Source organism: Pleurodeles waltl, chromosome 8, assembly GCF_031143425.1.
Source record: "Pleurodeles waltl isolate 20211129_DDA chromosome 8, aPleWal1.hap1.20221129, whole genome shotgun sequence".
NCBI classification, from domain to species: Eukaryota; Metazoa; Chordata; class Amphibia; order Caudata; family Salamandridae; genus Pleurodeles; species Pleurodeles waltl.
In genome coordinates this window covers 929,890,394-929,962,482 of record NC_090447.1, presented here as the reverse complement: position 1 = coordinate 929,962,482, position 72,089 = coordinate 929,890,394, and positions in this window count along the sequence as shown.

Here is a 72,089-nt window from a genome sequence, read left to right as displayed (position 1 = left end):
GACCTGACTTTATGTCTAACAGGAATGGCCCTATCCTTAACCTTTATCCTATGCTTGAAACCAGTAACCCTTCCCAAACCCTGGGCAAAAATACCAGGAAACTGATCTTCAAACGGTGCCTTGGAATCTGCGTTCTCCACCACCAAAACTTGTTCTTTTGTTTGAGGTTTCAGCACCATACCAAACAGACCCTGATGGTACCACCTCAAAATGTTCAAACCCTTGTAGGCCACATAGATTTTACCAAAAATCCTCCGACCCTTGAACACTAAACTGTCTTCTATGTAACCTTCTAACTCAATTTTCCTGCCTTCATTAGAGACCGGTGACCTATCAGGAGGGAATAACTTTCTGTCGCCCCAAATATTATGGAACAGATCTGATGAAATCATAGTAATAAGTGCACCAGAGTCCACCAATAAACGAAGCCATTTATCCCCAACCCAAATATCCACCATGGGATCTATACATTGGTTTTGTTCCTTGACCCCTAAAACTTTATCTGTGACCACAACAATCATGTCTTGAAATGCTTTTACAAAAGATTCCTCTCTATTTTCCTCATCATCCTCCACTACACACGTTACATTAGCTTGCTTATTACTTGTGGATTGACAGACTTTAGCAAAGTGACCAACTTTGCCACATTTCCTACATACAACGTTCTTTGCCGGACAAGTCTTGCCGTCCTTGAAATGGGGCATGTTTCCACATCTAAAACAAATATTCGAAGACCTAAAAAAAGGATTGTCACTTTTCTTCGGCTCAGCATTCTTTGCTGTGCCCCTTTTTGTAACAACACTGACATGAAGAGGATCAGAGTCCTTCAGAGCGGAGTTAGAAGAGAGTTCCATCAGAGAGATCTGGGCCAGCTCCACACTCTTGGCTACTTTGATAGCCTCATCCAACGTTGGATTTCCCATGGTGAGTAACTTTTGCTGAATGTGTTTATTCGAACAATGACCAATGAACTGGTCCCTTATGAGCTGGTCTTGAAAATCCTGAAATTCACACTTAGAAGCCAGTTGTCTTAGTGCACTGACATATGCATCAACATCCTCACTTTGAAATTGCTGACGCTTGAAGAATTTGTTCCGCAAAACTACTAGACTCGGTAATACATCAAATCTTGTGGACAACTTTTTGGTAGTCATCAAATATTCATCAAGTTCTTCATCAATTTGTGGTAGGTCAGGTAAGTGTTTGAAGATTTCTCTCCCTTCATACCCCAACGAATGTAAAAGCAAACATTTTTTTCTTTCAGGGCGAAAACGAGAGGCTCCTATAGCACCCAGGTAGGTTTCAAAACCATCAAACCATTGTCTCCATGGAATTGGAGGTGCACCAGGAGTTTCCAAGAAAGGTGGTGGAGGATTGACTGACTGCATTACTTAAGACCAGACGTGGCAATCAAAGTCAATGTGATGTGAACTACGTAGCAATAATATTCCACTGGTGATATATTTCAATAGAGATTCAAGCACAAAGTACTTCCAAGATGGCGCCTGAAAAAGGCCATTCACAGTACAAGTAAATACACGTTCTATATCACCAATACAACTGCTGACACACGATCCTCTACAGAGAAATACCCAGAACATACTTATTTTCTTCAGGAAATCGATGTGAAAGAGGCTCCACACGAAGACAGAACAAAAGAATGTTGTCTGGATGTACTCTCACCAACCGCGTAGGAAGAAACCAGCTCGTCGCCAAAAATCTGATGTTATGATCGAGGCAGGAGATGTTCTAGTAGGTGTAACATATTTATTGAATATTGTCCATATGTAATGAAAAGGGCGCCGCTGTCGCGTCTCCTGGCCTCCTTCTGCCTGCTCCAACCGTCCCTCGCAGAATGCAGAGCCACGAGACGCGACCGCCGGCTCCGCGCGACAGTTCTGGTTCGGCACGCAACACCGCGCGCCGAACCTACACACAATAACATGTTCTTACATTCAATAGCAAGGGGCATACGTTTTGAAGGAAATTGGGCTATTAGTTGTGCGGCCTGCACAAGTAAAAGATCCACAATTCCGCCATTTGGGAACCAAGCACTTGGCACCCTCGGGGTAGCAAGGAAGAACAGTCCAAGGCCTGCTCCAGTGAGATTGTGTGGGTTAGTAATCACTGCTCACAATAATAACACTCAATAAATGATTGTTCATTCAGTACTTTTTCTTTAGGAAAATAAGTGATTTTATTATACACCCACTACTAAATACTATGGAATAATTTACAAATATGTACATTGGCAGATAGAAAATGCCATATATGACACTGCATAATCACCCTTGACCCCCTAAAAGGTTCACTCAAACATATCAAGTGAGTCTATTTGTTTTGCCAAGGTTCAAGAGGAACAAACCACATGTAAAAACATAATCTCACATATAAATTCAATCATCAAAATAATACTTCTTTATAAATGCTCTTATTAATGCTAATACAACATACACAGTGTGAGCAGTAATCATTGTCATCATTATTTGAAACCAATCAAACATTTATAATAAGTAAAACCTGTGTTGCATATTTTTTGGTATTTTTCAACCATAAATCAACACTGATAAAAGCAGCAATTAGAGACCATCATATTGGATTAACATTGCATTACAACCATAAACTTTGACTATAGAAAGCATTTTAAGACGTATTTCAACTAGCCACCTTCAGGCCTTCATCCCTGCAATCATATTCATAATCTTAGAGAATACACCACTCCCAGATGAAGAACAAAGGCTTCACCTTTGGGAGTGCTTGAAAACATGTTGGAAATCCTGAGGAAGTTAGTGTTTTTGAGTGCCACCCATCTTAGGGTGGGGACTCCTGAAGTACTTTTTGGGGGAAGGCTGCACACGTCCTTGTGTTTTTGGTGGTGACCCCGCCATCCTGGGGCCACCACACAGGGCGACACATCCAAAATTAAGGCCTAAACATTGCACAATGATCCAGCCCCCAGGGCACTATGGGGCATTCCTTCTGAAAACGTGAATATTTTATTAGCAGCTCTCCCGCTGCTCTGCAGAGAGCTGCAGTATCTGTTCTCCTTGTTCTTCTGCTACAAGTCATTGCACCGGGCAGCCTCTTTCCTGCACCTCATGCATTATCCACATTGGGGGACAGCCAAGGGAGCCCACCTCTGGCCACCTCAACTGAGTCCCTGACAGACCAGCATTCTCCAGTGCCACCGCAGGAGATGGCAAGGTTTCTCTACCTACCTGCAGGCAGACACAACAGTCGGTGGTGACCTCCTGCTTCTCCACAGACACAGCACGGAAAGGGGGAGGTTATCCATGCTTGAGAGAGCACAACAGTGCTCCCCCATTTCTTCTGGGGTACAGAGGGATTGGGGATTGGGGATTGAGTCCGCCCCCCTGGAGTAAATCACACCAAGGGAATGGGGTCCCCGGGCATTCATGTGAGAGGCACCACACACGTCCCTCTCAGGGGAAGAATTTATAAAAGTTCTCTTTGTGCTGACCACCGGGCCCATGGCCCACCCCAGTGTTATTTACCACATGAAGCATCAGAGCCCCACGGGCTCTGTGTGAGGAAAGGTCACCAAACTTTAAAGTGCCATAGCAATGACAAAACAGTAAATCACACTGACTTTCCCTATTAGTGTACACTAACAGTATATGGCCCACCCCAGGTCAATATCCAATCCTGCAGGGTCCCCATTGTGACAGGCAACCTGTGCACAGTTACTGGGCTGCGCACAAAAGAAGTCTCCTTTCGAAAGCCCGCACACATGTATACATGTATGTGCACACATTTTCATATGCAACCAGCCAGGTGACCCTTTGCCCTTGCTGTTTCACTGCGGCCATATATTAAAAAGTTGACACTGGCAGTAAAAGAGCGCTGTCCATTTGCCTTTGATTACCGTGGGTGAGATTGATTTAGTCAGATTCACCCACAGTAAAAAGTAAATAAACGTGTGATCCAAAATGGAAAAAATAAAGGAGCACTGAATGGGTGGAACCCAACTACAACACAAAATAATTATTTTGCTGTGAATGAATAAAAATTGAAATTATGGCCCATATTTATACTTTTTTAGCGCCACATTTGCATCATTTTTTTACGCAAAAATGGCGCAAACTTACAAAATACAATTGTATTTTGCAAGTTTGCGCCGCTTTTTTCATCAAAAAGCGGCGCAAATGCGGCGCTAAAAAAGTATAAATATAGGCCTATATATTTTGAGTATATTGCCCTCCTTATTCTCACCCTAATTTTTAAGTTGGTGTGAAGACTTCTTTCCTCCTGTGGTGTTAATTTCAATAAATTAATTATTTGGGTGATTTACATGTTTGAATAGAGGGCCCGGCAAATGCTTTGGCCTAGAAGCATTAGGATTTTTTAAAGCTTAAGATCTTATTCAACGGGTATGTGGTCCTACGATCTTACTTTTTAGTGGTTAAGACTTAGTTACATTAGATATGCTTGTGGCTCTTCTAAAGGTATATCAGTATTTTGTACCACTTGAAATTGAAAAGTAAGGTCTGGGAAGCTGAACTACATCTTTGGAAATGTGTGAATGAAACTTAATTCTTAGAATGTCTACTAAGTGTTTACCTAGTTTTCATAGTATAGATTCCTTGAAAACCTACAATTGCTTTAATCTTCTTAAACAAGCCATAGCTGATGCTCATATTTAATTGCTTGTTTGTAAACCTAAGTCCTTTAGACCTAAATATTTAATGACCAAATCGTTTGCATCCACTATGAAACATAATTGTGAAGTATTAAATACCTTTGAGAGGGAATGGAGAAATCAATAACATCCATCAGCAAAGCAAAGGAAGAATAAATATTTAATAGAATAAATGTCTAATAGAACTAGAAAAACAATTGAAACAATATTTCATCCACTGGAAAATATTGCTATTTTTAATAGTGGACTCCCTTTTTAAATCCCCTGGGGTAAGTAATATGTGAATTAGTGAAGGCTCTACCTCTTTATTTCTCTAGTACAGTTAAAATACTAGGGCTGAAATTACAGGTGAAGATATGATTTTCATCATGATTACTTCTGTTTCATTTGAATAAAGCAGTGTGTACTAGTACAGGAATATGGCACAATCATACAATACATTTATTGTTAAACTATCTATATTTTGGGCTGTGGCCAACCATCATGGCCACGTGGACATGATACACTAAAGCTCCACAGTATTCATGGAAGAAACAAGAAGGAATCTGGTGTCCAAAATACCCATTGTACTACTCTCCAGATTGTAGAAGGCGGTGAGAATACACGGGCACAGTGTGGGCAGTTTTTATATTGCAGCAGTGTGCGGCGCTCTGAGATTATCCAGATCAGCCCATGGTAGTGGTGGTGGTGAGCCTCGTGTCGATCATTGGACCCAAGGTGTAGCCTTACCTCCACCAGCAGTGAAGTCGAAGGCACAAGGCAGAAAAATGGAGCCCCACTCTACGTTCCATGGTCTCCATATATTACTAAATCTAGGGCCAGATGTGCGTAGCTATTTTTTGCTTGCAAATGTCCCGATTAGCAGAATCAGGTCATTTGGGACCAGAAAATAGCATTTTGGTACATACAAATGTTATTTTGCAGTTCGGTAATCTATTTACCGAACAGAAAAATAGGTCGCAAGTCGCTATTTGGAAGGGGCATGCTGAGGGTGTCCCTTCCTAATAGTGAGTTGCAGTGGTATGTATGATTGTTTTGCAACTGTGAATGAGGTTGTGAAACAATTGCAGTTACGACTACCTTCAAGTTGGTGGTAACTTATTTGCATATAGGAAAGGGTCAGAGCAGGCAGTGGTGCCACAGACCACTGCTTACTCTGGGAAAATGAAAGGGAAACTTTTCATTTTGTCGTTTGTAATGCATCCCTTTTTCTTTTAAGGAAATGGGCTGCATTACAAAAAAAACATGCTTTATTCAAGTTGGTGGTAACCCATTTGCAAATGGGAAGGGGTCAGAGCAGGATGTGGTGCCAAGGACCAATGTTTACTCTGAAAACATTAAAAATAAACTTTTCATTTTTTTTTTTTTTTAATGCATCCCTTTTTCCTTCTAAATTGTGACCTACCTCATGAATATTAATGATGTAGGTTATTTGCAACTCTTTTGGGAATCACTAAATGTGTCTGAGACACACTTGTACATTTCATTTTCCGAGTCTCTATATGCGATTCACATGAATTGCAATTAGAATTCACAAAATGAAATGGTCGTACATCTGGATGCTAGGAGCCTACCTTGTTGTTCAAAGAATGCAAACTGTTACTATAAACTGTAATTTTATAAATTTGCAAGGCAAAAAACAAGGCTGACCTTCATCAATGACATCATAGACTCATATAGTTAAATCTAAGGGCCTAATTCACAAAGGTAAACTTACAATTTTGTGTAAGTTTATGAGTGTTTGTTATTACGAATGGTATTTTACAAGTAGTATCTTTATGACTGAGGAGTAAGAACACATACAAAGATAGGATAATTATGTCCTTTCATGTGCAGAGACTCCATAGTCTTAAAGAAAGTATGAGTAAAATACCTTTATGGACAGAAAACAATTGTGAAAAGTGAGTTTGCCTTTGTGATTCAGGCACCTAACTCTTTGAAATGGCATACTAATACCTCACATCAGCAACAACTGTAACAATAACAATCTGCAAACCATCCACTTTGCCCTAATGACGTAAAGTGTGTACCTCTTAATCGAAATGTCCTCTTCATTTAGACCCAACAATCGCCTTCATTTATGGCCTAACAGTTTCCTGAGCTAGTGACCATTTCTTTCCTCCTGTCATTATTTTTCTTGGCCAACTTTGGCTAACCTGCCTGTATTAAACAAGGCACGTAAACTCTTACCTGATTCTAAAAGCGGACTAATGTCTTTTTACATTTCTTGCTAGGTAAGATTTTAAGATGGACTTTCCTAAAGTATCAAGAATGAGTCCTTAAAACATGGACACCAACAAAGTAATTTTAAATCCACTTCCACCACAGATCAAATCCATTTGAAAACCGGAGGTATAAACAAAGCCCTACTTTTTGTAGTTCTGCCATGAAGTGAATCTAATTTCCTTCAATATTTGTAATCTTACCAATTAGACTAAAAGAGGGTTAAGTATGCAACCAGTTAATTAATGGTTGTCCCTTAAAAGACGGGGATGAGACAAGGTACTCCATCCAATCCCTCTGGGAGTGACAGGGTCGGAGAGAGCCCACCAACGATGCAGCTTTGACAAGCTAATTTGTAGTTGTAAACATTCTCATAAATCACACCGATTGTACAGTGTTTCCGAGTCTGCACTTTAAAATCTGTAGAAGAATTGTCAAAAGTGTTTTAAAAGCCAAGAGGAGAATAATGTTCTTCATTTGCCATTGCTCACAGATTTTACTGCCAGTCTTTACAAGCAATGTCACCTACTCAGAATGCATTTAGGAGTATGCAAGGTAGTACTGCTCTAGTACCTTTTTATGTGTTGTTACATACCTCTGTGAACTGGCTACAAAACATCTAAAATGGGCATGAAATTGGCATATTCTGCAGATATTCCCATACAATAAGCACAAAGAGAACCAACTGTGCTCAATTTGCCTTTTTACAAATAGGAGGTTGAACTTTTCAGGCCTGATTCACAAAGATATTTTAGAGTATGTAAAAGGGTAGTCCTGTAGAACTACTTCCCATACTCATAATTACTTTTATGACTAGGCCCCTAACGTTTTGATACTGTCCTTATTTTAGAATGGTGTAGATGTTCTGCAATTTTCATGGGATTCCGAGAGGCATATTTAAAAGCCCCTAGCATCACCTTGCACCACATTAGTGTCATTTCTATACGCTAATGTGGCCCAACGAGGCCTAAATCCTCGTGCCATATTTACAAAGTTATGCAATACATACATTGTGCCACTTTGTAACCCTTTGCACTACATTATGCCTCTCTTTCTTCCCCCTTTTGCGCTCTTCTGATCATTCTATCCTTTGTGCTTTCTGCACTTTTTTCGATCTGTTTCCCCTTTTCTCTGTACTTTTATTCTCATTTTGCTTTCTACTCTCATTCTCTCTCTTTTCTCTCTCTCTCTCTCTCTCTCTCTCATCTTTCCCCAACTCTCTCTCTCCCCCCTGCCGCCCCTGCAGACCCGCCCCCTTTTTCACACTGTTTTTTCCACTCCCGGCTCCCAGCTGTCTTATCCTCCCCCCTCTCCCTACTTAATAGCTGCCTCTGGCACGCCAAAGGCAAGCCCATCTGTGACTGTCCGCGACCAGTGCAAGAACCCTTGGACCTCCCACCCACGACCTCTACACTCCAGCAGCTCTCCTCTCACTCAACCCAGGACGCAACAGCAACTGCAAACTTGCATCACCAGCCGACACCCACGGACCCTTCAGCTGCCTCTGCTGCTGCCAATCCTACACCAGCACCAAGACATTGGACCCGGCACAACCCACCCACAACAACACTCTGACACCGAAGACCCTGAAATGCATCCATCTCAACATCTGCTCCCTCCATAAACATGCTACCGAAATCTGGGACCTCCTTGACAGCACCACCCCGGGTGTTGCTTTTCTCATGGAGACCTGGACCAACACCACCTCAGGCCCGGACATCGCCATCTCCATTCCCCAAGGATACAAGATCAACAGGGAAGACCGCCACAGCTGCCCCAGGGCAGGGAATCACCATCGTCCACAAGTCTAACATCCGTCTGAGCACACACTGCGAAGAACCCCCAAGCCTGATGGAACACCTTCATTTCAAACTACAGAGCAACCCGACATCCACCCTCAGGGAAACCCTCAACTACCGCCCACCTGGACCCCGTGCACCCTTCGCTGACTTCATCACTGAATACATCACTGCACAAGCAATCACAGCCACCAACTACACCCTTCTGGAAGACCTTAACTTCCACCTTGACAACCTACAAGACCCCAACACCCCATCCCTCCTAGACAATCTCCACAGCATAGGGCTCTGACAGATCGTTACGGAACCAATGCACTCAGCAGGACACACTCCTGACCCCATCTTCACAACAAGCACTTCTGTCACCTTCAGCCACACCTCTGAACCTCCATGGACAGACCATTGATGCATCCATTTCAACTTCAACACACCCACCGTCCTCAGACCCTAGCACCAACCATCTCACAGAAGCTGGACAAGAATCACCAACGATCAGCTCACCGCCACCCTCGCCAACTCCCCCCCTCCATCGCACACAAGGACGACCCGAACACCGCAGCACACACCTTTTACAAATGGATCGCTGATTGCGCCAACACCACTGCCCCCCTCAAAAAGAACAACAGCACCCATGCTAAGAAAGCCAGCTGGTTCACTGCAGAACTCAGAGAATTCATACGCACCTGTCGACACCTTGAGAAAATCTGAAGAAACACTAAACCCACAGAAGCCCAAAGCAACTTCAGGGCCGCCACTACTGCACACCACCAACTCATCAGAACCACCAAAAAGACAGCAATACAAGATAGAATCTCCTCACACGCACACATAACAGCAAGGAACTCTTCAGCATCATCAAGGAGTTCACCCATCCCAACAGTGAAACAACGGACATCCCACTGTCACGTAGGCCCTCATTATCCTAATGAGACTACTGGATTCTGGCGGCAGAATCACTTGCACTGTGGGGGACTGAGTATAAACCCACAAAAGGTGACCCGGGTTTTGTTATAACCTCATCTCTACCGAAGGGTAGGGATGATTGGGAAACCGAGCGCATGCCACAAATGACTCCTCAGGGAAATCGTGGTCAATCAGATCTCATCCGTTTCTCTCAGTTACATTAGCATGCAAGGACAATCGGAGGCAGAGTATAGTTCAATACTGTTTTATTGAAGTAACTGCATCTTAGATAATAAAGCATGTATTGTAATAACTAGGACGATGAAGCATGACAGGATTAAAATTGTGACAACGAGAGTGAAACATAAAAATAACGCTATCATATTGTCACTAAGATCGTTAAAACTAGCTCCTACCTAGGCTATGTCAGAGCACAGCATGTTAAGCTCTAATTCTGCCCTTCAGGTTCCCCTGGGAAGGCATCATTCCTCATACCTGAGCAAGAGGCCTGTAGTATACATAAGCAGCTGCAGCGCAGCACTCAGCAATCAGCATACAGTTATGGTCATCTGGCTGGAATCTCTCTCTAATGTACATTGGTCAAAGTAGTGATTTTATAATAAAACAGTTGATGTTCCAAGAAAGATCGCAAGTAAGAGTGTGTGTGTTTCTGTGAACATTAGTGACAAAGCGTACCACTTTTGCCGGCAACCTAGCTTACTGTAGTCTTGCGAAAAGTACAGGGTGAAAGAAATGCATTGTTTAAGAACGCAGTGCTGGCCTAGGCAAAGAACAGCTAGATATAGAAATCTTTGCTTTGATGAAATCCTGCTCGAGTTTCCATATTATGACTATGCTGATGTGTTTCATGGTTTTGAGATTAATAAACGTGTTAGTAGAATTGTAACTAATAGGGAATAAACATCATATAATCGTACTAAACTGGTGTGGTTATTCATGACTGAAAGGTCATGGTGGTTTCCAAGTCTTATTGATAACGTTATTGATTTGTTGATTGACATGTTGATTAACTATCTCGTCCTAAGGTGTCTTCAATCAGGGTCAAAAGATTCATTGGCCTAAAACAAGTCCCAGAGTGAATAAATTAACTCGATTGGGACGCGCTATCAGTTCTGGTAGCAGAGGGACGGTTTAGGCCCTTTGAAGCCCTCGGACGAGGGACCATTGTCTAAAGGTGTTTTTCAGAATAATGCAAATTGGAGGTATGATGTGTCTCTAAATTCCCCATGACTTCCCTGGAACCTCGGAGCTTACGTAAGTGAGTTGGGTATGTTCTCAGCGTATTATCATGTACGATGTAGAATTTGCGCTTGCTGAGCTTATGCATATTGCAGGTAATTTGTGAAGTTTGTGTGAATTTAGGTCCGGTAATGTTGTTTTAGTAGGAGTGGGCGTACTCCGCAGTATGAGAGTGGGGAAGTCAGCGAACTTCATGTGAATGTGGCACTTTGTGCTAAAAAATTGTCCACATGGTTGTTGGTGATGTACGGACCAGTCGTGGTCTAAGACTCCGAAGTATATTGATAAGTGTAGGAGACACTTGGTTTATGTTGTAATATGTGCGGTTTAATAGGTCAATCAGGCGTGGTTGGCAAGTCGAGTTTGAGCCAAATTGTGTGAGTGAAACCTTCAATGGAGATTTGGCAAGTTCTAAAGTGCACTAGAACGAACCATTGACAAGTCGAGAGTAGGATTTGCGGGTCGAATTCTGCTTGCGAGTGCAGGAGCTGAGAAGGAGAGAGTATCGGCCGAGGCTTCAAGTGAAATCTCTGTAAAGTTCTGAAGCGATTGTGTTACCCTTCCTGTGGTAAACCGGCAAATTTGGGTTTTGTTGTTAAAGGTGCTCGCAATATATTGCATTAGTTTTGTGAGAGGAGGACAAGCCGCAAGACTTTGTCAGCTGCAGTGTGTGTGAGTGTGACATCAGTGCAGCCGCGCTGGGATAGGTCAGTTGCTGAGAGGGGTCACGCACGGATTGGCAGCCGTCTGTGAGAGGCAATCGGTTGAGAAGGTGGGCAAAGAGTGTTCTGGGAATTAAAGTCACTTCCTGATTAGGTTCTAAACAAAATAAAGGACACAAAATGAAGTTGTTCAAGGCTCTAAAGAGTGCTTTGAGGGGAGATACATACATTACAGCGAGTGTGGGGGAGCCTACACCGCCTAAGGGCACTCCAGCTTATATCGCAATGGAGGAGAAGGGAGTCGTGCCATGTCTTTGGTTAAAACAGTGGTGCAAATTGACAGAAAAGGAGGGATGTTTGGCGTTTCCAGAACACAGAACGTTTAATATAAGAATTTTGGAAAATTTGCGATTGGTGTTAAGTGTGCAAAAACTGCCCCCGAGACCAGCTCAGTATGAGGCATTATCGTCTGGGATTTAATGGCCATACAACAGACAGCAGAAATTTATGAGGATAATGAAAAGAGCAGGAAAGACTTTAGTGGAGGCTAAATGGGATAATGAGACCAAGATGTGGAGAAGGGGAATTGTTGACGGAATTAATATGTTTCCGGCAATAACTCAAGAAGATGAGATACAGGGAAAAAAGGCTACTTGTAAGACAGACAAAGACTCTAGTAAACCAAAGGAGACTCAGCGGTCTTGGGCAGATGCAGACAATTCAGACGATGAAGAGTTTCTTAATCAGTTGTTACATGATCGCCCGCCAACGCATGCCATAAATGATAATGGACAGAGTACTAGTGTGAGTCCTGAAGATCTGATACAAAATAAGGGAGTTGCGAATACAGTACAGAGAAGTGATACAGTTTCGATACAGAATGGTGTCAGTGTACCCATTGCACCAGACACGCAGATACAATTGCAGCCACCACAAATTCAGAGGCTCTATCCTGATGTCCCACTATTGGAGACAACTACGAGTTTGATGGTGCCGCCTGATCCAGTATATACGAGATCAAAGCTAATGCAGATTGAGCAAACTCCACAATTGCTACCCCAGCCGCAGCAACAGCTGGTTCCGAATTACACTTCTGTTGCAGGACTGCAGTCAGTAGCTACAGCACCTCTGATGAATCAAGCTATGGGAGTTAATGCTCCACAGGGTTTGGGAATTGGTCAGTCACCAGCTGCAATATCATTGCCAATTACTGTTGGTCCACCAGTACCGCTGTATGCGCAAGGTAAACCTGGCGTATGTGACCAGGGAGTAATGATCCAGGAGGCAATAAGAGAAGGGTCTACGGGAAACTTGCAGAGAATGACACAGGGAGAACAGACAGCTGAAAGATCTAGGTCCTTGTTGGACTTCAGTCCGATTGGGATTCCTTTGGAGACAATGAGGCAAGCAGGGTTGGGAACACTAACCCCACAGGTAATGAGTACAAATACAACGCAGACACCAATGATGCAATCTGGAAATGTCTTGTTGCAAAGCTCAACAGTACAACAATTGAACGAGTGGTTAGACAAGCTCAACACTCCACAGACTACTACAGTGACTGAAAGTGGTCAGAAAGAGAGGAATGTCTGAATTTTGTGAGACAGGGTGTGGAAGCCACCGAATTATTACAAGGAACGATTGGGGTGAATAGATTAGAGTCATACACAGAAGCAGAATTGAGGTATCTGTGCCCCAAAATAACCAAGGAAGTGAGCAGGGTGCATCAGAGGTTGGCAAACCTGGCGGACAAATACGGCATAGACATAGAAAATGCTAAGCATTTGAAGAGGAGCTATAGGTTAGACTTCGAACCTAAAGACTTCGATCACATGAGATCTACTGGAATGAAGGCACATCTCAAAGAGATACTACAAAGTGCTCAAATTTGGGGAGCATTAGAGAAGTGGGAAGGCAGATGGGCAAAAAAGAGAGATAAAGAGAAAGGTGATGGCCCGGAACCAAAGCAGGCGAAAGCTGCACCAGACACGGGGACAATAAAGATGTTACCAATGAGAGCGACAGCTGGAGGGGTTTTAGTCCATGTACCGTGGTCCAGGGGTGACATCCTGTCATTCACAAATGATTATCCCAGGTTGAGGGAGAAGCTGATAGAATGGTACCAGCAGACGGACAGGTTTGTGAAGCTTGCAAAATGTCTCTGGGAAGACTTGAATACTCTGTTTGAGATTATAGTCCCAGCTGATTTATGGCTTGAGTGCAAGAGGGGTGTGGATTGGCCGACAGAGGAACCAGCAAGGGACAAGGTTACTGGAGCACTGTCTTCTGAAGTGATGAGGTATTATCATAAAGTGATTGGGTTTTTGAAGCAGAAAGTGTCGCCGAAGGTGACTGATTGGCAGAAAATTGATTGGACGTCACAAGAGGGCAAGGATTCGATACATGTGTACTATGAAAGGTTGCTGAAGGAATTCAAACACTACAGTGGCACTGAGGAGATAGAACCGAAAGACATGAGTCATCTAGTGTTCAGGTTTGTTGAAGGGCTGAGACCAGAGATTAGACAGATGATTAAGAATCATTTGATCTGTTGGCAAGCAAAGCCGATTGATGAGGTGTTTCCGTATGCAAAATACTGTAGTGACGAGATTGAACTGAAACAGAGAAAGTTGAAGGAGAAAGTGATGGTGATGCAAATTAAGGCAGCGCAAGCAGGGATGCAGGGAAATGGAATAGAGCAGATGGTACAGCAGCAACCGCAGGGAAATTGAATGTTTCAGGCACAACCAAGAGGACGAGGTCGAGGAGGTTTTGTGAACCGTGGTCCAGATATGAATACTGTTGTGGTTCAAAATGATGTGCAAGGGCTGTAAACGGTATCACCATGTCACGCAGGCGGGGGCGTGGGGCACTGGAAGCGGGAATGCCCAATGGTGGTGCAGGATGGTGTTGTTCAATAAGGCAATGATGTTGGTACATTTCAAAATGTGAGGGGTCCAAAAGTGAGGGGTCAAAATCAAAATTTTCAGAATAACATGGTGCAGATGCAGGATCTCCAACCTATGCAACAAATGCAAATGCTGCGTGTTCAACCTGCACAGATGCAGCAGGTACAGCAGCAGATTCCCATGGAACCTAGACAGCAAATGCAGATACCATTGCTCCAATGGGACAGCAACAGGTGATGCTTCCTCAACAGGTCACAGGTCAAACAATGAGTCAAAATAACACAGTACAACAGTTCCCATTGTGTGGTTAGGATGGAATAAATGATGAATGGCCGGATGATTGTTCAGACAGTGAGGAGTGCAGGCTTGCAGCGTCCCTAGAAGTAGATCAGAGGGGTCCTTATGTAGAAGGAAAGGTGATGGGTCACAAAGTTTCATTCCTAGTTGATATAGAAGCTACACTCTCTACAGTCAGAAGTCCAGAGGTTCCAAAATTGCCAATTTCGGGCGTACCATAAGGGTGGTAGGAGTAGCAAATCAGTTCCTGACAAATCCAATTACAGATCCGGTCCAAGTAGAGATTGGTACCTTCCAGGGATTACATAGATCTGTAGTCTGTGACTCGAGTCCCGTATCTTTACTGGGAAGAGACTTACTGTGTAAGAAGAGGTGTTCAATTACCTGTTCCAATGAAGGGATTGAGGTGCAGACAAACAGTGATGATGAGGGGGACGATGGTCAGATCTCAGAGTCAGAGACGGAGACTGTAAATGATGAATACCCTTTGATAACCTTATTCCCGATGTTCACAGTGACTGACTTACCAGCCGAATTACAGGGAACAGTGACAGAGAAGTTGTGGGACCTGACAGGAAAAGAAGTGGGACTAATAAAAGGAGTAGAACTGGTCAAAGTAGAGATAAAGCCAAATGCAGTGTTTCCCCAGGTACCGCAGTACCACATGGCACAAGATGTCCTTATACAGGTGACACAGATAATTGCAGACCTTATAAAGCAAGGCGTTCTAAAGGAAGTGATGAGCAGCCTGTGTAATTCACCAATAATGGGTCTGAAAAAGCCTTGTGGGAAAGTTCGAATTGTTCAAGACTTGAGGAAAATAAATGAGATTGTGGTAAAATGTTGTCTCATAGTGCCAAATCCATCCTTGATCATGTTTCAGGTTCTGAGTGATGCAGAGTGGTTCACAGTTGTGGACCTGTCTCAAACATTCTTTTCGGTGCCTCTTCATGAGGACAGCCAATTTCTTTTCAGTTTCAAATTCCTGGACAAGATTTACAGTTGGTGTAGAATTCCACAAGGGTTTTCTGAATCACCTTCCATCTTCAATCAGATATTAAAGAAGGACTTGGAGTCATTAGAGTTGCCTTTTAGTTCGACTCTAGTACAGTACATTGATGATTTGTTGATTGCGTCCAGAACACAAGATGACTGCAGGTATGACACAATTGCCTTACTGAATCATTTGGGAGAGAACGGACATAAAGTGTCCCCGAAGAAGCTGCAATACTGTCAGAAAGAGGTGAAGTACTTAGGTCACCTGATTGAGAAAGGGTTGAGAAAAATAAACAAAGAAAGGGTGACAGCCATATTGCAGATGAATCCCCTGACAACCAAGAGAGACGTTAGGATGTTTTTGGGAATGGTGGGCTACTGTAGTCAGTGGATTCCCAACTTCTCGATTATCTCTAAACCTTTGGTGAGGTTGACAGTCAAAGAGATTCAGGACGGCCCGTGTGCCATAACCATGTCTGAGAAAGAGATGAAGGCATTCATGGAACTGAGGGAAAGCATGTGCAGGGCACCGGCTTTAGGTGTGCCTGATTACACAAAGCCTTTTGCACTGTTTTGTCATGAACGTGATGCTTGTTCTTTGTCTGTCCTGACACAGGTCCATGGAGGTGCAAACCACCCAGTAGCATATTTTTCAGCTACTTTGGACCCAGTTGCAGCAGCCTTACCGGGTTGTTTGCGTGCAGTTGCAGCAGTTGGTCAAAGCTTCACTCAGTGTGAAGGTATAGTGATGGGACATCCTTTAACAGTAATGGTCCCACATTTAGTTGAAATCCTGTTGACCGGAACAAAGACGCAGCATATGACAAATGCAAGACTTACTTAGTATGAAACAATTATACTGAATGTATCCTTAAAAAGATGCACTGTGTTGAACCCAGCAACTTTACTACCTATTGAAAATGCAGACATTGATGATGCCGAGGAGGTAGAACATGATTGTCTTGAGGTAACAGATCTGTGCACCAAACCGAGACCCGACATTAAAGATACCCAACTGGAAGAAAATGATTACATTATCTTTGTTGATGGTTCATGCCTGAGAGACTCAGTAGGAATACTGAGATCTGGATATGGCATGTGTACAATCAATGGTATTTTAGAAGCTTCCTGGCTCGAAAGAGTATACTCTGCTCAAGTGGCTGAATTAAGTGCACTTACCAGGGCATGCCACGCAGCTGAAAACCTGAAAGTCACTATCTATACTGACAGCAGAGAAGGATTTGGAATTGTACATGATTTTAGCCATTTGTGGTCACAGAGGGGTTTCCTGACCTCTTCTGGTTCACCGGTGAAAAATGGTGAGAAAATTAAGGATTTGTTGCACGCGATTCAGTTACCTCTTGAAATTGCAGTGGTGAAATGCAATGCTCATGTTAAGTCACAAGATTTTGTGTCAATGGGAAATGGATCTGCAGATCAAGTCGCAAGAATTTGTGCATTAAACTGTATATAGTTCTAAGACCAGTGGGAATTGTTACCTGAAACTGACAATGAAACATGCTCAGGTTATGCATTAAGGGCCATATTTATACTTTTTGATGCAAAACTGCGCTAACGCAGTTTTGCGCCAAAAAAATTAGCGCCGGCTAACGCCATTCTGAAGCACTATGCGGGCGCCGTATTTATTGAATGGCGTTAGCCGGCGTTAGCCGACCGGCGCTGCCTGGTGTGCGTGAAAAAAAACGACGTACACCAGGCAGCGCCGGCGTAGGGAAAAATGGCGTTTGGGCGTCCAAAAATGGGGCAAGTCAGGCTGAGGCAAAAAAATCGTCTTAACCCGATTTGCGCCATTTTTTTTGGGCGCCCAGACGCCATTAACATGACTCATGTCTTAGCAAAGACAGGAGTCATGCCCCCTTGCCAAATGGCCATGCCCAGGGGACTCATGGTCATTGGGCATAGTGGCATGTAGGGGGGCACAATACAGGCCCCCGTATGCCACAAAATGTTTTTAAAAAAAATACTTACCACAACTTACCTTTTCTTCCCTGGGGTGGGTCCCTCCATCCTTGGGTGTCCTCCTGGGGTGGGCAAGGGTGGCAGGGGGTGTCCCTGGGGGCAGGAGAGGGCACCTCTGGCTCATTCTGAGCCCACAGGTCCCTAAACGCCTGCCCTGACCCAGGCGTTAAAAAGAGGCGCAAATGCGGGTTTTTTTGCCCCGCCCACTCCCGGGCGTCATTTTTGCCCGGGAGTATAAATACCACGCACATGCCTGGGAGTCATTTTTTAAGACGGGAACGCCTACCTTGCATCTCATTAACGCAAGGAAGGTGTTCACGCCAAAAAATGATGCTAACTCCATGAACTTTGGCGCTAGACGCGTCTAACGCCAAAGTATAAATATGGAGTTAGTTTTGCGTCGAATTTGCGTCGAAAAAAACGATGCAAATTTGGCGCAAACGGAGTATAAATATGCCCCTAGATGAGTTAAAATCATTGCAGGGACGTACCAGCAAGGAAGAGAAACGCTCTTGGCTGAGAATGCAATGCGTACAGAGATCTGATGATTTATGGGTTTCAGAGGAGGGGAAAATGGTTTTACCTAACAGTCTTTTGTCACAATTTGCGAGGTTTTACCATGGTCAAGCACATGTTGGGAGAGACGCAATGATCAGGTTATTCAAAATTGATTGGTTCAATCCAAAATTCAGACAAGCTGCAGAGGTAATCTGTCACAGGTGCATTATCTGTCAGCAGATGAATGCGGGGAAAGGGACAGTGGTGAATTTGACCCACATTGGTAGAGCAGGAGGTCCATTTAGCAGAATGCAGATGGATTTTATTGAGATGCCCGTGTGTGGAGGTCTGAGATACGTGTTGGTGATTGTGTGCATTTTCAGTCAGTGGATTGAAGCTTACCCTACACATAGAAATGACAGTCTCATTGTAGTGAACCTGCTGCTTAGGGAGTTAATACCACGTTTTGGGTTTCCGATCTCTTTGGAATCAGATAGAGGAAGACACTTTGGCAATGAGGTGATTAAGCTCTTGTCTGCTGCATTGAACATTGAACAGAAGTTGCATTGTAGCTATCGCCCTGAAGCATCAGGACTAGTGGAGCAGATGAATGGTACCTTGAAGTCGAGAATGGCAAAAATGTGCACAGCTACCAATTTGAAATGGCTAGATGCATTGCCCTTAGTGCTGATGTCAATGAGAAACACACCGGACAAGAAAACAGGACTGTCTCCTCATGAGATTCTCATGGGCTGAGCTATGAGATTGACTGCAGTGCCTGCAAATGCTCTTGTAAATATCACGAATGATATGGTGTTGGACTACTGCAAGGGTCTAGCTGACGTGGTCCGCTCTTTCTCTCACCAGGTGGAAGCTACCACATTGCCACCAATAAGTGATCCAGGTCACACCCTGAAATCAGGTGACTGGGTTGTTGTCAAGAAACACGTGAGGAAGTCGTGTTTGGAGCCACGTTGGAAGGGGCCATATCAAGTAATACTGACAACTACTACTGCTGTGAAATGCGCAGGTCTTCCAAATTGGATCCATGCCAGTCACACAAAGAAGGTGACGTGCCCAACTGATGAGGAACTTGAATTGTCCAAAACAACAGCTGCAGAGAAGGAAGTCTCAGGGCCTGAGAATAATCAAAGGCGAACTGAGGCTCAAGAACAGCCCGTTGAGGACGGCTTAGTCACTCAAACAGCAAACGAGATCCAGAGGGGTGACAATGAGCCTATCTCAACTGAGGCACCAGGAGAACTAAGACAAGGAGAGGTTCTCCTAGAAGCAGACGGGTACAGGTTTGAAGTCGAGCCCATAACAGACCCTGATGGCGAAGGAGGTGAGGTAGAAGAAGGTCAAAGTGTTCTGACTCCCCCTGAGCCGCTTGCAGATCCATCAAGAGAAAACACCATAGTACAAGAGGAGGGCACTGTTCAACATCCTGAAATGTCAAGTGGAAAGAAAACATTTAAAGGAGATAACTGGCCGGAGCCACAAGCTGCAAAGGAGAAAGTGATACCTAATGAAACAATAGAGGAAGAGGTTGATACAACCAGGAAAGAAGATCTCAGTGAAGGAGAATTGCAGGGTGATCGCAAACTGAAAAGAAAAAGAGTTGCAAACAGGAGGTACGCAGGTCCTGAATGGGCATACGCAACATCAGCTGAATGGCAACAAGAATTCTTGGCATTCTGTTTTTATCGAGAAATTCCAGGTCAATACTACAGCACCTGAATTCAACCACAGAAAGAGACTGTGTTAAGTTGAAAATTAAATAGAGAGAAAACTGAGAAAAGAGATAAATAAATTTCCGGATGTGACACTGTTAACCTGAATTGACTCTGAAAAACAGATTATGACAAGCTGCTAACCTGATTTGACAAAGGGTCCTGGGAGTGAGTGAAACGCTGTAAATACTTGCTAAGAAAGAGACTTTTGCATGAGATTCTGATTCTTTATAGATCATGAGTAACACTAGAAATGATGACAGGGGTAGGATGTGTGGTTGGTTGAGTGTTATTTTGGGTATTGTGTGTGCTATAATAATTATAGGTGTGATTGTGGGAATGCCATTGGTGGATAAGAGTGCGATTAACAATGCTTCAACTCCTGAGACTGCTACACTAACACCATGGGAGAGGTTTGAGCAGGATACGAAGTACTTGCATGAGGGAACTAATTCAAAAAGGGAACTATCTACTCTTCTATCGCTTGCTGAATGAGTATGTTGACATAATGGATGCGAAGAATTGCTATGTGTGCCCAAAGATTCCTTCGTCAGTACAAGAAGCGGTTACTTACCATAGTTTGCCGCTTACGTATGGAATAAGCTGTAGTTTGCTATTAACGAGATTCTATGATCAAGAACATGTTCAATACTTCTACTCTAATCTAGATGTAGTGTTTTCTTTTGTGCCTGTAATTGAGTTTCTAAATAAATTAGCTAAGGAACATAACATAAAAATAGTTAGGGGTTTCTTTGATCCAACACTAACATTTGGAACAGCTTATGCGCACTGCAATAATCTAACCTGCTTACTAACACCTGTAGAGAAGAGCTTCTTAGATCACACTGATGATAGACGAAAAGCATTAAAGGAAAGGATAGAAAAGGGATTAGAAAAACGAACGTTTGCAAATGATTATGCTTATAGTGCAATAAAGACACAGGGCAAATTAGCTATAGAAGCATTAAACGTAGGTAGGCTTTGTATATATAGGCCAAAATCTGATCATGACACTTTATTTGTGGGAACGAGTGAATGCAGACATGTGTTTTTGTTTCAGAGTAAATGGACGTTCTTGTTAAATGGACAGGATCCAGAGATCCCTGGGATCTATTACATATGTGGACTTAATGCTTATTACCGTCTTCCAAGGAGATGGTATGGGACATGTTATTTGGGAATAGTTTGCCCAAAGATTTACCAAATTGATGACGTAAATCAACTTCCTAAAATGTCTGAATTACATCATGCTAGACAGAAGAGAGAGACAGCGGCTGCTGTCGTAGGTGATATATTTGGAGCCATAATTCCTTCAGTGGGGGTTATCTTAAACTCCATAAAGATTTGAAAGTTGTCTACTATTGTGGATAACATGCTGACAAATTTCACAGGGGCTATACTCCTGATGGACACTGAACTTGCTGCTGAGAAGGCTATGACTCTTCAAAACCGGCTAGCTTTAGACATTCTTTTAGCGAAGAGTGGCGGAGTCTGTAAGATGCTTAATGAGCGCCACTGTTGTGCATTTATTCCAGACAATAGTAATAAGATTAGAGGTATGCTTCCTAACCTAACAAGAGACAGTACAGATTTGAAGGAGCTGAAGGAACCTGGAGTTTGGGATAAGATTGGAAAAGGAATGACTAAAGTGGGGAATTGGTTTAGTTGTATTTGGAATGGGATACTTGCGAAAATATTAGGGGGTATATTGATTGTTCTAACATGTTTTTGATTGTTCTAACATGTTTATTTGGACTATGGTTATCATGCAAAATTAGTAAAAGAATTAAAAGAAAATTGGCGAAACACAATAAAAGAAAAGAGGAAAAGAAAAAGGAGAAAATGTTCAAAGAAATTTGGGAAAGATCAAGAAGGAGTGAAGAATATGAAATGTGCGAAATAAGAAAGTGAAAGGTTGTGAAGGGAAAGGTTTTGTGTGATGACAAGTGTCATCAGAGGAGGGACTGAGTGAGCGTAGTTTTTATACTCAAAATTAACATGAAATGTTTATGAACTAATACATAATAATGCCGCATAGAAAATGTATTAATGTATTTTGCTAAACGTGCGCCTGAAATGTGCCCATGGGGAGTGCCCGTCAATGTATACAATGACTAATGAAATTGACTAACAATGAGTTAATGATATGTTAATATATGATTTTACACTAATATTAAGAGTTATATGTTAAGGTTTTGCTAATAAAATCATTAGGCCTTAGTTAGCATGAGTCGAGGCCTAGCTGCCCGGTTTTATATTAAATGTGTTTTTCTAACGTGCAATGTGCTGACTTGCTGAAGGACATTTACTCGTACTTTTCCAAAAGCTAGAGGATGTGTGTAACCGTAGTGGATCCGTTCCCATGAAAGTCGACTTGCTCAGAGAAACATTTTTGCTGAATGCAACAGTGTAGACTAGTTACAGGTACAAGGTCGCCTAAACCAGTACAGACAATGGACCTACTGACTGAAGATGCAAGAGGACCACGAGAGTATGAAATCATACCAGACATTCTACCCACCGGAGACGTCAATCACAAGAGCCAATAAACTACGTGAGAACTGTTATGGGGTGACAATTTTGATGAAATCATCAGAAACCCATTGGATGGAGATAGTGGGGTGCCAACCCTACCCAATCAGAAAGTAGGGGACTGTACAACAGAAAAGGAATAAAAACCTTTGACTTAAAGAACCAGGGGGGAATGCCATTGCAAACTTTTGCTATGACCCAGACACTTTGTCACTCTGCCTAGAGACTTTGCTGTTGGGTTCTTCAAACCAACCTCGCCCTTATCTTGCCCGTTCTATACTTTTCCTCCTTATGAGGGAAGTGTCCCTTCTTACCTGTCTTGTTGAATTCCCTGACTGCTGGTGAAACAACTGATGTCCTGAGGATGAAGACTCACCCTGTATGCTGACCCAATACGGAGGGTAACTATATGATGATGAAATTGTAATTGTCTGTTTGCTTTTCCCTTCTAGGTACCAACTGCTTCTTTTGACAGAGACCATAGCTAGATGTTTTCCAAATTAGTGTTACCAAATCATTTTGCATGAAGCCCAACATGCCAATGCTAATTCGAGGTTAGTTAAGGGGTTCACTAAACGGACGCAAATAGACAAATGACTGAATCAATGCTTTGTTGAATAATGTTCTAATGATACTCTGCTAAGGTTAATCCATGTTGATGTCGTGCTATGTTCTAATGTTCATGATCTTTGCTTTGATTAAATCCTACTCGAGTTGCCATATTATGACTATGCTGATGTGTTTCATGGTTTTGAGATTAATAAACTTGCTAGTAGAATTGTAACTAATAGGGAATAAACATCATATAATCGTACTAAACTGATGTGGTTATTCATGACTGAAAGGTCATGGTGGTTTCCGAGTCTTATTGATAACGTTATTGATTTGTTGATTGACATGTTGTTTAGCTATTTCGTCCTAAGGTGTCTTCAATCAGGGTCAAAAGATTCATTGGCCTAAAACGAGTCCCAGAGTGAATAAATTAACTAGATTGGGACGCGTTATCACCAGCAAACTACAGAACATCCAGAATGCCGCCACCAGACTGGTCCTCGGCCTGCCTCGACACTGCAACATCTCTCAATACCTGCACAGACTACACTGGCTTCCCATAGAGAAAAAAATCACCTTTAAGATCCTCACCCGTGCACACAAAGCTCCCCACAACACCGGACCAGCCTACCTCTACAGGCAACTCAACTTCCACGTACCCCACAGGACCCTACGCTCAGCCCAGCTCTCTCTCTCAGAAGTACCCCACATCAGGAAAACTAGAACAGGGGGTCGCTCTTTCTCCCACCTCGCAGCCACAGCCTGGAACGCCCTTCAGCTCCACCTCAGATGAACTACCCCCCTCCTCAACTTCACGAACGAGCTAAAGACATGGCTTTTCAAAAAAACACCTACCTGATGGATGCTACACGCTCCCCCTTCAGTGCCTTGAGACCCTTGCGGATGAGTAGTTGTGTTTAATAAATACTTGATTGATTGATTGATTGATAAAGGAAAAAAAAGTTGAAGTAACCAAGGGCACAGCGTTTAGTAACTGTAACGAAAACTATTTTAAGTTAAATTGCAATTTAATAATGTGAAATGGATTTGTAATGCTGAAATGTGATAGAAATGTGTCAACTTGACAGGCCATAATAGGCTTACAATAAATGTATACGAATATATAACATGAAATGTCAAAGTGGAATGTGGCAGGACACAAGCACTAGGTGTTATGCAAGCCCAAATTAACATTGTTGGAAATTGACCCCACATAATTTCTCTCAACAGTGCTAGCTTCTTACTTGGGCTCAGGCATGTGTTTCTGTACTTAAGCAAAGAGCTGGATGCCCTCTGAATTTTGTCATGGGCTAATTAAACATACAAACAGTGTCCACCAACTTCACACTGGGGCTCAGGAGTGTGCATTTGTGCCCCAAAAAAGAGCTATAAGCTCCCTGGATTTTTTCTTCACCTATCAAAATGTCAAAGGAATGAGAGTAAAAAATAATCTTTTCAGTGTCCAGCTCATCACTGGAGTACATACGCCTCTGACCAGCTGGACGTGCTTTTAATTTTTTCATAGGCTCAGAAAAAAATCCAAAGCATGGTCCACAGAATTCGGTGCCTATGTCTCATAAAGAACTGTGACAGTCTTTGACGTTTTTGAAACCCTAATAAAAAATCCAAACATCTCCTTCCCCCTTACTCGAGTGATAAGCTGTGCTTCTGGGCCAAAGAAAGAAGTCAAATACTGTCTGGATTTTTTGCTGAGGCTTCGACAAAACACAAACAGGGTCTGTCTCCTAGCCTGGGGTAGAATTATGTTTCTCTGCCATAGAAAGGACCAAAATACTGTGGCCCATATTTATACTTTTTGACGCAAAACTGCGCTAACGCAGTTTTGCGTCAAAAAAATTAGCGCCGGCTAACGCCATTCTGAAGCACCATGCGGGCGCCGTATTTATTGAATGACGTTAGCCGGCGTTAGCCGGCGTCACCGTCTGGTGTGCGTTAAAAAAAACGACGTACACCAGGCAGCGCCGGCGTAGGGGGATATGGGGCTTGGGCGTCAAGAAATGGGGCAAGTCAGGTTGAGGCAATTTTTTCACCTCAACCCGATTTGCGTCATTTTTTTTCACTCCCAACCCCCATAGAAATGACTCCTGTCTTAGCAAAGACAGGAGTCATGCCCCCTTGCCCAATGGCCATGCCCAGGGGACTTCTGTCCCCTGGGCATGGTCATTGGGCATAGTGGCATGTAGGGGGGCACAAATCAGGCCCCCCTATGCCACAAAAAAAAAAAAAAAACACTTACCTGAACTTACCTTAATGTCCCTGGGATGGGTCCCTCCAGCCTTGGGTGTCCTCCTGGGGTGGGCAAGGGTGACAGGGGGGGTTCCTGGGGGCATGGGAGGGCACCTCTGGGCTCCTTCCGAGCCCACAGGTCCCTTAACGCCTGCCTTTTGCAGGCGCTAAAAAACAGCGCAAAAGCGGCCGTACGTCATTTTTTTTTACCCGCCCACTCCCGGGCGTGAATTTTGCCCGGGAGTATAAATCCGACGCACATGCCTCGGAGTCGATTTTTTAGACGTGAACGCCTACCTTGCATCTCATTAACGCAAAGTAGGTGTCCACGTTAAAAAATGACGCAAACTCCATGGACTTTGGCGCTAGACGCGTCTAACGCCAAAGTATAAATATGGAGTTAGTTTTGCGTCAAAATTGCGTTAAAAAAACCGACGCAATTCCGGCGCAAACGGAGTATAAATATGCCCCTGTATTTTCCAATACTTCTTCTTGAGCTACATACATGTTCTTTTGTGCCCCAGCCAGGAACAGTATGCTGTTTTCTGTTTAAGGCAAAGAAAAAATCCAAATGTAAACTGGCTCTTCGCTGGGACCCTGCTGCTTAGATCCAGCAAGGAGCCCAATGCAAATACAAACCGCATCCAGGTCCTTGGTGCACGCAGACCTATGTTTTACTGTGTTCCTGCAAGAAACCAAATGCTGTTTGGCTTTTTTGCCTCAGGCAGACAAAGGATCAAAAAAACATCTGGCCCTGCAGGGATGCAGCACTCAGCAAGGAGTGAGGCATTTTTCCTCAGAATACTCATTCTCTCTGTCACCAAATACTCCCTAATTTGACAACAATACATTTTAGTTGACGTGCATACTTTTTATAAACTTCAGGTTAAGTCTACAAGAGTAGATTTTCAGCAGCAATGGTATTTCCAATTAGGGCTCAAAGGTTAAATGAATAGATATGTGCTCCGATCAATAGTTGGTCACTGAAATGAGTTGCTGTTCGACATTTCTTTTTTTCTTTTTCTTTTTTCCCAGTTTATTTCAGTAGTTGCTTGTCTCTGTACTAACGTGCACTGGTTTCAAAAAGGTTTTTATTGAGAGTTAAAAATAAAAAGTGATAAAATCTATCTGCAATATTTATTAATAAAAAATCGTTGTTGTGTATATTTAGTCAATTACTAAGTTGGTGGTAATGAATTGAAATGAGTAGCACTGTGAATCAGACCCAACAAGGAAGCTAACAATTTGAAACGTAGTGAAAATAGCCCTGGACAGGAAGATTGATTAGATATGAAACATTTTATGTATATAATGCAAGTAAAAGGAAAGGAAAGTGTCTTGTGTCTCATTTTTTTTCTGGAAGATAAGATTCAAAGGGAGAAGATTATAGCCTTTTCATGTGCATACAAGCCTTCTGCATAAGGAAGTGTTTTTTTCTAAAGCGGCCTTCTCCAACATGTCTCCCACTGCAAACGCATTCTGTGAGAGTATAGTGAATCGTAGAAGGCTTGTCTCAGGTACTAGCGACGAGTTTTGTAGATAAATATTGACTGGTCAAATGAGCTGGTGTACGCAGCTAGAGTGGTGCTGTGGCCAGTAGCAGCTATCCTTAGCCAGCCTTTATCTCTGTCCACCATCTCAGTCATGGGATGGATCAACTGCTCCAACTGTCTAATTTACGCTTGAGCTTATCATTTACCACTTAATCTTTCTCTTTTATTTGACCAGCGGGCAAACCCTAGAAAAGGTTCTTCTCCTGGATATCTTTACCAGGCCTCTAGCATTGAGGTACACCAAAACTGCACTCTGTTTGCAGTATGTATGATTAATACACTTATGACAGTATTTATTTATATTTATTGTCCATCGAATCAGATAAAGTTTCTTTTACATGAATGTAGCTACAACTAAACTCATGATGTTGAGAATAGACAGAACTCATCTCTATACCGTTCACTAAGTTTTGGAATGCCATCATCTACTGACACAAACATAAGAAATCTAGATAACGATATTGATGCTGAGCTCTTGTTTAAGTTCAAGTGAACACAGTGGTGAAAGGAGGTAGCATGGATGTTCATATCCTAAAACAAATCCTCCTGTTGCTCCAACTGACCATTGCAGGGTTTGCCACGCAACATTATGATTATTGCAATGTTATCCCATTTGGTTTTTATTCAAGTTTCAAGTTTAAGTTTATTGACTCGGTTAATTAAAACCATCACAATTCCAAAATGCATAATAATAATATAAATACTTTGTCTACTCATTATGTTAATAGAAACCCATAATAAAAACATAAAAGCTTATTTGAAACTAAAACATATCATGGTAAAGAGTTGTGCATAGCTAAAATGTTCTCTACTTAATTCCAACCTTGGTCTAGAACTTAACTTTAGGACTTTCTTACTCCCTTACGAACACTATAATAGTAAATGAGTGAAGCTGAGTGAGAATCCACTTGGTTTTCATTGTCCCTAAAGTTTGAAAAAAAAGGCTGTTGAAATGTGCTTTAACCTTAAGAAATGCAACTACAAAAAAGTAGCCATAAAAGTAATACATTAGCTTCCAAGTGTCAAGTTTAAGGGTCTCTGAATAGTTCACAATCAATTATGGTGTAAAGGACTTACCTATCTACAATCTCTTCCCACAACCTTGGCTCTACAACTGTGTGCCTAGTGTGCAAATGCACTTTTAGGGGGTTGAACTACAAAGGCATATCTTATGGAGTTCAGAGCCAAGGTTTTGAGAGGCCAGGATGCCAATCCTGAGAGCTGAATGCTGAATGAAAATGCATCTGCTTCAGAAGAGCACTGAAAACAGAGATCTTTAAACTTGCAAACAACTGAACATCACACAGGAACTGCAGAAAAACAGCCTGTCAAGCACTATAACCAATTCAACAGAACAATGCACAATCATAATTACACCCGCAACACTTAAATAACAGTAAAGGCAAATAGCCTTTGCACAGTTTACAAATAATTAAATAATACAATTTTCAGATCCTTCCCTCCATTTGAGAATTGGTGCCCCGACTTCATCCTCTGTGTTAAACAATAGGCACCGATGGGTGGCCTCAGTCATTCAGTCATATGATGCATAAAACTCTGCAACATATCTCTGCTTCCTTAAGCCCTACATGAGTGCTAATTGTGCCTCATGTGCAGCTCTTCCCCTGTCTTCAACATGCTCAGTGAGGTGTTAGGAATATGTGAAAGCCATTGATCAGATTGCAAGCTACCTACTCAAGGGACAGCTGGTGGGGGATCAGGATGAGCTATCTGTTTCTTAGAGGCCCTTATAAATTAAGAGCTGATCTATATGTTATTGTTTTTCATTATATACATTTTACATAAATGTGCCATCTGGAACAGAAGAAACAGAAAAATCCAGTTGTCAATATGTATTCAGATGAATCATGGCAAACTATCAACTGTAAAAAGAAAACAAAAAACACAGTCACTTAAACAATATCTCCATTAGGAAGTTAGACATTTTACAAAATAACTGGAATGTAATTGCTGAAAAGGCAAACAGTATCTATTAGGCAGGAAGACACTTAAATTACATAGAGATAAAACAGTCTCTGCTTAAACATCGTCCCAGCCCTGACAAGAGGTGAGCAGAATGTATTTCTGGACTTACTTAGAAAAAAATGTTTGACCAGTAAACCCGTAATTAGTGAGATTAATCTCTTCCCTATTTGTTCAGACAGCACTCAGGTGGAAAATCTGGGAAGTGACATAACTCACAAATCTAGACAGATTGGAGTGGAATTCAAGGGTATAAAAGGCATGCTACAGGAGCAAAGGACAAGAACTACGCACATAAATTTACTCATGCACTTTGTTGGTAAATTTACCACTTTTAACTATTCAAAATGTACGAGTGTAAATTCATTAAAAAGTATAGATTAACATGCCAACACCCCCTGACTTAAGAGGTTGGAGCCTAATTTATGAGTGCAAAGTTACAACTGGTAATGTTTCACACAGTAGGAGAGTTCCTGTGGTAATGTATGGGGAAAAGTGGAAAAGTTTACTAAATTAAAAAAAATATATATATATTTTAAGATAAATATTAAAGACAAATATCATCATCGATTAAGGGGCTGAATACTAGAATGGAGTTCACAAGACCACCAGACTCATGGTAGAGGTGGGACCGCAATGGCTGTTGTGCTCCTGCCACCACATCACAAGGTTGTCAGGAAGACCTGCTTACTTATTGCCGTCCCCACCAGGATCCAAGACCTTGATGGGCTAACGGTGGTCCTGGTTGTAATCAGCCAGACCGGTGCTGAAGACAAAGATCACCTGCTGATTACAACCTTGTCGTCTGCCAGCCTTTTCAAGGTGTTTTTACCACCATGAAAAGACTGGCTGAAAACAAGTGTAGAGGGCCACAGGGTGGCCCCTGCATTTCCCATGTTCATGGCATGGGCAGTCCAGGGGTCTATTGTCCATTGCCCTTGAAATGCACATTGTCTGCTGTGCAGTCAGTGCACATTTCAAGGGTGCTGGTGCACACTGCGTGTGGTAGTATTGCAGCCAGCTAAATTATGAGCTGAGAACAATACTGCTGCACCTTTCCCACTGAGCTGACTGGTGGAAACCTTGGTTTCTGCCATTCAGTCCAGTGGGAAAGTTGTAATGGGGACGGTTGGGAAACCGCCAGCACCGCAGCGGCCTCCTCATAGGAAGTTTGGCAGACAGATGTTTCCATCAGCCAAACTCCTAAAGACCCCCTGAGTGTATATATTTGTGTTAAATGTAGAAAGTATTAAAAAGGTGCAATAAATACTATTATCTTCATTTTGTAACAGAATTTAGCTTAAATATATTATTTTTTTAGTTAATTTTTCATCTGTTAACACATTAAAATAGACGCACTTAATGAATTTAAATGAATGTATTTTTAAACAAATAATCACTTGAAATGTATTTTTAAAATAAAGTATTTGTTTTTATTCATATATAATTTTTTTATATTTATTTAACTTTCCACATATTGTGAGGAGTTTAAATTAAATAAATCAGTTTAGCATTATTTCATGTTGGGTGTTTTATTTTATATCACTGCCTCTATTATTTTCTAAGGTCGGGGGGAGTGTTACAGTACCAATATTAGCCATTTGTGGCACTGGAATTACCCCAGATCTGATCAAGAGTAGATTTACACCTGTTTTGTGTGTGTTTTAGTTGTAGTGACTTTAAAGGTGCAGCTTGCGTGTAAGATTAAGCCAACTCTTTTCGGGGTGGATGCATGTCAATCCCAAATCCCCTCCCTGGCCCTCTCTTCTCTCCACCTTACTTCTCCCAAAACGTCTCCCATTTACTCACAGGTATTTCACATTTTCCCACTACTCCCCTGTCCGTCCCACATTCACTACTAGAACATAAGTGAATGTATACAACGATCACCACAGTTAGGGTGGAAATCTCTACAGAAATGACAGGAGAGACAGAGATCTCTGTAAATACAGTGAGTAGCATTTTGAAGTATGTGAATAGTACTATTGTGGTGCCACAAAATATGCTACAAAAAGCGGTATGTGAAAAGGCCCTCAATATCTCTCTCATTTGCAAAGCTGTTTCTCATAAAAATGCCACCACTTTTCCTTCCACCCCAAATCTGCAAATGTCTAGTCATTTTAGATTTCTTACTGGAATGGAGAAAAGCAAAACAACAATAAAGAACTGACACAACAGCATGTGTGTCAAGCTCTCATTCTACCTCTTCTCACTTCAAATAGTGAGCTGTTAGGAATATGTGAAAGCCATTGATCAGCTTCCTTGACACACCTTTGAGAGCAGTGCCATCAAAATCGCAACCCCTGGAGTACTGTAAGGGTAATATTGTATTGTCTAGAGCCACATTGAGGCTTTATGTGGGTGTCCGACTATTTTTGTATATAATGAAGTAGTACTGTTTGGATTTTGCTAAGTTAGTATCTGACTTTGATAAAAATATAATGTGATATATTAACATTGTAATATAGTACATCTTGTTTTCCTCTATTATGACCTCAAGTATGACTTTTAGTCTCCTTTCTAATTGTACATTTTGGAAAAATTCAATTTTGCTTTACCCTGCATAGATCATAGTTCAGATGAGTAATAATTAATATCACTTTTATATGTAGCCTAAATTGATTGTATTTGTTGTTCTAGGCCCTCTCTGCACGGTCCCCGTAACTCAGACACAGAGCAGCCCAGACCGACATAGGACCTTGCATCTCAGCACTTCACAGCTCTCCTCGATTTGATGCAAAGCGAAGCCTTACATTGCATCAGAGCACAAAGTAGCCCCACACCAAACACAAAGATAAAGCCTCACTAGGTCCTGTACCCAACAGTCGCTCCATTGTGGTCGGTCTGAACGTGTGACTTTGTATCAGTCTACCGCAACTAGATACCTGGAGTGGCCCTTCCTGTCCTCTCCCTCTAATTGTTTTACCTTAAAATTTAAAAGCCTTAATTCTGGTTTTACTGCTTGAACTTTTGTCATCTGTAATCTGCAACCATCCACAAAAGAGTAAGACCACTGCTATTCATAAAATGCACTTCTAACGTTACTACAGTCAAAAAAAGACCAAAAACAGTAGCAAATTACTTTAGCTCAGAGCTGGAAATAGTCCAGCACTGCACATGACCAACCACTGGTACTTTATCACCCTCCCATAGGAAATAATAGTGGTACAGACTTTAAATATAACCCCATAGAAAAATATCTTAAATTAAATTAAAATATGTAGAATAGTTACAAATACAAATGAATCTTATTTCAAATAGCAAATATCTAAAAAGGTTTATGTCATTATAAAATATTTTTTAAAGCATTTTTAAATTTAGAAATTAATGTACTTTGAAATGTATTAAAATATACATGCATTATTTTTATTTAATTCTATGCATCACTTTTATTAATCATGAATGCATAGTAATTGCCTTTTTTTACTTTAGATGGGAATCTATTTTTTTTTTTTATTTTATCTTCAGCGTAAGTTAATAGTTTTGTGACTTTTTTTTCGTTTTGGCCCTCCTTTAAAATAAATATTCTAAATTAATTTAAATTAATATTTTACTTAAAAATGTTTTAAGAAGTTGGAGACTTCACAGTTGGGGTGGAGATCTACCTATGGTAAAATGTAGGTGAAAAGTAAAAAAATAATTTAAATATGTAATAAACTTTATAATAAATGAGTAAACAAATGTATATATGCTTTCAAAATATAGGGGGGCTATACACTTACCTTTGTGAATAAATTACATGTGAAAGCTTACTTTTACACTTTTGAGTTACACTTCTACTTTGGCCTATTAAAAAAAAACAGGTGTATAATTTCTCAAAACCAAAGACTTGCATGTCTCCATCTCCTGCATTCAGGGAGGGAAGTCTGCAGAAATATAGATGTAACTCTATACTTACTACTAATGCATTAAAAACTGTACTTTACACTCGAAACACTTTGCAGGACCTCTGTTATCAAGGCAAAGGCATCCCCACTCTCTTCTGAATCTCTGCATCCTATGCGAAGAGATCTGCATGCAAGGAAATGGCAGAATTACACACCAGTCCTAAACACGTGAAACTTCTTCACTTCCAACAACACACACACACACAGATATATATATATATATGTGTGTGTGTGTCATTGGAAGTGAATGAAGAGGTTATATATATATATATATATATATTGGTCACAAAAGAGCATACATATTTTTTTCTTCATCTCTTTACACATTGCCTAGAAGTTAAGCCTGTCTGCTTTTCTGCCAACCTACCTGAAGGTTAACTATAGGCTAATTTAGTGACTTTTGTGGTTCACCTTGACAAGAGCTGTGTTTATTATTTGAGTGGGGCTTCCACTCCTCTCAACGAATAACCCAATTTCATAAAGCTACTCATTCTAGAATCTTGCTAGCTTCAGCGTGATCAGGAGTCATTATAACAGCGCAGGGCAAAACACAGGGCAGGTCTTGCAACGCATCCTTATTACAGACATTGGTATGTCCTTAAGACTACAATCAAGCCAACACACTAAAGGCTACTTTTAGAATGTGTTTAAATAAATCCTAAAAGTATATTTGATGATGCGTGTTTACTTTTTTACATTGTTATCTAATGAAAATTTGACGATGTTACTGTTACACTGTTGTATTCTCAGAAATGTATTTTAAAATGTTTAAGACTGTGATTTTGTCCCATTCAGCCCCTGCAACAATGACTTCTGTTCCTAGTAGTTCTCCAAAATCAGGGATGGCACCACAGAGCGGACGAATTGTAGAGACTAGTAAATTACAAGTCTGCTCTTTTTCCCATGGATCTAACCACTTTGTTTATTATAGGCAGGATACTAACATATCTTGTGTTACAAATGCCTATTGGCAACTTGCTCAAAATACGTTGAGATTGTGTTAGGCATTGTCTATTGGCTTATCAAGGGCCCTTTGTACCTGTCAACCTTAACTTGCTGAAAATAAATGTATTTTTCTAGGTCTCCAGCAGTTTGACTCTTCATAAAGCATCTTCTTGTATGTTTCTGGATGCTTTTTTGTTTCTCCTGTCAGCCTCCATCATACAGCAGCCCTTTCTGTTCACCATTATAACATCAAGGAAGACCTCATGGGACATCCTGGCAGCAAATATCAGGCCCTCTCTCGTCCTTTGGTCAGGTAATCTTAGAAAGTTTCTTCCATTGTCCCTCACTGTTAGTCCATTCAGTTACTCAGTGCCCTCAATTATGTCATTTTATAAAAATGATAAAAGTCTGTTTATTGGTGTGGTTTGTTTTTCTTTCTTGTATATATGTCTATTATGTCACCATTTGTGTGTTTGATGAACTTTATAGAAGGATAATAAATCAGTGAATCCAATTCATAGCTCTCTAGCTGCTATTTCTAGAGATACTTTGGAAACAGCAAGTATAAGGGCCAGGCTTTGGCAGCTGACCTCCAGGGAGATCTCCAAAAGGTAGAACTCTCTGGCTAGAGGTAGGTGAGTTCACCATGTTGAGCTATAAGAATTCTGTCACTGATTCAATCATTCAACCTTTATTTATTGTTGGCTAACATGGCACTACTTTTATTATTTATTTGCAGAACAATATTTATTACAGTATTGTGGTATAATACAACTTTCAAATACTTCATTCTCCTGGAAATAATGACATTGTGACTGACAATGATGCTGAACCATCTACAAGAGATGAATTGACTGGCTAGCTTATGAGAAAATACAATCCTCCTCCAAGCAATAATATTTGCGGCCAGCACTGCCCAGCAAGAAGAGGAAAAGGACGAGGAGCTTGTCTAAGTATAAGATGAGGAAGAATGTGAGGAGGAGGACATTGTTGTCCCTACACAGAACACCAAGAAGGAAGACTCACCACCAGGCTGCAGTTTTCCTCCTCAATGACGTCTCAGGATTGCCACTCTCTAGAATTAAGTAAACATCAGCAGACACTTGTTTTGCCTATGCAAGACTCACCTCCACAATCCTCAAATAATAGGTAGCTATGTACAATCTCCTATATATTCCGACAATGAAAGTGCATCTCTGGTATTTTCTCAATCATCGGGGGACATAACACCCCTGGAGAGAAGCAGCTATATCTCATTTCTGAATCCCCCCCACACACACAACCACTCAGATAGCAGCCCCCTACATGCTGGAGAACCTGAGGGCTAAGTTAGATGGCCATGCTTGCAGGGGTGTTAGAATGGACAACAGTCAAATGTGTAGAAGGATACTCATGTAATCAGGGCCACTCTGAGTGGAGTCCTTTAGATTATGGACAGGCAGCCCTGTACCTTGGAGAATATTGCAAGATGTTCCCAAGACATGGCAACGATACATCAAGAATAGCTTAGCACTTTTAGGACCAAGGATTCAAGACAACTTCCTTGGCCATTAAGAGGATGAGGGTAATAAACAACAAATGCAAATGTCATTCTTCATGGCCAAAGCATGCATGAGATTCTAGAGAGGTACCACAATATATGACAGATTTTACCACCTGCAGGCTTCACACCTTTAGCATGAGTACTTCAATCATAACCACCAGCACCACCTTCATCTGCCCCATCCTTGACCACCTCAAACCACAACATCACTCAATCAGCACCCACCAAGACAAGACAGTCACAACCATTCTCTCTACCAGCATTGCATAGGTGGAATGGTAGGAGAAACCCTCTCAAAATAACTGCATTTTTCACATATTTCTATCTTGTCAATAACATTGTCAATTTAAACATTTCTTGTCTGCACATGTGTGAAACTTTCATCTGTGTTGAATGTTTGATGTTGCATTAACTATGTAGGAAGGTGTTATGTATGTTTTGCTGTTAGTTTACCTTCAAAAAATTCATTTAAAATCTGTAATCCGTTATAAGAAGCATCTGAACATTTCCTTTTGCTGAAAATCAGTTGACTACACAGTAACATTTTTAAATGCAAAAAGAGGCTGTTGTTTGAGCTGTAAATTATCTTTACACACACACATATATATATATATATATATATATATATATATATATATATATATATATATATATATATATATATATACAAATATATATATATGTGTGTGTGTGTGTAAGATACATTTTTGCACTAACAAATATTATTAAGAGAACTGAAAATCTGTTCTTTGGAAGGGGCTAAAAGGAAGAAAAATTGAGGGCCATATTTATACTCCGTTTGCGCCGGATTAGCATCGTTTTTTTTTTACGCTAATTAGACGCAAAACAAATTCCATATTTATACTCTGGCGTTAGACGCGTCTAGCGCCAAAGTCCATGGAGTTTGCGTAATTTTTTTGCGTGGACACCTACTTTGCATTAATGATATGCAAGGTAGGCGTTCCCGTCTAAAAAAGTGACTCCGAGGCATGTGCGCCGTATTTACACTCACGGGCAAAAATGACGCCCGGGAGTGGGCGGGTCAAAAAAAATGACGTCCAGCCGTTTTAGCGTCGTTTTTTAGCGCCTGGTCAGGGCAGGCGTTAATGGACCTGTGGTCTCGGAAGGAGCCCAGAGGTGCCCTCCCATGCCCCCAGGGACCCCCCCTGTCACCTTTGTCCACCCCAGGAGGACGCCTAAGGATGGAGGGACCCATCCCAGGGAACATAAGGTAAGTTCAGGTAAGTAATTTTTTATTTTTTATTTTGTGGCATAGGGGGGCCTGATTTGTGCCCCCCTACATGCCACTATGCCCAATGACCATGCCCAGGGGACAGAAGTCCCCTGGGCATGGCCATTGGGCAAGGGGGCATGACTCCTGTCTTTGCTAAGACAGGAGTCATTTCAATGGGGGTTGGGAGTCAAAAAAAATGTCGCAAATCGGGTTGAGGTGAAAATTTTGCCTCAGCCTGACTTGCCCCATTTTTTGGCGCCCAAGCTCCATATTCCCCTACGCCGGCGCTGCCTGGTGTACGTCATTTTTTTTCACTCACACCAGGCAGCTCCGCCGGCTAACGCCGGCTTACGTCATTGAATAAATACGGCGCCCACATGGCGCTTCAGAATGGCGTTAGCCGGCGTTAGATTTTTTGACGCACAACTGCGTTGGCGCAGTTGTGCGTCGAAAAGTATCAATATGGCCCTGAGTCCTTAATCAGGAGGGAAATGCTAACTTGAAAAATGTTAGGCAAATAATAAAATATTTTAGGAAACATCAAGGGAAGCAGTCTATATACAAAGAGGAAAAACTAAATATATAGTTGAAAAAGTCCTCCTTCAAGAGTCCACTCTCCCAATTTCAAACAAAGTCAATCCTCCGAGCCTTAGGTAGATGAGATATCATGTTCCTGGCTTGATGTCAAAAATTCATGGTCATCCTTCGTTTCTTCTTTGGCCACTGCAACATTGAGAACCTCTTTGTAGACCTTAACATGGCAGGCCATGGCAGGAACAGACCCCCATAGGAAGTAGGACACACAGGAATACCAAGGGCATCGGGCATCCAGAAAACTGGGCCATGGGACAACAGGAGGTGTGGTGGGATGGGGAGGCAGATGTGATTTTAGACCTGCTATCCAGGAGGTCCTGCGGCCACATAATGTTCAGAGCTGTTCTGGGACCATCTCCTGGTGTATTTGAACATTGGCAACTGGGAAAATAATTCTCAAAATCATTAATTTCCTGGTAATTCCTCTTTTACATTGGATTCCCAGAGTTCAACCTGCAAACACTGTTAAATCTACACAAAGGAGTTAACAGGTACATGATTTTACTAAAGCCAGGGGTGAAATCGAGCCCTGCTCACCCACACTGGTTTACTCATAATTAGGGCCCCTATGAGTGATCGTAGTATAAGAGCCAGCAATAAGGGATGCATAAGTGGCAATAGTTTTCCTTCTGACTTCCTTGAACCTATTGTTGCTTATAGAGTCTCAACTTTGCACCTTGTACACTTCCCAATGTACGTTAGCTCTCTGTGTAACTCGTGTTGGCTGCTCAGATTACCATTCTTCACTGGACTATTACCACTGTGTGCTGTTGCTGGACACTCAACAACCTGAGGTGGTTCTGGTCACTTAGCTTTCTGGACTGTGCCTATGCCCATGAACTTCCAGGGTTGTCAATGCATCTGTCAGCTCCTTGGGTTTCTACTGGATCCATCAACTTGCTGGGCTGTTGTGGGATGCATCAACTCCCTGGACTGTTGGTCCCACCAGTTCTGGACTGCTGCTGGATACTAATTTCCCTGGGTATCTGCTGAACTCCTTGAGTTGCCAGTGTATCAATCAGCTTCCTGGCTGTTGCAAAAAGCATCAGCTCCCTTTGCTGCTGGATCTATTAGTTCCTGGGTACTCTCCTCCCTGGGCTGCCCCAGGGCCCAACACCTTCTAGTGCTTCAATTGGACCTATCATCTGCCTTTGCCATGGTTGTACCCATCACCTTCCTAGACTGCCGCTGGACCCATTACCATCCCAGGATACTGCTGGGTCAGTCACCTCCCAGGGCTGCCTCTGGACCCATCAGCTTCCAGGGTTGCCTCTGGACCATCACACCCCCGGGCTGAGCCTGAACCCATCACTTACCTCGGCTGCCGGTGGACCCATAAACTCCCCATGCTGTGGCTGGGGCTATCATTTTCTTAGGCTGTGGCTGGCTATTCAGCTTCCTGGGCTGCAGTTGACTCATCTGCTCTCTTGGCCTTTGCAAAACACTTTGGGGCATATTGAAGAGCCCCTAGCGCCATTCCAATGCCACATTAGTGTAATTTGTTCTATACTAATGTGGCGTTAGAAAGCCAAAAATACCACCCCGCATTTACAAAGTGGGGCAATGCATGAACTGTGCCACTTTGTAACCCATCACGCTACATCATGCCTGTGCCAGGCATAATGTATGCAAAGAGGGCATTCCACCATTAGGGGACGAAAAAAATGGCGCAAGGAAATCTAAGAGATTTCATTGCGTCATTTTTTCGCCACTTTTAATGCCTACTCAGAGGAGGCATTAAAAGGATGCTTCCATTTGTTACTATGTGCCTCTGGGTGCTCTGCAGAATTAGTGTCAGAAGTTTTATTGTAATCCTGCAAAACGCTGAACTATCAACCAGTGCCATGGTGCACCGTATTTTAAATACGGGGCGCACATGGTGACATTGGGGGTGCTAAGGGGTTAAAAAAATGGCGCTGTACTGTGTGCATTGCTGCTTTTCTTAAATGCCTCCTTGGGCCCCTTAGTGCTCAGGACGGTAGCTGGAACCGTCACCTCCCTAGACTGTGACTTAACCCTTAAGGTACTTCGGCTGATGCTACACCTTTCAGCTGCATTGGGCAGAGCTGCACAGCTCTATGGCTGCTGGACCTATCACATCCATGAGATTCTATAAGAACCCTCAGTTCCTTGGCTTCTGCTAGATACTCATCTGTCTAGTTGAATGTTGAAATAATCAGTTGTCTGAGCTGTTGTAGAATTCATGAGCTCCAGAAGCGGGCCCAAGGCTACCACTGGATCCATACGCTTACTTATATATAACTACCTCATAATTTCCTGGGTTTCTGCTGAACCCACCATTTACCTGGATTGCTCTTGGAGATATCACTTTGTATAGCGCTGCTAGATACTGAGCTCCCTTGGCTGCGAATAAACCCATCAGCCCCTGAGCTTCTTCAGAACACTTTCGCTACGTTGGCTGCAGTTTCGCCTTTCAGCTTCCTGGTGTAGCAGTTGCAACCTTCAGATCCCTAGGCCGAAAGTGGATCCTTTAACTCCTTAGGCTGCAGCTGCATCCTTCAGTTATCAATTGGACCCCTCAGCTCCATGAAGACCACTTGCCTTTACAGCTCCAGGAACTGGAGCTGAACCATAGACCACTATATGCTGCTGCAACTGACTCATGAGTTTCCAGGCCTACTAACAGACCCAAAGGCCCTGGACTACATCCAGACCATTCATCTTTCTGGACCAGATATCTCTCTGGATATCTTAGCTCTCTGTTCTGCCACTGTATCTTAGTTTCTGCTTTTTAACTGATTATCAAGGTTCAAGGCTCCCTGCTACTACTGTTCAGCCCTTGGGCTCAGACTGGGATAGAAAAAAGGCCTGAGCACTAAAATAAAAATGGCCCTAATTAGCAAATCAGACTGCTAGAAATGTGTCAGAAAGTTGCAAATTTGAGTTAGATTTTTAACTTGCAAAGACACAGTGTATAAGTGTTTTGCAAAGTATGCATTTGGGCTTACTACAAGAAATGCATGTGGTACGATGGATAAGCAGTAAAAACACACTCACCACACCAATAAACAGGCCCTCAAAGGGGCAAAGAAAACTGTCCTATATGCCAATCTGGCCCAGTAGTCTCTGATGACGCCCTCTCAGTTCCCTTTGCTTCTGTTGACTCATCAACTGCCACCACTGCTGCTGATCTCTCAGCTGCCTATGACCCCAAGCAGTGCCACCCAAATTTCCGTACCTAAGGAAACAAACCACATTCAGTAGATCCTATTCAAAACAATATTCACCAACAATACAATTCTGTATTTCATTAAAGTGGTTGAAAGTAATTTTTATCACTCAGTTTTTAAACCTCCTGTATAAAGCAATGTATTTGGTATAACATATTGCAAAAGAAAACACTCCTATATGTACACATTTCTTATCATAAAAGACGCTCCTTTTTTATAGACATCCGGCCCTCTGTATCACAGCACTTCATTTACCTGCTGGCCATACATTCCACTGTGCTGCTGCTGTCCCTTCAGCTCCCTTGGCCCCTTAACACTGTTTTGCTTTTTTAAGAGCCAGGGCTCTTTTGAGGCATCTCAACTCTTTGAGTTGTTACTTATTCATCCTGTTAAAAATGAGGTAGTAGGTTGAAAGAAGGGCTGATGCCTATGCGAGCAACAACCACAATTCCTGTCAGATTGAACCACAAAAGGCACTCAATTAACCTTTCCTTAACCCTCTGGGAGCCTGCCACTAAAGCGGTCATGTTTAACTTACAGCAACGTGTAAAGTATTTGAGCAGCACACAAACAATAATAAAGTGAAAACACAACACAAAAATATCCCATAGCAATTTAGAAAAATAGAGTAAATATCAGTAAGTGATTTGACACATATATGGCAAAAATCCAAACAGTTGTTCTGGAGTTTTGAATTTTTAAAGTTTGTTATGAAAACTAGCCCTTAAAAGATCAAAATTCCAACCACTGATATCTAGTTGCATGAGATTGGGGCAAAGTCGAACATCATGGCTGATCACAATGGAGTGGGGACATAAACAAAAAGGTAATAGAGGCCTTTTGGTGCTTACCATCTGGCCCTACATTAAAAAAAAAATATTCTCAGAAGGTAAAATTCAATGGGACAATGCTGCAGGCAAAGTCTGAAGAGGAAGCATCATTGTTGGAGAGCCTCTGAACAAAATCACAGTGAAGGGTACCATGTTCAGACTAAGGACCTCTTTGCAAGTTTAGCCATCAGACCTCGAGCCATGTTGGCGGTTCTAAAAAGATTGGCATGCTGGTAGCGTTCTGGACCACCCTATTACGAGTTATGCAGGCAGGACTTCTCACCACCAAGCAAAAAAGGCCAACCACCAGCAGTATAGAAGCCTGCATATAGGTGGTCTGACCTCCAGCACCAGTAGCACCGTGGTCAACCACTGAGCATATTACAATCACACAGTCGTAGTGGCTGTCCCCTTGTGCTGACACACATTGGCCAAATGTGCACGCCTGCAAAGGACAGTATAAAACACACCCCTTCACATATCAATCTCCTTTGCATTTCTACTGCAAGACAGTAAAGTCTGAACACCCATTTTGTAGAGTTATAAATTAGGCACCCCCTTTTTCACCATCCCATAGAGCACCCTGCTCACACTTTTGTCCACTCACACCCTATTGCACTTCCCCTGTGAAGTAAGTAGCTGTCACCCTTATTCTACTTTTTCCACCATGTCACATTCAAAAAATGCCCATTTTTCAGAAGATGAGTTAAGGGTCATGGTGGTGAAATCATAGGAGTAGAGCCACAGTTTTTTGGAGCACAGGTCCAGCATACTCCCCCCAGTAGGAATATAGAAGTGTGGGACAAGATCATCGACAGAGTAAATGCTGTAGGCCCTGTCCTGCACACAAAAGATGAAATGAGGAAGAGGTGGAATGATCTCAGGGGCAAGTGCTGTTTCCTGGTCTCCAGGCCCCTGTTGCAGTCCAAGAAGTTGGTGGTTGTCCTACCAGTGCCCCATTAATACTCTTTCCCTGGAAGGAGAAGGTCTTGGCCATCCTGAGGGCTTGACAGGAATACCTTAGGACGTGGAGTCTGGTAAGTTACCACACAGAAAATGCCCCAAAAATGCAATGTCATCTAGGCTCATAGTTCACCTTTTGTCACTGTCTTGTTCATGTTCTCAACCAACATTCAATACCTAGAGTATATGAGTGTGGACACTATCAATTTGTATTAGCACAGCTACCAAGGCCCATCATATGCCATATGTCCAAATGATGCTGTAAGTATTTAAATATCCAAAAATAACCCCAGGACTCATGGTATGTCTCAAAATGTAAATGTATGTCCAAACCTAAATGCAGTCTGCATACAGATATGTAATACCCAACATTTGCATAATGTGTGCATTGGATAGAGTGTCCTAACTGCAACTCCCAGGAGGCCTTGTGTCTGTAACTCCAAACACTAGACCAGGGTTCACTTGCCCAAAAACTCCAGTTTGGCAACTACCAAATTAAGTTTACTCACCTGGGAGGATCACTTTATATGGTGTGTGCAGTGGACAGAGTGACATGGCTGCAACTCCCTGGCTGCCTTGTTTCTTTTTTCTCCAATCACTAGCCCAGTTTTCACTTGTAAAAAATTCCCATGTTTGTCAACTCACAAATTATGTTTACTCACCTGGGAGGATAACATTTCTATAGTGTGTGTATTAGAGAGAATTACATGACTGAAACTTTCAAGGGGCTTCGTTTGTGTGGCTCCAACCACCAGCCCAGTGTTCACTTGTCCACATACCCCTGTTTGTAATCTCACAAATTAGGTTTACTCACCTGGGGGGATCATATTTGTATAGTGTGTATAGCAGAGAGAATGACATGAACTCAACTCCCAGGAGACCTTGTTTCTGTGACTCCAACCACCAGCCCAGTGTTTACTTGTCCAAATACAGGTTTGTCATTCCACAAATAAAGTTTACTCACCTGGAAGGATACTATTTGTCAATTGTGTAAAGTAGAGAGAGTGACCTGACTGAAACTTTCAGGGAGCCTTGTGTCTTTGACTTCAAACACCAGCCCAGGGTTCACTCGCACAATTTCCCTTATTTGGTAACTCACAATCGAGTGTACTCCCCTGGGAGGATACCATTTTTACAGTGTGTATAGTAGAGGGAGTGACCTGACTGCAACTCCCAGCACGCCCTGTTTCTCAGACTCCAACTACCAGCTTAGTGTTCACTCACCCAAATACATACGTAAGCGAACTCACAAATGATGGTTATTCACCTGGTAGGATACCATTTGTCAAGTGTTAGGAAGTAGAGGGGCTGTCCTGACTGCAAAGCCCTATAGGTCTTGTTTCTCTAACTCCAACCATCAGACCAGTGTTCACGTGCCCAAATACATCTAAAGGTTAATTTACAAATGAAGTTTACTCACCTGGGAGGATGCCATTTGTCAAGTATTGGGAAGTAAAAGGAATGACCTGACTGCAAAGCCCAAAAGGCTCTATTCCTCTATCTCCAACTATCAGCACAGTGTTTAACTGTCCAAATACATCTGTAAGTGAACCCACAAATGAAGTTTACTCACCTGAGAGGATAGCATTTGTCAAGTATTGGGCCTGTTTTTGTAACTCCAAACACCAGCACAGTGTTCCCTTGTACAAAGTCCCCTGTTTGTCAAATAAGACATGAATTGTACTCACCTGGGAGTGATCAAGCATAAATCATGCTCAAATCATAGACTTGTCTGTCTATTTAGCTCCATCTTTACTTGCTATGCCAAGATGAAACTATTGAGGACAGGAATGACACCTTACAGTTTGTGGGCAACAAGTATTGATAAAGACTCAAGATGCAGCTCCAGATCAACAGCAGCAGCAGACACATTGAAAGAGCACTGTGCATATAATGACACCGGCCACATATACAACAATGTCCTGGGTCTGCATGCATCCCACTCAACTAGGCCTAAAGATAGCAAAGCCATTTCTTGACTCTACACTGTGTTGGCTGCACTGGTGTCAAGATGTCATTTGCATTCCATCCTCCAAAGTGCAAACGACCAGCACGTCTCACCAGCTGCTTGAGTCAAACTGGGTTGGCATGCTTTACACATCATGCCAAATCACCCAATACATTGTTTACTTGCCCCAAATGGATTAACTACAACTTAAATTTGTCCAAGGTCTCTGCTTACTGTAACACTAAACAGTTGGGGGTAGATGTCACAATACAACGAGTAACAATGTGTGTTTTACATCAACAGGTGGATCTGCAGTGGGGTACCAAAAAGCCATGGAACAGACTGCTACTACCCCATTCAATGAAGCTCTCAGTGACAATGACACTCCTAGATTTCTGCACATAGAGGATGGTTCTGGCCCATCTGGGCAATCTGGCCAGATGGCAACAGTGAGTCTCACTGTGCCCACATTGTCACCTCCTAGCCCAGTTGCTTCAACATCACAGGCAACCATTTGCCCCCCCCTCAACTTGTGTCCCTAGCACAGTGTCCACCATCTTGTGACCCCCAGTCTTGGATCCTAAGGTTCAGCGCAACACTCCGGATACTGAGGGTCCAGATACAAGTTGGACAGGGCACTCTGTGGCAAGAGCACAGACCCATGGGGGGAGGAAGCATGGGAGGGATAATGTAGGCCAGTGCAGTGAGGCCACTGGGGCTGCTCTTGGTCAGGATACCATCAGCCACATATTGGGGGTCTATCAGGAGTCCCAAGGCGTAATGGTCCAGCTGTTAACCGAACTCTAGGAAATCAAGCAGCTACAGAGGTACTTGTATAGGGACAAGCGGGAACAGATGGAGGCCCACAAGACCAACATGGCCTTCCTAAGAGAGGTGTTAACGAACACACATACCACCCTAAGCAGGGTTTTTCAATACCAGTCTACCCCTTCCTTTGGTTCATCAACAGCAGGCCCATCAACATTGGTGCCAGCCACTGCAAAGGAGGCCCTTCCAGGAGGACAACAAGCCCCAGACACCCCTGCCTTTGTAGCAGTAGTTCCCACCCACACAAGCGGGGATGTCCAGCAAAGAATCCAGGAGATGCGGATGGCAAGACACCCATGACTGCCTGTAATAACTCTCTTCCTTAAGGACCTCAGTTGTGTGTTACACATTCACTCCGGACTGATCCTGAACCGCCTACCATTTCCAGTGGGAGGAGTACTTTAGACTTTAAACTTCCAAAGGTGTGTCATCTACTTCAATGATTTAATTCACCATGACTGACCCTTTCACATTTGAATTTTTGTTGTGTCATGTCACAATAATTTTATTTTAATCACAGCTGTACAATAAATTACGCTTCACTGACTCAGGTGCTCATTCCGAGTTTGGCGGTAACCGAACTGCCATGCTGATGGCTGTCTTGTGACCAACAGCAGGGTGGGGGTGCAGACCGCCAAATAACAAATACCTTGGTGAATCCAACACAATACAGACAACTCAGCACCAGCCCCACCATCGCCGACGAGCCACAACTTCCGGCGGAATACAACATCAGGCAGGAGGCAGCCAACGCCCTGCCCTCCATATTCCGAGTAACCACTCCACCAGGATATCTGGGGGGGCCATCCTGCCATGAAAAACCTGGCAGAAACTGAAAGTATAAATGGAAACACCCAACTCCAGGCACAGAGATGCCACAGTGGCTGCCATGGCAAATGAACTGTTAGTCTTCCCAGCATTGTGTCTCGCCATACACCTTCAGGACCACCGCTGACGATGAAGATGACAACCATAAGTATACCTAGCACAGAGGGGAGGGGAATGGCAGTGATACACATCCACATACAACACACAGACACATTGAAAGCCACACATACACTCACACAACATACCTCAGAGCAAAATACCCAATACACACACAAAGCCATGCAGGCATGTGCCAAACATACAGCACAACGCACAACAACACCACCAACACACCCCACAACCACACAATGACATCTACCCCACAAACACCCCAACCATGGCATAGATGACACCACACATACACACACACCATGAACTCCATGTAGCAATGAAACACAAACAATAGCTGTGAACACACATCCAAACAATCATACAGCTGACACAGCACTTACAACCAACAATGAAGGAAATACACACATCCAGAACTAGACACACGGACGCACAAAACACCCCATACAAACACACAAGCAAGCAGAAACACACATCACAACATCCCCATGGCCCAAACCATCCAACAAGCACATGCAACAACACAGACACATTCCACACACAGACACCACAATGTTGAAGGAAACCAGGACAAGTATCTCAACTTGCCAACCACAGCAATTTGGGCAGTTCTACTTAAACAAAAAACTATATACAAAGGTGCCAATGGCAAGTCCAAATATCCAATTTTGCATGACACATTGTCCATGAAGAATGGCCCAACCTGACTCCTGACTGATTCTAGGCCTCCACCACACAGGGGCAGCAAAGGTTCAGGCAGGCACCTTTGGGATGTGGGGGTGCTGGGGGAGGCTTGGAAGTGGAAGGGACATGTTTCCCTTGGCTTGGGAGAGGTGACTTTAGCACTGGGAGGGGTGGATGTTTGGCTGGGTGGAGGAGCAGGGGAAACACCAGAGGGGGACTCAAGGAATGGGAGGTGGAAGGGCCTGAGAGGGGCAGGGGAACACGCTGCTTAGAGGGAAGATGGGGTGGGAGAGGAGTAGGGAAGAGGTCAATGGTGGCAAGGAAAACTCTTTTAGGTGCACCGGGGCAGTTACATGATTGAGGGTGAGGAGTGGAGGTAGAGGGAGTGCTCGTCTGACGTGTCTGTGTGCTGTACGTGGATGCTGGTGTGTGCAGTGTCTGGATGTGTTTGGTGACTGAGTGAGTACATATGCATTTCTTGGGAGGGAGCAGAGATGCAGGGAAAGGAAATGGGTGATGTGTGGGTAAATGTTGAGGTGGAGTGTGCAAGTGAGGTGGATGCGCTGCAGGTGGCGGAGACGGTAGTTGTGGTGAGTGTGGATGTGGTGTGTGTGACTGTGAGTCAGCTGTTGTGGTGATTGTAGGGATGACAGAAATTACAGCAGGACCAGTGTGTGATGATGCAGTGTAGGCAGGTATGAGTGAGATGTGACTGTACAGGAGGAGGTGGTGGGAGAAGTGTCTGTTGTTGTGTCTGCAGATGTGTTTTGTGTGTGTTTATGCCTGTGTGAAGGTCTGTGATGCCCATGTCTGTCTTTGCGCACCTAGTCTGTTGTACTGGGAGTATGCGTGTGTGTTGGTGTGCTTTAGACGGGTTTATAGAGAGGGCATGTGTATTGGGAACAGGTAGCTGGAGGGGGGACGGAAGATGAAGGGACACTGGCTGCAGTCAACGAGGAGGCCAGAGCCTGAAACAATCTCTGGAGGCCTAATAAGGCACTGTGAATGCCTTCCAGGAACGCATTGGTCTGCTGCATCTGGGATGCCAGTCCCTGGATGGCATTCATGATCACTGTCTGCCCCACAGAGATGGACCTCAAGAGGTCAATAGCCTCCTCATTGAGGAGAGCAGGGCTGACTGGGAGAGGGGCACAAGTGCCTGCGGCGAAGGAGACACCCACGCTCCTGGGTGAGGGGGCACGGGCAACTGGGAGGGGTGCTACAGGGAGGGCGGTGCTGGAAAGGGGGGTGGCAGACAAGGATGGTGTTGGTGTGGTACCAGAAGGGTCTGCCACTGCCAGGGAGCCACTATCGGAGGAGGATTCTGAGTCAGATGTGGTAGCTCCAGTCTCCGCCGTGATGCTCCCCTCGTCCTCCGCCCCACTGCTGGTCACCTCTTGGGTCCTGTGGGCTGCAGCATCCCCACTTGCCGGTGCCCTTCCTCCCTCACCAGATAATGCTAATGCACACATAGAGGAGGAGAGAGAAAAGGAGGGTGGCAGAAACAGAAAGGGAGGAAAATATTAGAACACACACATCCACTTCACATATGAACAATTCAGATAACAGTCCCTGCCTGCCAAACATTGGACAATTTAGCAGTTATTACCAAACAGAGTCATGCAAGCTATGTTCAAACCCATCCCAACCCTGCCGGCCAGACCCCTGCATGGAGACACCTACATGCCCATCATTGCCAACATGACCACTCCTAGAATCATGCCTTGGACTATAACCAGTCACATGTCATCCACTTCAGGATGATGTTAATCTAAGCAGAGAGGGACTCGGACACTAACTGACAAACTGGAATGTGAGGTGTACATGTGGTACAGAGGATCCATTGATGTAGGAAGTGATGCAAGTGCCACCCTCACATAACTTGGCTGTCATTACCCATTACAGTGCCATCATAACCAACTGAAATTACTAAGGAAACACGTAAAGATGGAGGGTGCAGCCATTTACATGATAGCAGACTAGAGAGACCCATACCTACAGCAGAACATGTGTCCCTGTACCACCACTACTCATCCTACATGGCTCAATATAGCATCCAGCACACACTCCTACCTGATGGATGTGGCAACCATGACTGTACATTCCCTATATCACATCTGACTACATTCATTCCAAGTCCAAGGAGGGTGATAGTGCACAACCATGCAGTAAGGCCAAAAGGCCGTCCGCCCGCCCAGCGGGAAAGCACCAGCAACGAGGAAGCCGGCTCCGAATGGAGCCGGCGGAGTTGCTGGTGTGCGACGGGTGCAGTTGCACCCGTCGCGATTTTCAGTGTCTGCCAAGCAGACACTGAAAATCTCAATGGGGCCCTGTTAGGGGGCCCCTGCAGTGCCCATGCCAGTGGCATGGGCACTGCAGGGGCCCCCAGGGGCCCCACGACACCCGTTCCCGCCATCCTGTTTCTGGCGGTGAAAACCGCCAGAAACAGGATGGCGGGGAGGGGGTCGGAATCACCATGGCGGCGCTGCTTGCAGCGCCGCCGTCGAGGATTCCCTGGGGCAGCGGGAAACCGCCGGAAAAACCGCCGGTTTCCCTTTTCTGACCGCGGCCTTACCGCCGCTGTCAGAATTGCCCCAGAAGCACCGCCAGCCTGTTGGCGGTGCATCTGCGGCACTCTGCACTGGCGGTTTTCAGTCTGGTTAGGTATGGATAGTAGAGTAATGTGTACTGACACATTAAATGCAACTTGCATGAGTAGTGCATAATGACTGTTGTGTAACATACTGTATAGCCTACATTGTGACAGACATCCTGATTGTTGTTTGTATCCCAGCACAAATTTGGCCAGAATGGAGTGAGTAGGAATGCACAAATTTTCTGACCATTGTTGATCTCGAAACCATGGAAGAAGGCCACATCATCCTGACCTATCGACTGAACCGTTCGTGCATCAGGGAACTGGTCACCCAGTTGAAGGCAGACCTCTTGCCGGGTTTGAGGAATCCCCATGCCATCCCTCCAACAGTTCAGGTGTTGTCAGTCCTGCATTTCCTGGTGAGTGGCTCATTTCAGAGCACAGTGGGACTGGCTGCAGGCTTTTTGCAGCCCCACTTCTGTAAGGTGTTGCAGGATGTGTTGGATGCCCTACTCAAGCATGTACACAGGTACATTCGGTTCCCACTATCTTCAGATTTCCCACTGTGAAAGCAGCCATCTACAACATCTGAAATGTCCCACTTGTCACTGGGGTCATTGATGGGACTCACATTGCCCTGGTACCTCAGAGGATCAATGAACAGGTCTACAGAAACAGGAAAAGTACATATTCACTCAATGTACAAGTGGTGTGTCTAGCAGACCAATACATAACACATGTGAATGTTAAATTCCCTGGATCTGTACATGATTCCTACGTCCCTGCAATAATGTCCCAGCTACAGGAGAAAGGGCCTGGCTCATAGGTATGTGTACTGCTCCCAATTTCAGATGTATATTCTCGTCATGACCCAGTCAGCACTCCGCCCTGCAATCTTACCCATGGCCATGTTTCCTGTTCCACGCATGTGACTCTGGATACCCCAACCTGCCCTGACACCTGTGAGACATCCAACTAACTTAGGGGAGAACAGTTACAATGAGGCACATGACCGAACAAGGTGTGTGTATGAATGGACTTTCGGTCTCTTGAAAGCCAGATTTTGTTGTCTCAATGTGTCTGGTGGTGCACTACAGTACAATCCAGGGAAAGTCTGCAAGATCATAGTTGCATGCTGCATGCTACATAATCTGGTCCCCAGAAGGCACATCCCACTTTTGGAGGAGGGGGACGTTAATGCTTGAGCTGTGTTTGTGGCCGGTGACTGATGCTGAGGGGGAGTGAGGCGAGGATGAGGCATGTGACAACAGCACTGACATGATTTGTCACTACTTTCCTTGATGTAAAGGTATGTCTGCATTACATATCATCTGCACATGGGAGATGTTTTGTTGAAGGCAGTCTGTAGGCAGTATTTGCATGCATCAATGTATGGGTGGGGACTGAAGCCTTACATACTGGTTGACGATCTTGAAGGGTAGGTGACTCAACATGAGGGGTAGTGGAAATGCAAAGCTGCTAACTTCATTTGTGGTGTGCTGGTGCTGTTGTGGTTCAGTCTTACAGTTGTTGTGAAGGTTTAGGGTCCTCAGATTGCCCATTTGGGGTTATGTTTGGTGGACTTCTCACTGTTGTCCTACTGGCTGGGCATATCATGCTTTGACAACTGCTGGGTGTCAGGTACCTGTTTGTGACTACTCAGGGAGTTGTGCATTTGAGGATGTTACCTATGTATCATCTTTCCTGTCCCACGTGTGTGTGAATGCCAATGCAGTCCCTCATTTCTGGTGCAACATAGCTGCTGGACACTCATCCTGTGTTTGTGCTCAACTGCTGTTGAATTATGACTGTAGTTTATATTCCTACCACCTTGTACCTTATTCCATTTATTTATCCCTCACCAGGTGACATCTCTGTTTGCAGCCTGCTTGCCTGTATTTGCCTGTTGGTGTAGTTGACAGTGGATGTGAAAACAAACTGGGTGTACTTACACTCATGCTGGAGTATCACAATACATATTTAACCTCGGATTCTGTGATTCCGTGTTTTGTAGACCTGTGTATTATGTTTTTGTTCCTCAACATAATTGCCAATACTAACAATAAAGAGACATGCACCATGACTTGTGATTATAGGTGTTTATTTAGTGTAGCATTTCACAGTCCAGAGGAGTGGGGTAGTGGTCTACATGCTGATCAGAATGGGTGGTCCAACTGTTAGGTTCATAGGTCCTGTGACCATTAACCTCGGAATTATGTGACCTTGGTGTTGGACAGCCAACAGGGTGGTACAGTGGCACACAAGGGTGAGATATCAGAAGAGGGATCACTTCCTAGTGGGGGCATTGGTCTTGGCCTGGGGTCCTGCAGGATGCCTGGTTTGGTGACCTCTTTTACAGTGGGGTTACTCAGCTGCAGGGGTAGATGTGCTGTTGTCCTGTGGGTCCTTCTGCTGTGCCTCCATTCCAGTAGCAGTTACTAATGTTGAGGGCAGTGGTGTGGTATGATTACTGGATGGGGCCTGCTGTTGCGTGGAGAATGTCCACAGGATGCTGTTGAGTTCCTTGAACTCTCCTAATATGGAAGCCATGGTGGCATTGTATGCCTGCCACTGCTGCCTGGCCTCCTGGTGGTATTCCTCCTGCAGCCTCTGTGTGTCTTTCAAGGTGGTGAGTATCTGACCCAACTGGTCTTGGGTTTGCTGGTAGACTCCCGGGACCTTGGAGATGTCCTCCTGGCCAATGGTGTTCTGGACCTGACTCATCCCTTGTCCTATGTTTGTCCTCCCACTGGCCCTTGCCCCCATACCTGTACCCCTGGTGCAGTGTTCCCCCTCTGACTGACAGCGGGGCAGTCATTGTCTTAGAATTGCACTGTTGACTCCTGTCCCTATCCTGTGGGGCACACTGATGATTTATATGACCTTGGGACACAGGTATGGGAAGGTGGGCTCTGCTGAGCACTGGCTGCTACAGGGGAGGTGGTTTGGGTTGTGGGCAGGGAAAGGCTGGTGGTGGTGGACTGACCACTCATGCCTGATGGGCCTATTGGTGCTGCATCCAGGCCTGGGCTTCCTGTCACTGGGCTCCTCTGTTGTGTATCAGTACTTGGGAGAAATGTGAAATGAGAGGTATTGTGTCAGATGATGTTATTTATGCGGTGACACACACAGTTGTATGCCGTCATTCACTGTATTTGCAGGGCAGTACTGGCATTGACCGTTTACAATCCACTGCTTGTGTTACCACCAGCAATGGTCCTAATTTGAAGTACAGTTTACATTTGTCTTGCTACTGTCATTGCCATGTACTGATGTGCATTCCTATAACATATTGTTGATGGGGAGTGACATGGTTTAACGTGCAATTGCAGAGATGTGATATGGACATAGCAGCCAGGCAAGGGTAGGGAGTGTTGCATTGTGGGACTTTCTGCTGTGTGAGGCATACATGCACTAGGTTGGGCTGTGAGGGAATGTCGTCTGTGGGGAGATGTGACATGCAAATGTGGGTATGGGACCAATGATTAGATTGTGCACGTTCGGGTGGTTTGAGGGGGTGAGAAGGTGAGGGGGTACACGCTGTGCACAGGGACATGATGGACAGTGAGTACAGTGGACTTACCAGTGTCCAGTCCAGTGGCAATTCCCATCAGCCCTTCAGAATGTAGTATGGCCACGACCATCTCCTCCCATGGTGCCATTTCTGGAGGAGGTGGTGGGGGTCCGCCACCAGTTCTCATGATGGCCACTTGGTTCCTAGAGGCCATGGCCCATACCTCAGGTCGTTCCACCTCTTACTAATCTCCTCCCTTGTGGGTGGATGGTTCCCCACTTCATTCACCCTGTTGACTATCCTCTGTCATAGGTCGTTCTTCCGGGCTATGGAGTTCTGCTGGACCAGTGCTCCAAACAGTCTCGGCGCCACTTTGACAATTTCCTCAAGCATTACCCTGAGCTCCTCTTCAGTGAATCTGTTTTTTTTTTTTTTGTGGTGTCATGGTGGTTGTGTTGTGGGTGGGGGTGTGTAGTGTGCAGGGATTGTGGGCATGCTGTTTGTAGTTGTTAATATGTATAATGATTTGTGCTTGTGCTCTGTGGTGTTTGTGTGCAGTGGTGCGTTGTGTGCTACGTGCTTTGTGTGATGGTGCCTGTGGTATCTAGGTGCAGTGACTCCTTTCAGTGTGTCTGTTTCTCGAGCTATCTGGGTCTGATTGCCAAACTCGGAATGAGCACCTCATTGTCTGTTAATTTTGATTTCATATTTGGACATGTAGATATGTCAGACCATGTGAACCATACAATGATGATCCAAGGTACTTGTTCAAGAAGCCATATTTATCATGTACACAGTGTCCAGCTCAGGATTACATCCCTCCACACAAACACATACATACAAGTGTCTGGTCAAGCAAAACATTTTATTACTGTGTTCAGCACATAGGCTGTCAACATGTCTGTACTATTGGAAATCATGAATGATTTTCTCGTCCAGAGTAAATGAACATATTGACAGGTACAACCCAGAGAAGAAAGAGATTTGTCAGACATTGTCCTTTAGAATAGGCAAACATTGATGTGGTTGATGTCATCAGCTTGGCCTTATGACATACCACACAAAAGTAATTCAACAACACATAATCCCAGATACAGACAGATGGCAGTGCAACAGTCCTGAATCACAGGGCCATCATAATACAATTCGCATGAAACTGGTGGTATGACAAAAATATATGTCAGTGCTGTGGCACATGCACTTTGGCCTACAATGATAAAACACCTTGTCAGCTACATACAGGTCATATAGAAAGAGTGTTTAGCCAATGTAAAGAAAAAATGACTTGGTCATAGTCTAGGACTACATATTTTATGCCCACATGATGACACACATGATGCATCAGGCCCACCACAGCACATGTAAAAAGTCCAATGGGCACTTCTGACCTTCCACCTGAACACTGTGCAAGCTGACTTGGCACAGGTCTCCTAAATCCAAATTCTGTGACCTACATTACCTGGAACTATCCATATCCAATTTGTATGTCAGAACAGCATCACATACCTGCCAATGTCACAACACTGAAATGCCAACATGATTATGTCATGGTGAAGGTACTGGTACAACGGACAAAGCAAGGAGCATACACTTGAAACCCAATCTATGACTCAAGTCATATAACAAGCATCTGGAAAACAAAGTGCATTGCAAGAAAACTGACACAAACAAAGCAACATCATCAAGGTGGGGATGTTGCAAAAGCTATCTTATCAATCAGCATTTGGCTGATTATTGTGCAGTGTCAGCTTCCTAGCTGTATTCAAAACACTCAATCCAACACATTCTCCCAACTACAGTTCATTGTACCGTCACAGTCATGACACCATATGATACCCTCATGAGAACTGGCAGTAGATGAGATCTTCTCTCGGGTCCACTCCTTCTTCCTCATCACTGTCATCTTCAGTTGGCTTTTCTGTATTCTCACCCAGTGGCACTGCAGGCTCCCTCTACTCTCGGATGTATGGGATATTCCTCCACAGGGAGATGTTGTGGAGCATGCATCATGCCACAGCGATCTGACACACTTTCTCAGGTGAGTAGAGAAGGGCTCCACCAGTCCTGTCCAGACACCTAAACCTGAAGTACAAGAACAAATATTGAGCTACTAACCAATACAATAACTTAAAACATAATATATAAGGCAACAACCAATATAATAAATTTAAAAAGGATATTTATGAAATGTTTATGTCACTCAAAACTAAAACTAAGGATATCACATACTCATATATGTACAGAACCTGCATACAACAATATTTACAAAACGTATGTCTAATCAGTACAAAGCTAATTCATTTATAAAAGTTAATAAAATACACTTAACATACCGGAACCACAAATAATATGACACAAATATTTACACAACAATTACATTGACAAGGACAATGTGCAACTTAAGACATGACACTAGACATGTGATACCACAACAATAAACATAACATAAATATGAAAAACATTTCATCTTTCAACTATACCAAAATGCAGTTCAATGTCAACATTTCATCTTTCAACTATACCAAAATATTATTCAATGTAATACAATATTTTATATGAATAACAGTTGTCAATTAATACTGTGTAATCACAAAATTGAAACAATTATCCATTGTATGACAATGTCCGTGCAGAAGGAGTGATAAAGACCGGATCTGAGGAATCAAAGAATGAAGCAATTGTACATTGTTTAAAGATTAACTATCATTACAAATAGAATAGTAGGAACCAAGCCTACGAGCGTTTCGGAGGTTTTCCTCTAATAGGGAGGCCACCTTCTTCAGGACAGTTCCATTTCCAATTAATAATGAAGAAAAACGCAGCTTCCACAACAATGAAAATATTTCAAGTGGCTTATAGCCTAATGTAGAGATAAACTATGAGAAAATACTACATAAGCAAATATACTCTCTTGAAATATGAGGAACAACCAGTGCCATCACCAAAGTGAATACCACCACCCTGTGAAAATAGAATATGAAAATTAAAAAAAAAAAAACATATGTGTCTCAAATAATACCACTACAGACATGAAGCCCAACACAACACAAAGATACCACCAAGCTAAACTACACCAAAATTCACAGAGCAAGAATGAATCTGCCACATGCCAAAAGAGTGTCTACTTTCTATATACATAGAAAAAATAAAAAAATAGATACCTACAACACAAACAGTGGTAAAGTGTACTACCAGTCAAAGAAAAAAGACAGCAGTCCCATTCGAATAATCTTCACAGAAGACCCTTTAGGGGGACCACCCCCCTAAAGTAACATATCCGATTATCAGAAAAAAAAAATGAACACTTCCTAAAAACAAAATCATATAGGAAAATACCAATGACTGGAAAAAGGTTATAAAAAATAATAGCATTTAAAGAATACCTTTTAACTGACGAGTATGATGAATATAATGAGAAAACCTAAACAGGGCGTCCTTGATATAATCCATGCCGGTCATATGGATACTACTTCTATCTGTAAATCAAAAAGAACACAATAGCACTAAACTCAAAAATTTCTCAACTTCCTACTCAATGTATTACCTACTCATAACATACTCACAGAAGTCTACATTACAGACTAAAGTTCAATGATTTACCTCAGGACAAAACAACCACAAAAATGTGAGTGCTGTCTTATTTACAGACACCTAAACCTGGCCTTCAGGAGCCAAAAAGCCCATTGTTGGATTCCTTAGCGGCATCAACAACCAAGGATGGTTTGGATATGATAAGTCTCCTGTTAAGGAATGGGACATAACTACAACAAGTCATTCATTTCATTATTGTCGTACCTGACATTGCTCACACACAATCAGACCAGATGTGACTGACCAATGAGCCAGACCCTCCCTGGGTGTATGTGTGACATCAGCTGGGGTATAGTTATATTCCACATAATGGAGGAATCATTGTCTGAACCAGGATAACAGGCACACACATTTGCAATGTAGAGATACACCAAACCAACAACTTGCACGTTGATGGAATGGAAGTTCCTTCTTTTCCAATAGACTTGTTTAATGGCCTGCAGTGGCACCAAGCCAACATGCATGCCATCAATGGCCCCCACCACATGTGGAAGGTAGGCAAAACCGTTAAAGTCACCCTTCACATTGGCTAAATCTTCATGTTGGAGGAACCTGATATAGAATTCAATGTGTTTCAACATTGCTGAGAGGAAATCCTTCAACACTAGACTGAACGTAGGTTGGGACATACCAGCAGGTAGAACCACTGTATGTTGGAAGGACCCTGTAGCCAAGAAATGAAATAATGACATGACTTGTACAATGGTTGGAATGCAGGTTGGATTGCTGTTAGCTGGCATCAGATCTGGCTCTAACTGATAGCATAAGTCCACTAGTTTTTGCCTATCCAGGAGGTATAACTGGATTATGTGGCATTCCTCCATGGTCTGAAGGTCTGGCATTGGATGGTAGACATGAGGTTGTCACATCCTCCCTCTCCCAGGGTACCTATGTGTGACAAGACATGAGTCGTAACATTAGTCAGTGTGTCCACAGCAACATACAAACAAACAAAGCATTTCTGAGTGGATAGACATGACACACAGTGCACATCTCAGCTGGCAAATACACAAGGGTCATATGTGACCCTGTGTTTGTCAACTTATGTGTCCACAACTTGGATTTGGACAAAACCCAACTATCTGCTACATAATTGCCCCTCAAAATGTGACTGTATTTTCCGACCGCCAAAATACTGTCAGCAATGGTGGACCATGCACCACTGTATCTGCCATCTGTGCCCTGCAACACAATACACTGGTGGTTGTTTAGTAGGACCTACATAATAATGCAGAATGAGGATGTTTGTGATGATTCAACACATATATTGTAGGTGTGACGCAGTTTACGAAGCCATAGACAGTATTTTAGGCCGCCTAAATGGCATATGCCTGTCCTACTCCACTGGACATTAGGAAGCACCCATAATCACTGGCGGACGTCATCTGAGCTGTAGGTGGTTCCATAGGCAAACGTTGTTGCCTATGGTGGTCGTGGCCCAATGGCTGTGCCTATCGGCGGTGATGTTTGCGTACATGGCGGATGTGACAACCATGTTGTGAAAACTCACTCACTTGACTCCTGACACTGCTGCCAGCAACACCTCCAATGCTTGAGCTGCTGTGTGCTGCCTCTGGGAGCAGTCATGCCACATCCAGCAGGTGATAGGGACCCTGCCTTCTCTCCAGAGGAGCCGGAGAGGCTTGTAAATGAGTCCTTCTCCTGTGTGGACAGCTTTATGGCCTACCAGAGGAACAGGTCAGTACCTCATGTGCACAACTGGCTCTGTTCAACACAATCCTTTCACTCCCCACAGGATACATTGTGCCCCTGTGTGCCAGTTAGACTTCTTGTGTGCCTATTGTTGCATTCTTATTGGCATGAATGGGATGCACATGGCACAGGTACTGGTGACTAGTTCTACATGTTTTGTTCATTAACATTGTGTTGTGTGATGTTTTTTGGGGTCCTAGGTCTTCCTAGTGTTGGATGCACATAACTCGGCAAGGAGATTTTACTACCATCCAATGACATTTCTTCATGGTTGTAAATGTTAGCCAACATGTATGTGCTGTGTATGCATCTTATCTGAGTCATTTGAGGATCTTGTAAGCAATGTGTATAGTGCCACAAATCTTTCAACCCACATCTAGCCTTGCTAACCTGTTGTCTGGAAGGCATATCATGACTCACTCTGCTCTTTCGGTTGCCTTACAAACCACAAGCCACATTGCTGATAGCCACATGATGTACTGTCATGAATGGAAGTGATGGAAATGGGAGTATCATGTAAGTTATGTCTGCTTAGCCTGCAGGGACCAAGGCTTGTCAAATTTATCTCTCAGTATGGGACATAGTCCAGGCTGTGGGAGAGTCACTGAGGCTATGTTACTGTGGCACTGTGCCGACTCACTGTACACCAGTAGATCCTGTAGTTTGGCCAATATGATGCTCTAGTGGCAAAATGTGTCCTGAATGCCTCAGTCCATTGACTAAATTAGGAATGCGTACAGAGATGCCTCCCTGAATTAGACCATATGTGCATCTTGTATCATTGTCAATGTGTGTCTTTGACTCATGAAAGGTCTCTTACTCCCACAGCTCTGTTGTCACCTTCACATAAGTCATTATTGTCCTGCACAGGCTTATTGCACACATGACAGACCCACAGTGAAGACAGGGTGTAGATTACTGGGAGTCCAAGACATGGGACCCAGTAGCTAGGCTACATAGCAGAAATTATAAAATGTGTTCCTTTTTATGTTGGATGCCATCTCTGTAGTTTAGACACATATGTCCAAAGGAGAGTTCTGTGGTAGAGGTACATACCACAGAACCCCACCTTGAAGTGGCATGAGTTTGCATTTGGTAGGCCAATGTCACCACATACACTGGGAAGACACTTTCTGTACCCACCAAAGCAGCCCCTTCATTGTCACTCAAGTGTAAGGGTGAAGTTGTTACTATGGAGGTTGCCTATATGCAGTAAGTCAATCTCACAGAATGTGAATGTGTTGGTCCAGTCAGGCCTAAGGAGTTTACCCTTCAGAAACCACACATGTGTGTAGGGTTTCATTGTGGCTCACATCACAGTACAAGTTGCTGGAACATGGGCTACCTGATGTGAGTAGGCTTCCTTAGTCATGGTAGGCCATGGGCAGGGCAGTAGGTTAGTCTGCAGATGGCTACAAAAGTGTGTAGTCGTGTCCCAGCACTTATTGGATCATGTGCTATACACTTGTTGTGTGTTTACAAATTGAACATTTTTTGCTTGATGTTTCTGATATGTGTGTGACACAACCATTTCGGGAAAAACTTGTGATTCTAATAGCTTGATTTGTCTCTTAAAATCATAAAGGTAAACGGCCATCAGAAGAAGGTGTGGTCCCTAGGGGTCCACAGCTTGTGAAGCGCCTACTATTGCAAGAGCTGGGATGACCTGAGACTCTGGGCCTGGAAGATAGCAGAGGTCCAGCTGGGGTTGTTCTCCCAAAATGGACAGGGTGCACGTCAGACCATGGTCCCCTAATGGCCTGCATTTTGGCGATGGGTTACCCACACCTTCATGGGCATTTGAGAGGAGCACACAAGGGGGTGAGTACAGGGCATGTTCCTGCCTGTCACATTGCCAAGATAATGTGTTAGCTTGTGTCATCCACCCTGATGATTAGGGATGAGCCGTTTGTCATACAATAGATGAGAAACTGTTTGTGTAGAAACTCATGTAGTGCATACTGATATGCTTTGCCTATTGGCCCAGGGACCTAAGACACAACTGAGTATACCCCATAAACAATTTGCTCTCCAGGGACAACACATGCCTGTGTACATTAATCAATCAAGTAATGTTGGTTGTTGTGGGTGTAAATTCTACGCCACAGGCCACTACTCCTCAATGTTACAGCCCAAAGGAAAAAAAGTGATGGATTACTGTCCTCAGCCAGGTGTCTGCCCAAGTGAATAAATTGGCATTTGCCCCCTGGAGGCCACTTGTCTTCAGTTTGTGGCGAGCGCTGGTGCCTCACTACTGTCTGTAAAGTGAAGATGGTCATCATACACGTGACATAGCATACATTGTTCTTTAGGTCAGCTACAGATCAAAACTTTCCCTTGGTAAGTGGGGAATGTCAATTCACAGGATTTATTTGCCATCAGTGTTGCCAACATTTCTTGTACCTACATGTTAGCATGTGCCCCTTTCTCTTTTGATAAAATGTGTAAACTGTTGTTTAATGCATAATCTGCCTGTGTTCATAGGGTGATTTCAATATTTCCTCACATATATGTGCAATCCAAACTGTGGGCCTGATTTATACGTGTTGCTGCAAAACTGCGCAAATGCAGTTTTGTGGCAAAAAGTATAGCGCCAGCTTGTGCCATTCCACCACACCAGCTGGGCTCCATATTAAAGGAATGGCACAAGCCGGCACTAAACTTGGGTTAGCATTTTAAAAGAAGACGTGGTAGGGAAGGAGGAGGTTGTGCATCAAAAAATTACGCTAGCCTGGTTAGATGCTAAAAAATGCCTCTGACCAGACTAGTGCCCCTTCCTGGCTCAAAACCACCAACATGATTCCTGTCTTAGGGAAGACAGGAGTCATGCCCACCACCCCAATGGCCAGCACAGAGGACAAGTGTCCCGTGGCCATGGCCATTGCACCCTGTGCCATGCATGGGGCCCCAAGTTAGGGCCTCCAATGGCAAAAAAAAAACTACCCAGACTTACCTTGGATGGGGTCCCCCATCCTCCTGTGTCCCTCTGGTGGGGGTGGGGGTGTTGGTGGTGGTGTTTCTGGGGCTTGGGAATGGCACCTGTGGAGCCTTTTCATGGTGTTTAACCATGGAAATGGGTCCACAGGTCCCCTAATACTTGGTCTTACCCAGGCATTAAATAATGGTGCAAAGCAAGCTTCTCCCACCCGTGCGTCATTTTAGCACAGGGGACAAATATGGGAATATGGTGATATTAAGACCATTTTTTAGATGGGAACACCTACCTTAGCGTCATAATGTAAATATGGAGTTAGGTTTGCACCGACTCTGTGTAAACAAATGATGCAAATTTGGCTCAAACAGGATATGAATCTGCTCCTGTGTTTGGAATAGGAAATTTGCAATGGGGCTACACTTCACGTGGTACCACAGACAGGAGTGTGTCACCATTGATTGTTGGCTGACACATGCCCGTCACCCTTTATAGCATGTCATTGCACATGTACAACTGCAGTAGCAATGATGTGTATGACGGGTAACACTAGAGTCTTTACACACAATGTGCATTTCCATGCCATAGATGTGGCATCATGTGGAAAAGTGGACTGCATTAGTGTAATGGGTAAGGTTTGTTACCTGACTGTGCCATGCATCATGGAGTGACATGCAGTTATGTTAGAATCATATGTGGTTGAGTCAAACGTTCATCCACAGACATCTGGGTTTGCAGGACCAAAATGGAGACAGTGATGTAGCTTTCCATTGGGCAACATTTTGAGGGCCTTTTGCAAGTAATTGCAAATCTCTGGGCCTCTCCAACATACAAAAGACTAATGGTGTCTACTGATGCAATCAGAATATGTCATTGTAAGGGGTGCTAGACTTTAGTGATGATTTGCCTGGGGCTTCCTGATTTATTGTGTTGTGGGTTTTAGAGACATATCGCCCTGACATTTTGCACTTTTTGTCTACAGTGTACATTTCCATGCCAAATGTGTAACATATCTGAACAACATTAGTACTACCTCCATGACTTCATTCGGACAAATTTCACATGGTGAAGTGTGCATTGTTGACATGTTTCCAGTGTGACATGAGTATTTCCATAACAACTTCCCCAATGCATCTAAACTGTTGTCTGCAACATGGCAGGTTTTAGGAGCATCATTTTTTATTGTTGTGGTATTGTGTATGTTACCTTGTGTGAGATCTGTGGAAATGAAGTTGACATTGGCATACTATTGTATGACAACAGGTATCTGATGTATGCTCTATGAGGCACAGCATTGAAGGTGATGTGGCCTTCTACTGTTCAATGGTTACTGTGATTGCACAACTTCATCCATGCAATTGTAGTTGTCTGAGATCCAGATTTTTTTTGTGGGCAACTGTTGACAGTTTAGATTGCATGCATGCTTATGGTATGGTACATGTAGGAGGCACTTTGTTGCTGGGGCCAACTTGATATCATGGTGTTGCTTTCTAATCACAGATCTTGTTCAAGTATGATCAAGAACATGTGGGGACCCCTTTCCTCTTTGTATTTGCAGCATCAGCCCTGGCAAGCAAAGGAGACAGGGCATAACCAAGTGAGAAAGCATCTGGCCATGGTACCTTTAGTGGTGGTGGACCCATCAGGACCTACTCCTATACCATCTTTTCCTGCCATTCTCAGTTCCATCGCAACCTTACTGTTTATCCCCACCCATTTGGCCGTGCCTGCTCACTCAAGAGTGTGGGCATCTCCTTTGCCATAAACACCTCTGCCCCAGCTCCTCTTACCCCTGCTGCCGGGAGTGAGGAAGCTATTGACCTCCTGAGGACCATATCTGTGAGGCAGACTGCCATTGTGAATGCCATCCAGGAGCAGAGTATAAATCTGCCCATGTGTTTGGAATAGGACATTTGCAATGGAGCTGCACTTCATGTGGTACCACAGACAGAAGTGTGTCACCATTGATTGTTGGCTGACACATGCCCTCACCCATCATAGCATGTCATTGTGCATGTACAACTGCAGTAGAAATGAGGGGTATGACGGGTAACACTAGAGTCTTTACACGCAATGTGTAGCAGATCAATGCTTTCCTGGAAGGCATTTATAGTGCCATGTCTGGCTTCTTGAAATCTTTTCAGGCTCTGGCCTCTCTTCTGACAGCAGCCAGTCACCCCTTACATTGCTCCCTCCTCCACCTCCCTCTTCCGAATCCAAATTCCCTATTCCCCTACCTGTCCCAAGCACACAGGCACAGGCACACACACCCACCTCAACACACACAAGCAGCACACATCGACACAAACACCAGAACATCCTCCAGCATGCAGGCACTCAACATATACCCACCAACACAATATCAGCCACCACTTCACCAGACACCCCACCTACCCACATACCACATCCAGCATACCCACACACATCACCGCAACAGCCACTGACACAGCCACCACACCCACCATACCCAGACACCAGCACAACACACACAGATACATCCACCACATATACCATACCCACAGACACCATCCCAACAGACACACAGATATCCACTACATCCAGCATACCCCTATATACCACTCCAACAGACACACAAACATCCACAACATCCAGCATACCCACAAACACCACTCCAACAGACACACACATCCACCACTCCTACACCCAATAGCACCTCCTACTCCCAGCCCCCCAAGACAAGCAAATGCCCACACTCTCACACGCAACAGACACCTCCCAAATAGAAGCTTACCTCACACTCAAACACACCAAAGGCATCTCCACCCACATGCAAAACAACAACTACCTCAACCTCCAAATCCCCAACCCCTTCTGCAGACCGTCCATGTGTTCCAAGGGAGTTTCCTTTTCGAGCTTGCCCTTTCCACCCACATCCAAACCCATCCCTTCTACATCGAAATCCTACCCGTCACACATGCTCCCCTACAAGCAACCATACCGCTCCCCAAGAAGAAGCTCACCTATTCCACAGAAAAAGATCCTCCTCCCAAGCCCACCCATCCCAAATCTGACCTCACCCCAGCCAAGGGTGGTGATCCCTGAGGTGATTGCCTGCCCACCTGATGCCCCTTCTTGTGGAGGTTCCCTGGCAGCGATTGGAGGCAAGTCTAGGCAGAGTACTGTGCAAAGACTTTCAAATGGACTGGCCAATGGCCTTTTATTTCCATTATTCTGGATTGAATAAACCCAAGTTGTTGTTTTGCTGGGTACACATTTGTCCTGCCATTACTTTTTTACCTTTTTGTTGTTCCTGAGTAGGTTGTGTTGTATGCCTTCAGTTGCATGTGTTACACTCTTATTGCTGATCTAATTGCTGCTGTGTGCAGTATCTGACTTTGTGGGCAGCTCTGCTCTTACCCAAAACAAGGGTAGTTGTTCTCTGTATGGATATTGCTTTGTTAATCCAATTGGGGTGTCATTGCTGTGTGTTCTGTTTGGTATGGTAAGTATTTAATCTTGTTTTCTCCAATAACAGCATGTATGGTGTTCGATTTGTCCCCCTGATATGAATTGTAGATTGGTCTTGTGTGTGTCCACACATGAAGGGTGTTCAATTGTGATAGCTTCCTATGCATTTGACTGTGCCTGTGTCCCTTTTGCTGGGTGTACCTTGCAGTTATTTCATCTAGGTGGATGGCCCATGTTGCTGATATTGTATTTATTTTTTTGACTTGCACTTCCACCTTATGCAGATATGAATGTCACTTGACTCTACTATTGTTTGTCCCTGAGATACCTAAAGGGGGGGATCATGTGTAAATGTTGTTTTAGGGGTGTGTGCAAACTGTAAGGTGTCCCAGGGCAGAATTCTTCCCTGAGTGTTCCTGATGCCCCCATCCCTTTTGTGCAGCTATTGTTTGCATAATAAGCTTTGTATAGTTGCCTCTCATAGTATTGTGCACCCCATTGACCTTCCATTGTGTTGCAAAGTGGGTGATGTGCCGGTCCATTGCAGGGCTGCCTCATGGGAGAGGTGTTTGTGTTCCATGACACATCCATACATATGTGTGTTCAATCTGATGACAGTCCATGGCATGTGTGCAATGTGAGGGTGTCAGTTGTATAGGTAGATGTGATGTTGCTGTGTTGTTGCTTTTGTTTGACACAATGTTGCCCCTGTGCCCAAGATGGGCAGGCGTGGGTTTTTGTGAAGTATTGCTGTGCAATGCCAGTGACTTGCCCAAAGAGGTAGTTTAATGGCTGTGAATGTGTCATTCGTTGTGAAATTCTCTGACTGTGGACACAATGGCAAGAGTACTAGGTGCCTGTATCAACCCCATATCATGTGGACAACAGCGCGATGAACTGTTGTTGAGATTTATGGCACAGGTAGGTGTGTCTACTTACCATCAGTTGCATCCACGGAACAATGGATTTTGGGCTCCTTTGACCAACAGCGGCAGGATGTGTGTAATGGGCTCCATGGTGGCACAGGAAGTGCAACATTGCCTGGAAGTGAGTTGCTCACTTTATACTCTCCGTTTCAGCCGCCTGATACATGGTGGTTGGACCGCCATGGTCACATTGGCGGTGTGCAACATCATAGTGTGTACGGCGGAAACACTGGCTCAGTCGGACTGTTTGTCCTGCCTCATTGCTGTGGTAGTCTGAGCTGCCTGGCAGTGCTGGCGCGACCGTGGCGGTGTTTGATCTCCAGGACCACCAACATCGTACTACACTAGTCTGACCACCAAGCCGATAGCAGTTGGACCACCGACATGGCAGTGCACGGACCACCAAACTCGTAATCAGGTCCTTAGTCATTTTTTGAATTTTTTGAAAGTCGAAAATCTCCAGCAGGACAAAGCAAGAAGCTGTAGTTGATGAGAGTTCCAAGAGGCCGGATACCCCTTTGGAAACAGATTGCTGAGCAGGATTTGCATCTGCAGAGAAGTTTGCAGCAGGTGTTACCGCAAAGTCAGGCTGAATGACAAATCACCTTTGGAGAATAGATGAACATGTTTTCCCACTCTTCTCTGGATTTTCTGAGCAGTTTTAAATGTTGGCTATAAGGGCACCTTTAACATCACCCCCAAGGGTTCAATAATGGAGGGACACAAATTGGGGGATTAGGACTCACTTAGTCTGGGTCTAGGTGCAGGTTCAAGAGGGTGGGAGCCCGTTATGTCCCTATTGCTCTGGACAGGAGGCCAGCAAACTAGCCCTTGGAGTCACTCTGATAGTGCTGGGTTCATTTGAAGAAGCAGGGCTCAAGCAGAAGGACATGCCTCTGTGGGTTGAAGGTTGGCTCCAGGTTTCAAAGCAGCCCTTCCATGTGCAGCAATGCAGTCTTGTGAAGTACACAGCAAGCCACAGCAGCCAGCAGCCCTCAGGGAGTCCTTCTGCAGGTTTTAAAAAGAACTGAAAAGAGGATCTGAGGGCCCTAATCTATTGCTTTATGTGTTGAAGCTTCTACAGGTTTCTCTTTGAAGTGAATGTCCTTCCTCCCTTTCCCTGGTTCCAAGCTACCTGCAGGAAAAAGAAATGGCCACATGCCATTTGTGTGAAGACAGAGCACAGCCTTTTTAGTTGCAAGTGGGGCTGTGGCCTTCTCCACCCCCATCCTTCCAACAGATGTCCCATTCAGGCACACCTGTACCCTATACTGTGTAACCGTCTGGAAGGAAATCACAAAGTCTAACTGCAAACTATACCCAGACATGTGACAGGCACCAAATGGTTAAGTGCAGAAAAAATGTCAACTTTCTAAGTGCAAAACGGACAGATGATGGACAGAATGCTGAACAATGTTAACCATTCACCCCCTAGGCACAGATCTGGACCTAAATTCATCATTTTTTTGCCCACCACATCATTCCATTTTGGACTCAGCCACATGCAAATCAGTCATGACCTTGCTTCCCATAGGAACAATCCAGGTCACTCTACTAGGCCAGGTCCTCCCTGGACTGGGAACAAGCATCCTCGGACAATTTTCGGGGTCTCACTACTCATCAGCCAAGCAGCTTCAATCTGGTGGTATAGTGAGCATGGGACAGTCATCTGGGCATAACCTTCCAACTTAGGGAGTCAAATGCAAAAGTAACAAATGATAGATGGAAATCCCCCTCTTTCCTGCAGGATGTAGTATTGTTTACAGCTGACCTGGAATTATTCCTGGGCAACCCCACATGGAAGAAAGTGAGCAATGGGCATAACCTCCTGGGGACAAGCCTAGTTTGCATCTTCAATCTGAGAGTGCTGTTTTAGAGATCCCTGCACATTTTAGTTTGACCTTCATTACTCTTTCAAAACATGTTTGCTGCAGTTCTAGGGATTTGAACACTTAAAGTGGAAAAAAGGCAAATACAGACAAAGAGAATTGAATTGTCATTGTACTTAGAGTATAATAAGCATTGCACAACCTTTCTAAGCAGGATTATGAAAACCATGTTCTTTGAGATCCAGTAATGTGGATTTTTGATAAACAGGAGTGACAAAAATTTGTCTCTGATAATTCAGGCCAAAGTCTCTTGTTTGTGCGATACATGATAAACGGGCTGGCAGAGGCCACAACAAATGTCTTTGTGATGGATTTTAGTTCGGTAATGACTTAAGAACTCTAATGTTCTTAGAATCTATATATATCATCAGTCAAGGTGCATTTGTAATTTTGGCAAAAGCAAGGGAAGGGAGAGAAGAAAGAGAGTATTCAAAGTGGGCCTTTACATCTTAATATCAGTGTCCATGATGTACAGTGCTTGAGCTGCAACCCTTTAACCACTATATAACTTCAAAATTATTTTGAGTAGCCTATGTGCATTTGAACCACCAGAAGAGGGTCGATGAGTTGCACTAAGGACTGCCAACTCACCCCATTTAGGGTGGAAGCTTATGACCTTTTCTGCACATGTTAACATTTCAATTTTTTTACCATGTTTATCCTAAAACATTTATTGTTCTGATGTGAGTCACTAGGCAAACACAACACACTTTTTCTGCAGCCAGGTCTCCCTGGGGGCCACAAATACTTGCCTCTGCAGAGATGTCATTCCTTTTCCCCTGTCTCTTTTGCCCATTCATGCTCATCCCTACCCATCCACATTTGACTTCTTCCATTCCCCCCTTTCATACTGCTGAAGAATACTTTCTAAAAAAGGCACAATTTTATTAGCAGTTTGGACTAAATGGCATTATTAGGCTGGAGGTCTTAGGATTAGAGGATGGTGTGAAGGTGGTGCAAGAGTGGAAGAGTGAAAACCTGAGAGACATTCTAAGTCGTTAGTTTGGAATTCATTTACAGTAGTAGTAATTGTTGGAAATGGCAGTTTCTGAAGGGTTATCCCAAAATGTTTTGCCTTCCTCCTATTTTTCTGACCCTCATTTTCTCAGCTTTAGGACTCTGGGCACTTTACCACTGCTAAACTGTGCTAAATTGCGTGTGCATTTACCACTAAATCTTGGTCTGGTTGGCTTACACCTTTTTGGCTTATTTAATTTACCTGTAATGCCCTTGTAAAGTGGTATACCAGGGCCCTGAAAGGAAGTGCTACTAGTGGGATTGCGGTGCAGATTGCGCCACCCACAGAAGTAGCCTTTCACACATGTCTCAGGCCTGCCACTGTAGAGCCTGCATGTGCAGTTTACTGCCACACAGACTTAGCAAGCAAACCCCTTGCCGATGCCTAGACTTCCTTTTTGCTACACCTAAATACTCCTAAGGTAAGCCCTAGATAGCCATATGGGCAGGGTGTTGTGCAGAAAGATGAGATATAGGGCCATATTTATACTTTTTGACGCAAAACTGCGCTAACGCAGTTTTGTGTCAAAAAAATTTGCGCTGGCTAACGCCATTCTGAAGCGCCATGCGGGCGCCGTATTTATTCAATGACGTTAGCCGGCGTTAGCCGCCGGCGCTGCCTGGTGTGCGTGAAAAAAAACGACGTACACCAGGCAGCGCCGGCGTAGGGGGATATGGAGCTTGGGCGCCAAAAAATGGGGCAAGTCAGGCTGAGGAAAATTTTTCGCCTCAACCCGATTTGCGCCATTTTTTCGACTCCCAACCCCCATTGAAATGACTCCTGTCTTAGCAAAGACAGGAGTCATGCCCCCTTGCCCAATGGCCATGCCCAGGGGACTTATGTCCACTGGGCATGGTCATTGGGCATAGTGGCATGTAGGGGGGCACAAATCAGGCCCCCCTATGCCACAAAAAAATAAAATAAAAATACTTACCTGAACTTACCTTAATGTCCCTGGGATGGGTCCCTCCAGCCTTGGGTGTCCTCCTGGGGTGGGCAAGGGTGGCAGGGGGTGTCCCTGGGGGCTTGGGAGGGCACCTCTGGGCTCCTTCCGAGCCCACAGGTCCCTTAACGCCTGCCCTGACCAGGCGCTAAAAAAGGCGCAAAAGCGGCCGGACGTCTTTTTATTTGACCCGCCCACTCCCGGGCGTGAATTTTGCCCGGGAGTGTAAATACGGCGCACATGCCTCGGAGTCAATTTTTTAGACGGGAACGCCTACCTTGCATATCATTAACGCAAAGTAGGTGTCCACGCTAAAAAATGACGCAAACTCCATAGACTTTGGCGCTAGACGCGTCTAACGCCAAAGTATAAATATGGAGTTAGTTTTGCGTCGGAATTGCATAAAAAAAAACGACGCAATTCTGGCACAAACAGAGTATAAATATGCCCCATAGTATTTTTGGGTTACTTGTCCTAGTAGTGACAGCCTATTTAGGCCCATTTAGGCCCATAGTTATACTTTTTAGTGCCGCATTTGCATCACTTTTTTCTGCAAAAGCAGGGCAAACATACAAAATACAATTATATGTTTTAAGTTTGCGCCACTTTTGCGTCAAAAAGTTATGTAAATGCGGCACAAAAAAAGAATAAATATGGGCCTTAGTTTCTCACTACTGTGAGTGTTGCTCCTCTCAAAGGATTGCATTAGAAATTCCCTTCTATATGTCTAAGTGGTAATTTCTGATCTGTAAGGAGTAGTGTAGGCATGTTTGCTATGTTTGGAATGGTAGTGAAAAATCATATTTACTGGTGCAGGTGGATTTTACATTACTATTTTAGAAATGTTACTTTTAGAAAATGGGCTCTGTGAGATGGGACTTAGAAAAAAATTAAACTTTTGAGCTGCTCCCGATCCTGGAGCACATGGTCACTGTGTGGCTGGTCCAAGGGTTCCCAGCCAAAAGCAGGAGGGGTGCTTTCCCCGTGACTGGGTGAGTTTCCACATCGAGGAGACAATAGCCTTCCCTCTACTGCGTGCACCAGCGCATATGACAGATTGCACTCTGAGGAAGGCTGATCACTGAGGGAAGGATGCCACTTGAGAGGCTACTAGAAGCAACTCTCATACCATAGGATAGCCCAGGAGTGACCCCTGTCATCCATGGAGCTCCCCAAACCAGAGATTGCTGCCCGTGCTCAGCCCAACCCAGAAGAGGGCAGAGTGCCCCTAGGAGTGGTATCTAGTGGCTGCGCACACCCATGGGCAGCCGCCTCTGTCCTCCCGCATCCCGAGGGAACATTGTATTTGGGCCGCAATGCTTTTGTGGTTGGCCCCACCTTTCTCCTCTATCTAAGAACATGGTCTGGTGGCCACAAAGGGCTGCAGTCCGGTAGTCCAGATGTCCACACCGCATCTAAGAGATGCAACCACAGCTTTGATATATTCTACAGATATTCCTGGTAGCAATGGGGAAGGTACTGCGTTACATGTAATAGATGCGCAGGGGCCCCAGTAGCCCATGTGGAATTATTGTTGCCTGACTTCTGATGACATTACTGCGTGATACATACATTTTGCAATAATCCATGTGTTTTCTGATGCTGATGTGTTGTTATCAAGATATATTTCATGCCCAAGGACATACTGATGCTGTGGTGTAGCTCATGATAGTTCCTCCATTGTCAGGCTAGCAAGTACTATATCAGGAGGGCTGCATAATATGCCTAGTCATGTTGTTTCACCATATGATCTGTCCACTAATCCTGCTACATATTTCTTTGGTTCTGACATTATCAGAATGATGACTATAATTTCATAATGGCATTTCATGCACAGCATTTATGATATATAATATTTGTCTATGATTTGTGCACAGTATATTTTATATTCTGGAGCCTCTTTTGTGGTCTATGAATTGTGTCCTTAGTATTTGTGTGTTGGGCAAACACTTGCATTTGTGGATAATACTGACTGCTCTGTGCCAAACTACTGAGGGTGGGCACAGGTTATCTTTGGTGTGTAACTTACATGCCCTGACTGGAGTAGTGGTTTCTGCCTGGCTTAGGCACATACCCTAGTGAACCAGAAACCCCTTTTCTAACAGTAATCCAATCACATACTTTGGTATTTCAAACTAAAATAAACATATGGGACTTTTTATCCTGAAGACAATGTGCACTACTCAAGGGCTTGCCAGTTTTCTTTCTCCTAAGATTGTCTATGTCAGGTCTCACGGCTCAGATAATGAACTCAGTTTTTCATCAATATCTTCATATTTATTTAATCATTACTCAGCATGTAATTCCAGTTTGTCAAAAGCAGGATCAAACAGCTGAACCAGAAATTACAGCTGGACCCTATATACAACTGCTTTCCTCCCATAGAAGTACTTTGCTGATGCCTTTAGTTGATCTATGGAGTCAGTTACTGGCAGATAGCTACTGACCCAAAACAAAAACAGATTGCTTTTGAAGATTAAAAAATAAGCAAATGTAGGCCTAGGAATCAAATGAGTAAGGCTACAGAAAATGTAGGACATAATAGTTTAATAGGAAAGGGTGCACAGGCTCAGGAAAGGCTACCATCAATTTAGTGCTGATCAGACAGCCAGGTACACCCAGCACGGCTGCTAGTTAATCATATCTGTTTTCTATTTCAATACCCTTTGTTGAATGCAACTTTATGAATTTCTTAAGCACAGGATTCTAGATCGCATGATTTAGGCCATGCTCCTAATTATGTTGGTCAGGTTTAGGGTGTCTGGTGTTTAGGGCTTTAAATGGGATGAAGTAAGTGTGGAAATAACTGTGGGAGTTTCTAACAGGGGCATGGTAAAGGAAAATGGCAAACTCATTTAGGGTCATCAAGTTCTCTACTCCTGGCTCTCAACAGGTGGGTGGAGGCAATGTCCCTCTCATGGTGATGCTACATACTTGTTTGGCAACAACTACATTGCCATGTCAGACCATAAAAATATTTCAGCATGGGTAGGGGTTCCTGATGGGTGATATGTTATGAAATATATAATTTAATACGTTCTAATAGAGAGTTCCTTGGATGGTGTAAAGACCTTTGAGGGCAAGTAATAATTGAAAGTTGCCAGCTTATTGTGAATGCTGAGAAACACCACTTAATCTGCCATTGCCCCAGCAAGAAACAATAAAGTA